The sequence below is a fragment of the Lycorma delicatula genome, chromosome 3, assembly GCF_047948215.1.
Source record: "Lycorma delicatula isolate Av1 chromosome 3, ASM4794821v1, whole genome shotgun sequence".
In the NCBI taxonomy this organism is placed as follows: Eukaryota; Metazoa; Arthropoda; class Insecta; order Hemiptera; family Fulgoridae; genus Lycorma; species Lycorma delicatula.
This window is the reverse complement of record NC_134457.1, coordinates 64,358,587-64,419,534: the sequence shown is the minus strand read 5'-3', so window position 1 is coordinate 64,419,534 and position 60,948 is coordinate 64,358,587. Positions and strand designations below refer to the sequence as shown.

General features: G+C 28.4%; 2 protein-coding genes across 4 annotated transcripts; both read right to left on the bottom strand.

Moving 5' to 3' along the window:
• Window positions 1–859: 859 nt before the first annotated feature.
• Window positions 860–23,477, bottom strand: LOC142320902 (putative zinc-type alcohol dehydrogenase-like protein YdjJ). 3 transcript variants are annotated; one of them, XR_012755507.1, is made up of 9 exons: window positions 23,224–23,477; window positions 20,501–20,625; window positions 16,095–16,261; window positions 11,093–11,290; window positions 8,641–8,827; window positions 4,554–4,661; window positions 3,128–3,270; window positions 1,589–1,697; window positions 860–1,027 (listed from the first exon to the last, which is right to left on the bottom strand). XR_012755507.1 is itself a non-coding variant. In XM_075358882.1 (8 exons), exons 1-7 carry the CDS (start codon window positions 23,407–23,409, stop codon window positions 3,144–3,146), a joined length of 1,098 nt encoding a protein of 365 aa, XP_075214997.1. In that variant the 5' UTR covers window positions 23,410–23,477; the 3' UTR covers window positions 1,095–1,312; window positions 3,128–3,143. The 3 variants fall into 3 exon arrangements, 1 of the variants encoding a protein (XP_075214997.1); XR_012755506.1 differs by lacking the exon at window positions 860–1,027 and adding an exon at window positions 1,094–1,312; XM_075358882.1 differs by lacking the exons at window positions 860–1,027; window positions 1,589–1,697 and adding an exon at window positions 1,095–1,312.
• A 7,120-nt stretch (window positions 23,478–30,597) lies between these two features.
• On the bottom strand, window positions 30,598–56,371 carry LOC142321656 (uncharacterized). The gene is made up of 9 exons (XM_075359919.1): window positions 56,232–56,371; window positions 50,837–51,000; window positions 49,373–49,497; window positions 47,120–47,286; window positions 41,038–41,235; window positions 38,327–38,513; window positions 36,877–36,984; window positions 34,405–34,549; window positions 30,598–30,778 (listed from the first exon to the last, which is right to left on the bottom strand). Exons 2-8 carry the CDS (start codon window positions 50,975–50,977, stop codon window positions 34,423–34,425), a joined length of 1,053 nt encoding a protein of 350 aa, XP_075216034.1. The 5' UTR covers window positions 50,978–51,000; window positions 56,232–56,371; the 3' UTR covers window positions 30,598–30,778; window positions 34,405–34,422.
• Window positions 56,372–60,948: the final 4,577 nt, after the last annotated feature.

Here is a 60,948-nt window from a genome sequence, read left to right as displayed (position 1 = left end):
ACATTCTATTTATAAATGAATGTGTATTTGATATTCAAAAAAAAAAAAATGAAGAGCATATTTAACAGTCTTAACAGTCTTGATTATAAAGGCATGTGACTGACGATATGTACATAATTAAGAGCAAAATTAAAAAAAATCAATTAAACAAAATTACTGGTTGATCATATGTATGCTCCTCAAGGATAACTGTCAAAGAGTACCATCATAACTGTTCTTTATTGGCAAAAAGATTGTTGGATTAAGAGACCATAGAGCTTTTCCTGCACTTTTTGCCTTTTTTCTTAGCTTAAAATTCTGCTTAAATAAAATAGATCAAAAGAAATGCAACTAAGGACTTATTGGTGCTCACTAAAAATGACAAATTGTTCCAACAATGGAAACTGCTGAAATAAGTGTTTCACCAGAAGGGACCTAATTTGAAGGGAATACAATTCATTGAACAAAATGAATTTTTGTTTTTATGGGCCAAATATATTTATTATCACATCTCATACAAAGTAATTAGCCAGCTCCTGTTAGAATTAGAGCTCATTTGTGGTTATCTGTTTCTACATATACTAGGGGATCTGTAGAGATCCCCTAGTATTGTGACTGTATCCTAACTGTATCCCAAGTATTCCCTAGTATCCCAACTGTATTGTGACTATCCTATGCTGGGCATTACTACCATAAAAGTTCTGACTTAGTTTCTCAATGTACTCTCTTTCTATGAAATTTCATTGATGTTGAACATACAATAATCAACTTTTACTATTCAACCAAAATAATTTTGAACAAGGAGTTTTTATTTTGAATAGCTGAACCATTTAACATAACAGGATACACATCAATAAAAATTCTGTTATTGACTAATGAATGAAAAAACTAAAATAACATTTTAATTAGAAAATTAAAATTTCCAATACAGAAAAAAAACAGAAATTTTATTTCTCTCTGTATTGGAAATTTGATTATTTGATTACAATTACATCTAGATTATTAAATGTCATCATCAGGTCAGTCTGTTTAATCTAACTCTTGGTAACTGAAATTTAGAAAAGAAAAACCTTATAATTATTTAATAATGAGGAGAACTATAAATTATTTATATATTTATTTTATTTTTTATTTAATTAATATTTATTTTCTCTTTTCATATCAAAATAATAACCACAATTTCTTGTTTCATAAGAATTTACAGATTTTCCAGCAGAATACAATTTTATTTCTATCACTAACAACAGCTCTTCAATTTTGTTTTATTAAATCAAATTACATTTGTAATTTTTTTATGCAATTTTTATTATTTTAATGTGAAATTACTTTACTCCTGTAACATATAATAAAAAAAAAACATTGCATTAAATATATATTTAAATACTTCTCTAAATGATCTATTTAAGTATTTCAGCTGAAATGTTTTAACATTTTAGCTTATCAGAATTTTTCAGTTGATAAAAACTAACAATCAGTATTGGTCGGTTTCATACTATACTCAGTCAGTATTGGTCGGTTTCAATCTGGAAAAAATGTACCTCATACAAATGCTGCATTACAAACTACAAAATTCTCATCAATACTATAGACAAACAAAAAATAAACTTACAATATTTTAAAACTTCAACGTACAGAAGATGATGTGTTCCCATTGGTCATTTAGAGATAGATAGCAGCAATATAAAATAATATAGATTTCATCATAAAGTAGATTTGCTCTTTAACAAAAAAATACATAGATTATTCTAAAAATTAATCATAAATTAAAAAAGTTTTCTGTTAAAAAGAAATTAAGAACCTATGTTAAAAAAATAAGCGAAGATTTTTCCTTGATGTAATAAGATAAATTCTAAAAAAAAATAAGCGATGATTTTTCCTTGATGTAATAAGGTAAATTCTAAATATAACTAAATACAATAGAGGAACAATAAACTCTCTCAAAATGAAAGTTATGATACTGAATATCATTTTAACTGTTTGAAACGTTTTATCATCACTGCTTTGCTTATTTACTGAATAAGGATGTACCAAAGAAAATAGCAGTAATACCAATGAGAATAAATTATTTTGGTTGTAAGCTGGATTAGTGGGTAAAGTAAAAACAAACTTTATATGAGTTCGTGTAACATCATCTCATGTCTTCATTGGTAAACCAACAGAGTCAAACTACTAAGGTTCTTTGTTTAATTACAGCTTTGGCTAGGAGTTTTTTAAAACTTAAATTTCATTAAATTACGTATCTATAAGTGAAATGTTACACAGGAATCATTCATTAAAAATGCATATGTATTTTACAAAAATGTTATGTGTTCAAGTGAAAAATATAACAAGTGAAAAGCCCCTTCCTTAAAACAAGTAGAAAGGCCTTCCCCTTTTCCATCAAAACTAAGATATTTGTTCTCTAGCACTGATGTTAATACTTGTGTTGGTATAAAGAAATAAAGAATCCACACGAACAAGCCTGGGAACAATATATAATAAAAACCTTGGATAAACTGATCTTTATCATTTTGATTTACAATTATCATTTTATTTTATGATTTTTAGTTATTTTCATGATTGCTCATTACTATAAGTTAAGTCAATAAAATTAAAATCATTGGAAACTGAGCACTTAATATAAATCAAACTAAAACCATGGGTATAACAATGTGGTTCTTTTATTGAAGTATTGGAAGAGGTCACACCACTTTTGGAGAAGCAATTATGAAGTGCAAGTGAAAACAGGATGGTAAAAGTAATTACTGCTTATATCAAGTATACTGATCAAAATATAAATACAAAAATATTGATCAAATTATTGCATTTTCAATAGCACTAGTCAGATTAAAACACCTTTCTCATTAAAAAAAAATTATTTCTCTGTTTCTCTAGTAAATAAACAACAGATATTGTTCTGATTCTGTACACACCTAAGGCAACAGATGGAAAAGTATAGCAGACATTAATGTAGATCTTGTCACCTGAGACACTTATTGGTACATGAAATGTTTAATATCTTTTTCCCCTTAACAAAATTAATCTCAATGAATTATAATAGTTAATAAAAAATGTTCTACTAAATCCAAATCTTATTCAATTTAAACACATTCTCCGTAGAATTTAATTTTGTTATATTTTTAGTATCAGTATTTTGTTTTTAACTTACAGAAAAAATTTATGTTTTATTCTGCTGATGGATCAATCTTAAAAACAGCTTTTGTGATACCTCCTTTTTTTAATTCGTCAAAGGCTTCCTGGTACTCTTTCAATGAATATATTCTAATGCCAAGCCGATCATAATCTATGTACCTGAAAAAAAAGGTATTTTAAAGGTAATCTACCTATACATTTGTTTAAATTAAACTCTTACATTGTGTTTGAATGTATTTTAAACAAAATACATTCAAGTTTTGTATATTGTGTTATTTTAAACAAAACATAAAAACACAAGATACACATGACATTGGCCAGCTTAGAGACCTCAAAATAGAGCCAAAATACTATTGTAGTAGTTTCACTTGATGTGTGGACAGATGGTGCATATAAGCCGGTTGAATAGTTATAACTTCTCTACTCCACTCACAGCTTCAGCACTAGTATCACGATCAATGTCAGATACTGCTGTCATCCACATCACTTTCATTATTTTCATCTGAACATAGAGTGTGAGTGTGTGTGCGAGTGTGCTTGAGAGCATACCAAAATTTTATGTAACATTAGAAGTCATCAAGTTAATAATAATGCTAAATAAATTTTAATCAATAAATTCTTCTTTTATCTATATATCTCAATGAACTGTTTCTTGAGAGTATGCATGTCTCACTTTGTATTGCCTCACTAGTGTAATAAATCTTTCAATGCCAATAACAGTAACCATACTACCTGAGAATGGATGACTGAATTTGACAATTTTTTCTGAGAAAACAAATTCAATTTTTTTGCTCTGTGTCATACTCAGCAATTATGTAGAAAAAATACATCTGAAAAGTTTTTCCATTTGGTTTTTTGGTATCAATCCAAATGCTAATCACGAAATTTGGAAATAAATGCCTCGCTAATTCAAATGCATAATTAATGTATTATATTTATGAATTCTATTATCCTTCTTTTACATAAAACATTTTTCTGCTTTAGGAGACTGATTTAGGAGTAATCGCAGAACAAGAAATTTATAGTGTCATTTTAAAAAAATAAAGCTTCTAATTTTAAAATAACTTTTTACATTTAAATTTTACATAAATATCTGATTTAGGAGTAATCGCAGAACAAAAAATTTATAGTGTCATTTTAAAAAAATAAAGCTTCTAATTTTAAAATAACTTTTTACATTTAAATTTTACATAAATATGTGCAGTGGAATTTTCTATTTAATGAAATTTGTAATACAGATCTAATTTTTCTCCTCTCTCTGAAGTTCTTTCTTTCCTTAAATAAATAGTAAATTTTCCTTTCCGTATGTTGTACAACACTTTTTTGTTGAAAAATTTATTCTACACTGTTACACAGGAATGGAAGTGAAATAGAATATGCTAAGTGATACATAAAAATAAATTTTAATTACAACCAAAAAACCAAACAATGATACCACTCACCTTGCACCCATTGCTTCCATAAGGCCAATAGCATGCCGATATGTATAAGGGTTTATTGTTACACCATAGACTGTTATTTCTTTTAAGAATATTTGAAATGGAGACAAGCTGTAATGAAATAAAATATTATAGTTAAACTATTTTAATTTAACGTAATTATTAAAATTAGTTTTTAAATTTTATTATAATTTTCATTAGAATAACATTTTTACAGTGAAATCTGTTCATTATTTGGTTAAGATTTTCCATATTCGCGTATATTACATTATGTAGCGACTTTAAAAATAAAAATATTAAAAGATTTAATGGTGCAGGTACAGTATGAATGTGAAGGGGTAGAAGATACAATCCCAACAGTTAAATGTCAAAACACACACCAAAGGCATTAAAATCATGACCTTATCCATTTTTTTAAAGATGTTGATCCATCTTTGAATAGAAGCTTAATCTTTAAGCTCAAAATTGATGATGCCATGCAAAAATACAAAGAACTTCATACGGATTTAAAAGCAAATGAGAGACAGGGAAAACTAAAATGCAATTCAAAATACTGTTAGGTTAGTTTTGTAAATTTCCTTTACAGTAATTTTAGTTTTAGTGTACGTAGTACTGTAGTGCTGTTTTTTTTACTTTTTAAGATGATTACAGAGTACGATTTTGAACATGTAATACAGTTTTCTAATACAGTAACAGATACTGTACGTACTGTATTGAGTTTTTAAATTGAACAGTTCGGCAAGTGCTACGAGAAAATTAGGAAATTACTTCTTTTATTGTATAGTGTAACTACATTGCCGTCAGAATTTCATCATTCGGCATGGGCGTACCTAACCATTCTTCCTTAAATGAGATTGGTTCCGTTCTGTATTAGTGGCATTTTTACGGTCTCTAACCCCCGTGAATAAAGAGCTTTTACTGTTCTGATTATATATTTCAGGTTTGTATAGAAAAAGTTTGCTAGAACTTTAAATGAAGTTAGATCCTTTAATGGCACTCAATATAATTCAAGAATATATTGCTTAAGTATATAGCCGCCAATATTGCTTAAGTATATAGCCAATATTGCTTAACTATATCCAATGTTTGCTTTTGGTTTGGCTTAAAGATATGTAAAGAAAATATTACGACTAACTGATAAAACAGCTTCGTTTTTCTTTTGTAAACAATCATTTTATTATGAGGTAAGACAGACATCCTTATACCAATAATATTTTTGTCAGTAGACTTTACAGTATTATAATTTCTTCTTTATCAACCTGTTTCATTATAAAAAATCATGTAATTTTTATGAATACTGTATACTCTTGCTGTTTTCCGTATCACAAATACCAAAATTTGGTTTTCTAGTGGTTCTTTTAAATATTTTTTTCTTTCAATTATTAACTCATTTACAGTCTTCACATGGGGAAAATTGCAGGTATCAGATTAACAAGGCCTCTGGTTTCTTGAGAGTCGAGAAAATGAATTTTTTTTCTCAATATACATACACAAGGATATTTCTAACTAAGCAGTTAAAATTTATGCTACTGAAGTGCAGAGACTACTTATGTTTTTAATACTGTTAATACAAAACTGTCAAACTCAATAAAATATTGAGAAATTACAATTATAGCAACCAAAATAGCGCATACTATCTCAGCTCATAGTAATGATAAAATAAGGTTGGTTTTTATTTTTCTATTAACCAATGCAGTTTCATTTCATTTCTGAAAATTTTCTTTAAAAGACTGAGGAAAACTAAGAAAAAAATAAGACTTTCTGTTTTTTAACTTAACTCAATTCCATGTACATGTGACATCTTTAAAACATTAACTACCCAATACTAATGTTTTTTTAATTGTCACCATCCAATTTTAATATTTATAAACCAACAGCTTTTCTGTAATTTTAAAAAGTAGTTTTTTGGAAGGATAATTTCGAAAATAAAAATACTGATATTGTCATTTTTTCTTATCCAGTTTACCAATTTGTGAATAGTATTTAAAAAAAAAATTATTTTGATGTGGATGAAATGATATATGTGAACAAGAGTGTTTATTAAAAACTTTGATCCAGAGCTGGCCATGTACAGTGACGTATAAGGAAATGATTAACTGATACATTTCTTAGAAGCAGTCAGTCACAGTAGCACAATGATTTTAATATGCTTGTTATTCTTTCTTGAGCAGTAAATGTAGTATTATTTTAGCCGTGTACCATGCAGTCGTTACTCTGTAACATAACAGGGCACACTGCAATGTTTGGACTGCACATCATTTCTTCCAGATTTCCAAAAGATTTTAGAATTGGAACTTGCAAACCGTTTATTTTCTATTAACTAAAAATAGAAAATAGAAAATTTTTACCTTGGGCATTTCAAGATACAAAAATAGAAATATTTAGAGAAATAGGCTTCATAACAAAGTTTTTTTGAAGTCAAAAAAAGAATATGAAAAATCTTTTCATTTCATAAAACCTGCAACACTAGACATATAGGTAATATAAAATTTTTAAATTAGGCAGCGCAAAATACTAATCTCCATTTTATCACATAATGAATGTCAGTCTTCCTCTTCTTCACAGATATGATTGCATAGCTTGTAGCTAACTTTGTGGAAACTGTCTTCTGTTCACATTTTGATGGCAAGTATCACATGTAATACAGTCTTTGTATTTTTGTGTGTTCCACAAATTGAACAAATTTTATTTTTAGATGCTCGTCTTTCTTGTTTAGTTGAGGTTTTCTAAAAATCCTTTTATGTCTACAGATAAGTACAGAATTGTTGCCCTTTGTTGTAAGTTGATTTTTATCAACTCAGTTTTTAATCCAGTAACTTAATTCAATCTAATTCAGTAACTTATTCTATCCTGTCCACTCTCTTTTCAATGATTTACAGGTAGTTCAGGAGATAAATTTTAAATGAATTGCCTCTGGCTAAACAAAGTTCATGAAAAAAAACAGCCATCTCCTTATTTTTCTTGAGGTTGAATATATGAAACAATTGATCAACAGAATCAACCCCTCCTCACTTTTGTTTTATTATAATCTGCATTCATTGCTGGCTTTCCGGTTTCTATGTCTATCATTGACATCCATTGTTGACAGTAGTAGGATTGCTTTTTTCTTCTTCAGTATGTATGACATGAGTGCCTTGTCATGCTTTGTTACCAACTGGACAAGGGGAATCCATGAGAAATCTCATGGTCAAAATAGTCAATCTTGTTGGAGCAAATATTCAAGCCAACCTCAAAACTGCTATAGTAGGTCATTTGTAATAATTCTGTTTGCATTTTCTATATGAGTAATCAACTGTTTTATGGTTATTTTTATTTATATTTTATTGCTCATATATTTAATATGATTTTCATACATTATTAATTAAGATTATTTTCTCATCACTACTATGTTAAAAATGTTTAAAAAAAATTACATCATTATCGAAGAAGAATTTTCAAATCCTAGCAGAAACATTATTCTTATCTGATTGTACTGTCCAGTATCTCAAGAGTAAGTCATTTGAAATTAATAACAATAAACAATAAGTTTATAATACTTTATTATTAAAAAAATTTTAATATACATTTTCTTGTGGTATTTTTTAGTTTTATTAAATAATGTTTTATTTCATTTTAATTTCATATTTTTATTTTATATAGTTTATTTTTCATTATGGCACTGCACATCAATAATAACAAGGTTGTTTATACAACTATAATAAAACATATTTAATGGGTTTAATCTTTTAAATACTAAGACATTATAGTCATGCATGATGAACATTAACACAGTCGGCATGATGAAATAAGTTTTCATGTATTTTTTATAATAAGTTTTCAAGATTATCTTTTATAGAAATAGAAATTTCATCATGTAAAATTGTTTCTAAATCATATTTTATGATTTAGATTTATAATAATCATATATGGAAAGTATATTTTGTTTACTTTTGTTCAATTTTTCTAGGCTTAGGTGGAAAGGGTTTGGTGGAATTTTAGGGTTGGATGTTCTTCCAGAAGTAAATCTCTTTAAGGAATACAACATAAAAAATTTGTTATATGAAAATTTTCAGATCTTACCTGAATATTATTTATTATGCAATAAACTTACCTAACATTAGCATCTGGCGCTGGAACTCCAAAAATACACAGTTTTCCTCCACGATTAAGTAGATTAAAACTCTGCTCTATAGCTGAACAATTTCCACTGTTCTCTATACAAACATCGATACCATTTACACTGTCATTACAGAATATCTTGTTTATCTCACTGGGATTAGTAATAGTGAAGCCAGTATCTAAAAGAAAATTAATTAACTTGGATTATGATTTCTTCATACTTATTTAGTTTTGGTAAAAAGTATCATGCCAACAAATTTGTAGCAGATTAGAATTCTGACATTTCCATTGCAATATGTTTACAAATTTGCTACCTTTGCTTGAAGTCTAAGTAATTTTATATTATTTAGCACAATACATAGGCTTTTAAAAGTACCTAACAATAAGTGTGCATAAAGTATTTTTTTCCATAACAATAAGGGGGGTTGATTTACATAAATCACATAAGATAAAAGAGAAACACCAAAATTACTTTCTCTGAAATAATTTTTATGGTCAACAAATAGTTGTACAGTTCTACTCTTTTGATGAACCGAGTGAAGGTGTTGACTTTTTAAAAATTACATCACTTGTTGATAAGGTTTTTAATTAATATGAATTGATAAAACTGAATTTTCTTTACACATTTGCCTTAACAGAAGCTCCAATATTGAGCAATTATCTGTTTCAAAAAAAATAAATAAGATAACTGAAAACAACATATAATTTCTATACTGGCAAATTTGTACTGTTTTATATGTTGTTTTTAAATATCAAAACTTATCACATCAAAAAAATTGTTTAAAAAGTACTTGTCTAATATGATTATAATTAGGCCAAGTAGATTGGATGTTTAGAAAAATATTTAATGGATCAAAAGTAGAATTTGCTGTATTGAGTGCTTTGTTGGCTTTACCATACATAACTCTGCTCAAGAAAGATCTGTAATAACTTTAATTATACCTTCTGGAAACAATTCTAAAAAATTTGGAAATAAGTCATGATTATTGTATGTTTTTATTAATAAAGTTTAGGTGTACAGTATTTTGTTTATAAATGAAAAAAAAAAATCATAAAAATGTTTATCATAAATTGTCATCATTAAACACCATGGAGCATAGATAAATTACACAATTTACTAATTAACAATATATATTGTTACCACATATATGCCTAATTTAATATCGGCGGGCGAACCCAATGGCAACTCAGATGCGATCTTGCGCACTGTATACGGACGCGCTGATACAAGCATCACTACCGCCGCGCAGATGACCGCATAGTTCTCCCACCACAGCGGCGCTGCAGCCCCACCACTCTCAGGCTCCAATAAAAGAGCGTGCACATAATTCTAATTCATCGTCGACCATCACCTGAAGAAGACCAAGAAGAAAAAGATAAAGATAGACGGAAGTTCCCGGCGGATGCCCAGATCCCTGTCGGAGCAACAAGCCTGGCCGGCCCGCCGAGGGAGCCGCTGGACGCGGACGCTACCTTCCCGCTCCAGATCCAGTTCGCCGGGCTTTAATCGACCTGGCCGCGGAGGACTTGGCAGCAGGAGTCGGCCCAGTGTGGAATCACTTGGGGAGAACTGCCTCGGACGCGGCGGCGAAGGACGACCGACACCGACCCGACACTGCAGGGAGCCATCACTGCCACGCTGTAATGGGGACCCAACTTTCGCTGAGGGAAAGCCCGGTCAGACTTCAATTGCCGAGCTGCAACTTCTCTGGAGACCAGCTTTTGGACCCAACAGCTCTTCTCAGAGCTAATGCAAAAAACGACCCTTTTCAGAGCCATCACAAGGTTATGAATTATGTGCCATCAAAGACATTTCAGCGACAATATATAAAATATGTACATAATTTTTTTAATGAAATTTAGGTGTTATCTATTGCTAGGGTTCTCAACACTGACACAAGTAGTTAGACAACCTATATTTGGTGATGTACCACAATTATTTTATAGCATTGGGTGTCATCATTTTAACTTGTTTCATACACTTCAATTTCTGGTATTATGCAACCCTTTAATGTTTCATTATTCCCAGAGATGTTCTAACTGTAAGTCTGTTGTTTATTACTGTGGTAAATAATGCGAATATAGAATTTTCTATTATGGCTTGTAAAAACTGTTATTTCAACATTCATGGGGCATTTGAAAACCAAGGAATGTTGATATAAAGCCAGACCATACAATTAGAATTCTAATGTTCATACATCACAGTATGTTGTATCCAATAGTTTATGTGTCTAATTAGAATTAGGTAACATAGTATTTACAAACGTTCAGCCTCCTGGTATTAAATAAGTTTCTCAGTCATGATGAAATAAGGAAATTTGTCTGAGAAAGACAGTTATTCACAAATTTATTTTTTGAAATCTCATTAACTTTCTACCTAACAGCATGATTTGTAACCTGTTATTAACTATTTAAATTTAAAAAAATATCTTTTGATAACTGACCTAATCTTTTAACAAGCTCTCTCCTGGCTTCTTCTGGTTCTGATACAGTTACATTACGATGTCCAGTATGATGAAACAAACAACACCAAAGATTTCCAATTATTCCAGCACCTGTTATTAGTATTTTACTGCTATAATGGATAGGGCATATTCGAGAATATCCATGGTAGACACATGATAAAGGTTCCAGCAAAGCCGCTACAAAAGTAAAAATAAAAATATATTAAATTTTATTTTGCTTTTTACGTGTTTACTTAAAAGAATATCAAAGCAACTTTCATTTTATGATAATTAATTTCATTCAAACCAAAAAAGTAAATGATACATACTAACTTACATATTACATATACTGTACATACATATTATAAGTAAAATTATTTATAAAAAGTGCTTGTGGTAAACACATTTCATCAAAAATAAGAAACATAGTACAAAAACTTTTCACTTTTCACAAATTTTATATATATATATATAATAAATATATAATATATAATGAAATATATATTATATATTATATAATATATAATGAAAAGTAACATATGAAAAAATCTACTTGTAAATTTTGTGAATTTCTAAATCACTTTTGAGTTGATGCCAAATTCTGTACATGTACTACACATTTTTTTAAATTACTTCAACATGTAACCATACAGATATTATTGCTTTAATGAGGTCAGTTTTTGTGTAGAATTTATTTTTAAAAGTTTTTTTTTTGATTATTGCCCAAAAATGTTTGATAGGTGTAAGTCCGGTGAGTTGCCTGCCGCAGTACATTTTTGGCAGTATGGCATGGGATCAAATCTTATTGCAACAAAATCTTGTAGGAATTTGTTTTAAAGTTGTATCACACCCCTTTCCTTCAGAATCTTGATGTAGTCATCACTTTTCAACATACCATCTAGTGAAGCAACAAACAAGAGCCTTCAAATGTGAAACAACCCCAAAACTTTTTTTTCTGGGGTAACAGATTTTTGGATATGGGCCGTAATGTATTTTCATCTGATGCTTTTCTGACATATGGAACCCTTGCCCCTGAACATAAAATTGTGACTGAAAACAAAACATTTTTCTAGTCCTCTTTAGTCCAGTTAGTATGTACTAACTGGACAAGTCCTTTTCTGCACATTGCTGATGTTAAAACAGCTTCTTAGCTGGTTATGAGCTTTCGATGCAGCTGAAAGCAGTCTTGCATCTAACAGTGACTATAATTTCTATAATTTTGCATTAAGTTCATTTTTTCTCACCAACCGATCCTGTGCTGGAGTAGTTTTTTTTATGGCCACATTTGCCTTTCCTGGTGAAAAGGAATCAGTTTCTTTAAATTGTTTTATAATAGCATTCACTCTTCCTAGTCCAGTACCACTCTCAGAAGCTGCTTGTACTGGTATGCTCAGAAAGAGATACAATTTTTGTACTCTTGTAGTTAAATCCATTATTATACATTCATTCAAGCCACACAGAACAATAAATATGAAAATATGATTTTCTAATAAAAATGAAATAAACGTTCACAAAACACTATTGATAACATGAAAATTGCTAAATAACCAAAAAACAATAGCCTCACAATACATCTATTCAATTACATCTATTCAATAGGCACACATCTATTCTTAAAGAATAGATGTGGTTAAGCAGATTCCAACATCAGATTTTTTGGTTTTAGTGAGTCATGAAGTTTGAGATCTGACATGCAAACTTTCACCCAATTTTTTTTACTTTTATATGGTGTACTTATAATACTGTATAGCTATAAACAGTATAACTATAAAACTTGAAAAGTAAAAATAATTAATGGATCAGAGATATTTTTACTTCTCTAATAATATTTAGTAATACAGATTTCTTGTGATGTTTGTGATTTTTTAACTTGTTTCTTTGCATTTATCAGTGAGTGATATGTTTAGTTTATAACTAGGAGATAAATTTCTTTAAAAAAAAAATTTCTAAAAAGTAACCTGTTTTTTTTTTTTTTTAATCTTGAGTTTCATTCATTAAGTTGTAGTTATGAGTTGAAATAACTAACCACTCTGAACATCTCTTAGATAAATTAATTTCGTAGGTTAAAAAATTTTCCACTTAATTCTGAAGAAAACTTACAATGGGACTATTACCAGAGCAATTACCTGTATAAGTATAAAAAATAATCATTGACAATGGTCCATTTAGTGGATTAAGTGTTGAACAAGTTTAAAAAGTGTGTATTGTTCAAAATGAAAGTATGTGTGTCATAATATGTTAAATGAGAAAATGAGAGTATACAAATATGTGGGAATTTTTTAAGTTACTTCAAAAATATGATATTCAACTATGTCGTATTAAACAGTAACTGCAGTTGCTGTGTAGTTTTTGTTTACAAAAGTATTTAATGGATAATATTATGTGGACAAAATTAAATAAATATTTAATTCAAATTAGTTTAAATTTTTATGATTGAAAAACTGAATATTTTTCAATTGTATATGTGCAAACATTTTTATGAACACAAAACATTATTGAGAGTACAGGGTATATATTTGAGAAATAACTGTGAAAAAGAAATTTATTTTTAATAATTTACTGTGGTTGGTGGTTTTTATAATCACAGCTATTGTGATAAAAACCACCTACCATAAAATCTACAGCTATTGAAAAATTATTATTGAAAGCTTTATGTCATTTGGGTTTTCTGGTTAACAGTAAATAGAATTTGTGAAACACTGGTTCACATATATACAATGATTTATCAGATCACAAAGATCTTCCTATTAAATTGGCATCATTAAATATGTCATTTGAACATTTAAATATTAAAATAAATAATTTTATTTATTTATTCTTTGAGTGATTCCAGGCTCATGTTCTTTGCAATAACTTTTTGTTTAATGATATGGTGAGATATGCTTAAGATTCATGCAAAAAATGCCAATTCTGACTAGAATTGAAACACAAAACTTTCTAGATAAAAACAGAGATTTATTCTAGGTAAAAGAAAATATTTTTATATTTAAATAGACAAAATATTTTTATTTGTTAGGTGGCATAATGGTAACTGTTGTAAGAAACCAGATGTGAGACAAGTCATCCCTGAAAACAGCATTGCCATTTTCAAGAATAACAAGATTTATGCCAAGCTTACTTGTTTAAGTAAACAGTGAAGGGGTTTCCCCCCTAGTTCAACGGGTTAAATGACCAGGGAAAAGTTGGCATACCAGCTCATAGAAATGGAAATGATGGTAATTAACTGTGTTCCCAAGGTTAATTTTCTATTATTTTTTTTAAAATATTGTGTTCGTAGTCATTCATTTATACTTCAGATTTTTTAAGTAATACCTAGTCCTGTGTCATTTCTTTAAAAGAACCATTCTGTTGCAGCTTTTCATTATCTTTATTGTTTTAATTTACAATCTATAGATCATCCTAACTTACTTTTGTCTTCAAATTCACAGAGTATGCAAGACAATCAAAATCCATTAGTGAGGTTTAAGAGTAAGAAAAGAAGACATACAGGGAAAAATCTTCTTTTATCTTTGCAATAATAGTAGGTATTGTATTTTTTGGTACTGGGTAGAGGATACAACATACCTATGATTAAAATTATGTAAAAAAGCTAACTTCATAATAGAGGTAAGATCAGTTGAAATTTCATTTTTCTGATTTACTAATATTCTGTGTGGGGTGACATGCCAGTGCATGATACATGTGTTTATAGTAGTAATGTCCACTAGCCTTCAGTGGTATGATCTATCAGTGCATTATGTTTAGACTTACATAGACAATGTGTATGCTTTTCTTTAGCACACTTTTGTCACCGTTAATGGTTTTGTTCCACAGTTACCATTTGCTGAACTGTATTTAACGTGTAGAAGGTGGAGAGGAGTACTACAATTGCACAGAAGGTGGAGAGTAATACACATGCCTTTAATTTGTATTAATATAATATAAAAATGCCTTAACTTGTATTTTTACTTCTTTTCTTTAGCACACGTTTGTTCCATGGTTAAGGGCTTCGTTCCACAGTTACCACTTTCTGAACTGTAATCTGCAGATGGTGGTGAGGAGTGGTACACATGTGCAGTTGGTTTTTAGGATGGTCATTGATGTTGTCCATCAACCAACGTTAATGCTTCAAACACTCATGTACAATAACTTCTATATTATATTTACTCCCATAAATATTTAAACATCTTACTAACAAAAAGTATAAAGTAAACATTTTTTTAAAATATGCTTTTAAAAATCTAAAAAACTGACTACCCAGTAAACATAAATAGAAGATAATTTTGTTTTTAACAAAATAATATGTATAAAGTTGTCTTTCAGAAGACCAGAATGAAAATTCTTTAAATATGACAAAAGGCTATTTTGATACAAAGTGGAAGTTAAGGTATAGAATAGATCTGAATTCTTGCCCCATGCTTTTCATTGTGGTCTTGTAAAAATAGATAACTTTATATGTATTATTTTGTTGAAAACAAAATTATCTTTTATTTATGTTTACTGGGCAGTCCATTTTTAAAAAATTTTTTTTATTAAAAGTATTTTTCAGAATCTCTTTTCGCTTCCATTACCTTAGTTATTTTAATTATATTTCTTTAAATTCTACATAATTTTATTTTCAGTTTGTTAATAAGTTTCAAGAAATCTTGAAACTTATTTTGGCAATTTATAAATAGTTCATAAAAAAATTGTCTACAGAAAAAGACTTAGTATTTTTTTAATAAAAATTAAAATATATATTTATTAAAAAAAAAAGATCTATAATCATTTAATAATGAATTGTTTTAAAATAATATTAGGTTCACCAGATAAACTGATACGTTACCGCAACACTTATTTTAAGTGTATTTAGGTATGAATTATCATCTAAAAATAAATATAAATATAATAAATAAACTGTAGCAGAAACATAAAATTTTATCTGAGATTTTTATTTATACTTTTAATAAAAATGTTAAATTATGAGCACTAAAAATAAAATTATTGCTGTAATTACAAACTTTAGGTCATAATTTTTACCAACCTTGTTTAAAACTAACGTTAGGAGGTAATCTGTAAACCTGTACTGATGGCACTTTACAGAACTGGGCCCAGCCACCGTCACGAAAAACTCCTACAGCAGAATTTATTGATCCAGTAGGACATAGATTATATGAACCAGTGTGACAATAGCGACACAATCCACAACCTCTGAAAAACAAATAACAGTTTATTTACAATCTTTGTTTAATACAGTCCAATTACTGACATTAATTAAATAAAATTTGTATAAGTTGTCAAAAAAATAATTTATATTAACAAATGGTAAATAGGAATTATAAGAAAGTCAAAAATTTTACTATAGTGGATGTAGTGCATGAGAACATTTTCTAACATGGTTGATCAGAACAGACAATTGCATCATGATGATATGTAATTTTAGCAAATTCTAAAATTATTTTCACTTGGAATGTTGCATATATGATGCAAATGAGATAATTTAATTTAAACTGTAAAACAAAATTTTTTAACAATAATATATTCAGGAGTTTAATGTAAGATGTAAAGCTATAAACTACAAAAATTGTATATGTGTATACAATTTTCTTTTATTCTTTTTTTATATAAAAATAAAATTTATTATAGGTATAATGTAAAGTGAGTTAATTATATATAATTCATTGATGATTAGAACAGATGTAAGTCTGCAATTGTAAATACGTTCTGTAATTAGAACAGAGTAAATTATTTTTGTAGTTGATCAATTTTATTATGAACGCTTGAGGAAAAGGAGTAGTACTACTCTTATCAACTATCTACAGAATTTGTAATTCTGATATGTTACTGGAAATATTGGTTCACTGAAAAAATGGTGGCAATAAAATTTGTTTTCAACATTTAAGAAAATTCTTTTTAGAATTATTTTCATTGGCAGAAAAGAATATTTCTTCGTACCTTATCTTTACAGATTGAGAGGTGTGTTTATTTAACTTAATTGCAAATTATTAAATCCAACTGCTTAGAATTTAGTTGTCAGCCCATTAATCTGGTTTGAAATCTTAAGTGATAATTCTACTATAATGCAATGTCTAACTTAGGCCAGTCTAGTGAGATGCATTAGGCCAAGAAAGCCACTTATACATACAATTATAGATCTTCAATGTGAGTCTATTTAAAACTTACTAGAAAACTCAAAGTTACCTCTCTAAGTACCACTCTATTTTATTTATTTATTCATTATTTATTTAATTATTTCCATACTTCTTAGAAATTATTCAATATTACCACTCATCTTCTTGGATTTTCCTTTATTCTTTGTCCTTCAGCTTATCAGTTTATATCTTTTCAGTATTTCTTCACATTTCTTTTTCTGCAGATTAGCAGCCAATTTTCTTATTCTAATTCAACGTTCTTGAGGTATCATAAAATTGTTCTGAAGTGTGATAATTTTTCCTTGATGTGTTTAGTGATAATTTTTCCTTGATGGGTTTTTACTTTCTATATATTTTCCTTAATTTCTTTTTTCTATCACTGTAGAGGACATTTATTCATTGTATTATTGTCCATTTTTTTGAAATTTTAACTTTGTTCCAAATTTTTGCCATAATTTTTGGCATTCTTTTAATAGCTTCTGATTTATGTGTGTCCCATATAGCATTTAACATCTCTACTTGCATCTGTTCAGATTTCAGTTGTTTATAATTAAAATGCCCAATTCTTGACCCTTTAAAATTCCTTTCCTCTCCTATTTAAAACATTTATTGTTATGTACTTTGATGCCGTAAAACCATATATTAATTTTTTTTTAATTATTTCCAAACTTAACATAGTTGTTGCTGAAAGTGAATATTTTCTTTAAAGTTGTAAAGAGTTATTTTTTCTAATATTATTATTGATCATTATTATCCACACAAAATTGAATAGTTTTAAGATATCAGTAGACATTTCTCATGCTACTGTTTACTCAGTAGTACCTTTGTACAGTAGTATTACAGTTTGGAATGTTGATAATCAATGGGAAATAGTTGGTCTGTGCCTCAATTTTTTTATGTAAACTGAATAAGGTGTCTGAAACAGGAGACTTATATAGAATTCTTATTTTTTATTATAGTACACAAATGTTAAGCAATGCAGCAATAACATGGTTGAAAAACTAATGTTATCCTACCTAAATATTTGGCAACACTTCTGTATAAAAATATAATTCTATGGGCAAATGAAATATAAATTTTGGAATAAATAGTTTATAATTTATTTTTTGAGAAAGAATAACTAAAAACATGTAATGTTATTGGATATTTTATAGAAAAAATGTATAAAAAACCACAATTCATAAATACCAGGAAAAGAGTTGTGAATGAACAATGATTAACCATATGTTTTAAATATAAAATAACATATGAAGTATATTCTGAAATCATGGCTTTCTCAAGCACCTTTCTCATCCCAAAATTAAATACAGCACTTTATAAAACTCATTAAACAGAATAGTTGTAGCAATGTAGTCATGATGCTTATGAGATACATACTTGATTTATCATCATTCTTGCATATAAGAAATATAATGTCAAAAGAAATTTCTTTCTCTGGTTGATTTTGCATCATAAAAATGCTCCTCCCCAGAGTTAATTCATTTAATTAAAAATATATACAGAATGTTTATAAAAACTGGTCCAAGGGTTCAGGGGGAACCCCCACATTGAAATAAAGAAAAAAAAAACTATTTTTGAACACATGCTCAGAAATACTTGGTTTACCAACTATCCACCATTTTGCATATTTAACATAATTTATTTCTCAGGAATGGTTATTTATATTGAGCTGAAATTTCATATACTGCTAAGATACCTGAAGGTTTACTTTTATAAGAATAATGAAACTGCTACCTCAAGCCATTTTAAAATGCCAGCCTTGTAGTAAATCTTTTAATTGTTAATATCTTTGCAACCGCTGGTTTATTTAAATATGTTATTACTAAAAAATTAAGCATTTTATGATAGAGTTGTGATAAAGTTAAGGTTAAGATTCTTGATGGGAGTCACTAGATTAAAAAACCAGTTTTCATTTCTTCCTGAATAAAATTAAATAATTTAATTCATGTAATAGATTAAATTTAGATTAAATTTAATAACATTGAAAATATTTTATTTTAAGTACTGAGTTTCCCAATCTCAATCTTCTTGACTTTTTTATATGGCCATTTAAAAACACTTGTATATAATATCCCCATGGATACCGTAGAGAATTACACACAAGAACTCAAACAGGATTAGTCAGACACATGGCATCTTTGAAAGAGTGCGGCAGTCAATAAAAATCATCTGGATGAATCTATTTTGAATGAGGGCCACTATTTTAAAAATTTGTAGTTTCTTTTATTAATGTTTTTAACTGGAAAAAGAAGCAGTTTGTATTTTAACCATTATATGTTCATTAAATGAAAAACTTGTATTACTTTTTTGTAATATTTTCAATATTATTAAATTATTATATATTAATATTTATTATATTATATAATATATTATATAATATAATATATTATATATTATATATTATATATTATATTATATTATATTATAATATTTATTATATATTAATTAATTACTTGACAAAATTAATAAACTGTCCCACTTGAGACTATGTTGAGTTATTTACTTTTATTCAGGAGGAAATGAAAACCGGTTTTTAATCCAGGGGGACACTTCAAGAATGTTTGCCATGACTTATTTATGGACAGATTTATTCATTATTTATTATGGACAGTGTCATTCTTTATCATAAAACAATCAGAGGTTTGCAAAGATATTAATAAAAAGTTTATATGGCCACAGCTTTGAAATAGATTGAGAGATCAGGATCACTATTTTTTTAAAATTAAATTAAATTTTTTTTAACCTCCAGGTATTTTAGCAATATATGAAATTTTAGCTCGATACATATAGTGTTTCTAGACATAAGTTGATGTAAAATTTTTTTTCTTTGTTTCAGTTTGTGGGCTCCACTGAATTCTTGAAACTGTTTTGAAAGTGTTTGAAACTGAATTCTTGAAGTGTTTAAAAACAGTTTCAAGAATTTAGTGGAGCCCCCCCCCCCCCCACTCAGTGCAATACATAAATTTTCCATAGTATGTTATTTATCAAGGTAAAGCATTACCATTAAACTTCAATATTCTGCTTTAATCCTAAAATCACTTTAATCTCATTTTTAAAATTATTTCTACTTAGAACATACTTAGTTCATATTTTACGTTATTTTACTGTCCTTTTATTTTAATTTGTTTCTTATGATCCTTATAAAATACAAAAAACTATAACTAAAATTTATTAGTATACATGTTACATTCTAATAATGGTAGGAGAGCCAGTAATAAGGCACTAATAAGGTTTGTTTTATGAAAAGTGGGCTGAAAGAAAAAGTTATTTTATATAAAATTACTATTTCAGTTCTTGCCTGTTAGGATCAATTCCTACTCTGTCACCTCGCTGAAGAACTTTTACTTCTGAACCAGTTGCATACACTGTACCTGATAACTCATGACCTAATATTATTGGTTGCTGTGAGCAAGGAAATTTTCCCTGAAACAGATAAATCAATTTGTAGGCCAGGATGATGAAATGAAGTGAATAAAATAATTAATCTATTGTTCTTCAGTTTCTAAATCTCTTGGCATTGACAAGGTAAAATTCAATTTATTAAAAAAAAACGTTTATTCAGTACCACTCAAGCCATATGGTTTCTAATTTTACTTATTCTAATTCTCAGTAGATTATAAAAGTTACAGCAATTTTTTTTTTTTTTACTTTAGTTTTATTTTATAGTAAATTATATTTTTATAAACTGAAAGTTATGTATGATTCATGTTTTGATAATCTGTTTACTTTCTAAATAAGTCACTTGCACAGCAGAAAATATTGATTTTTTAATACAAAAAATGCTGTCATGAAGCTAGCTTATGTTAGAATAAAATTCTTCAGAGGGGTACTAATATTACTTGTATAAAATCATTTTTGGGAAGAAAACAAAGTCCCTTTCACATCATATTCAGTCATCACTAATTTCTCAATCATTATACAGTCATGTATAATTTTATCTGACCACAAAATATTCAAACATCAAAATATTTAATTTTAGACATCAGAGTTGTTTCAGCAAAATCTGTTTAGTGTAATTTTAATTATTCTACCAAAAATAAATAAAAAATAAATGTAATTATTTTTATGTGCGTCTTTGAAAATCATAATTTGTTAATAAAAAGGCTATTGCATTTTCAATAAAATGCAAGATAAATTATTTTCAGCATTTTATACACTTTGACAATTATTTAAATGAAAAATTCTCGACTGGTTTTTTTGATGGAAGTTAATAAATATATAAAAATACATATAAGTTATGAGGTTTCCATTTTGGTACTGAAAATGTACATTCTGCATTGAAACTAAGCCATTGAATTAACCCTAATTTTTCAAGTAACGAACATGCCTATTATCTGTTTTCATTGTAACCATGAACTTGCAGAACTAAGCATGTCCCAGGGTATTTTAAATTTTATCTACTGAACTATTTAACCACATTGGGTGTATATGATTTCTATTATAAAACAAACTATTATAAAACTATGAAATCACTTTTATTATAATTGCCGAGCTAGAGTAGCATCAATCACTGATGACAGCTATTAATGTACTTCAAAAATTTTTAAGAATATAAATAGAATACATATAAATAACCATGACTATTAAATATATTTTATTTGGTTTTGCTGCAAAATAATTTTTTTTTATTTTAAAAAAACATTTAAAAGTTTAATTTAGGCAAAATTTTATTTTGTTCAATTTATGTATTTTTGTTAACTATACGTAGTAATCAAATTAGGCCATTCAAAGCAAAAAAATTAATAATCTCAATTTTTTCCATATGCTTGAGGTGGTTCAATTATCAGCCAACTTCCTGTTTCTAGTACAGCTGAAAAAAATTGCTTTGTTACAAGACAAATTTCTGTATGGAAAAATTATCCTTGTCACTTTTGCTTTGGGAGGAGTAACTGATAATACTAGTTATGTCCCCCTAACCATTCCTTAGCTTCAATTATTTTGTTTATTTATAAGAAATTTCTAAGAAAAAAATTTAATCAAACTGTTTACAGTTTTTATTTGAAACTTTCCATTATAATACATTTTTCCACAAGAAAATGTTCAAAAACTTATACAAAGATGTTTTTTTCTTTTTCCACTAGTGTGTAGTTTATGTTGCAGTACAACCCTGCAAATGTACCATGTGGCTGTAACAGTGTGATAAAAACTATTTGAGAAAGAGCTAAGGGCTAATTTATTAATAACAGTTTATCAGAGCTAAGTGAATAAACCATAATCATTTCAGCATTAGCTATATGTACACTAACTGAACTTATTGTGGGTCTAAGAAATGAGAACAAGAAAGCAAGAAGATGGTGGAATTATTAAAGTTTAGGAAAAAGAAGGATTGATTATTATCTGTTTTTGTGGATTCTTTTTTTTTAATTAGATGTTTTTCAGTAATTAGATTTTTTTGAATTAACTAAACATTTAACTTTAATCACCAATTTCCTATAGTTAAGGTAAAGTTTTAGATTCTACTACTATATTATAAATAAATTTGGGACTTCTTTTATCTTGTTTATAAAGTACAAGGAACTTTATCTAGTCATAAAGTAGACCAGTTTTTTTACTAATTATTTCTTTTAATTACAAAATTTACTCTTTTTGTCCAGTCTAAAAAAAACTGGGACTGATAAGAAATTTAACTAAACGCATAAATCTGAAAATGTATATATAAATAACATTTTTATATAAGTGAGGATGTATATGATTTGCTACTTTTTGTTTTGGTAATTAATTAACTAATTGAAATGGGATTTTATACAATGTGATAAAGGTTATGCCTAACCAGGAACAGGGACATTCCAGATGGTAGATTTAGACACTATAATTACACTACAGAGGTTGGTTTATTATTAAGAAGCAGCTTAAATTAAACAGTAGCATAAATTTATTGCATTTGCTATGAATCAGAAGTTAACAGATTATTCTTAACAGAATGCAATTTATATATTCAATATTTTTTTTTTTTTTTTTATTCAAACCAATATAGTTAGTGCTATTCTAATTGTTATATAATTTTATAAGACATTAACTCACGTCAATAATGTGAAGATCAGTTCCACATATGCCAGCATACATCACTTTTACAATAACATCATCTGGTTTTACAATAACTGGTATGTCTGTTGTAACTAATGACAAAGTATGTTTCTGAGGAAGCAATTGTAATGCTTCCATTGTAGGCTTAAAAAATGTAGGCTGAAATAAATTATCAGAACACATTTCTTTTAATTTCACCTTTAAATTTTATAAAACATGTAAGCAAATGTTTCTGTCTTTGCTAGTGCCAAATGTTTTGGCAATAGTAACATTTAAAATTTAAAATAGAATTATTTTAAAGCCCTGTGTGTTGTTTATTCACTAATACTGATGTTTACAATGTTGATTTTGTTACTGTGATAATAGAAACTTTAACTTTGATTTAATTAAATTATGTGTTGAGAATGTGAATAAGTTTTAAATCAAGTGATTTAGTCAAATTATTATTTTAGTAATATATATATATTTGATGGAATAGTTCTCTTTTGTTATAATTATACAATGATTAACATTATGTTATGTATTTAAAGCAGTTAAAAAAAATTCAATTATAAAAATAAAATTAAAAAATTAATAAGTATTGTGATAAATATTAATAGATATTTTGAGAAATAAATATTGAACCATCACAACCCCACCATAGCTTTATGATGCATATTTATTTTTTTTGTATGTATTTACTGAAAACAATGGAAAATAATCAGAGTTTTCCCTCTGATATTTATAATACTTTAAAATGTATTAGAACAATTTTATGGTTTTTGTATTATAAGCATAATAAATAACATTTGTTCTACAGAACATTAATTCAGAAATTAATAAATTCTCTAATTTATAAATAAAAACTTCTACCAACTATAATTACCTTTAAGTCATAGAGTTATGATTTCAGTTTGCTGTATTACTAGTTTTACTACTATGCACTGTAATACTACAAATTAATACAACCATTTACATACAAAATTTTATAACAAAATGAAATTTACGTACAAAATGAAAGTAAACATTAAATTCTGAATAACATTTAACAGAAAGAAGGAAAAAATCAATTACAGAGGCAATAAATTAAATTAAAATTGATAAGAAAAATGACATTTTACAAAGAAAATTATTGACTTAACAATATAACCATTTCCTTATCAAAAATTTACATTTTAGAGTCTGTACTCAAGGCCAGACTTGATATGCTTAATCTACAAAAACAAAAAAAACAAAAAACTTTAAAAAAGTATTTAAAAACTTTAAGTATGTTAGACTATTTCCTTAATTTCCCTGTATTTTATTGGAAAAGTACTACTCAATATAAAAACTCATAAATTGATCTTACAAACCAAAGTGATTTTAACAAACATTATATTCATGTATTTTGTATCTTTTATTGTTTTATAAATATGTCTTCTAATAATAATGTATAAATAAACCTAGTAAACAAGAGATAAATATTAAAAGATTAAAAACCAGACTACAAAAAAAACATTGCTGACAAACATTACTATGCTGGTGACAATTTTGTAAATAGTATTTGAACTAATAATACTAATACTAATAATAGTATTTTTGTATATAAGCGGAACATATACATCATTCATCTATACATATACCTTAAATAAATTACATTCATTTTTGATCATTTTTCGGATCATTTTTGTGGCTGCTCAATTTTAAAAATCTTGAGGGTCAGACCCATCAGCTGGGTGGAGCACCTGCAAGAATACGATTTCAAGGCAGAACATCGGCCAGGGAGGAAGCTTCAAATGCGGATGCTCTGTAATGTCGATTGTGGTCACTGCTGTAAAGTAGAGCAGTAAGCCGGACATACATATATTTATTCCCGGTAATGTAAGGATTCCAATGCAGGGTCATATATCTAAATTGGTTCAGCCATTGAGCTGCTATTACATTGGAACATACTTATACATACATATATTACTACACACGTACTAATACATTACACTCCTTTTTGGGTAGTTCTGTAATAAAGAAATTTAGTAGTCAAAAAGAATAAAATTTTAAGAGTATGGTTAATGACAGCTGTACTGTCATTCAAGAAAAAATTAATTAATATAGTGTGCTTAATTAGTCAGCAATGTATTTCATAGATATTCTGTTGAACAAGGACAACAGAGAAGAAGATATAACTTAAAGCATTCAATTGTAGATGTAATATCAGAAAAATTGCTATCTGGTAGAATTATTTTCTTAGGAAGCCTGTTCATCCCATCCTACTTGTCACATATACTTCTAAGTTGAATTTATTGCATTAATGATTTTTTAATCTAGTATTTCATTTACTGATTCTTATATTTATATATATTTTTCCTTAACCATTTAAAAAAAAGTATATACTTCCTTCTAGTCAGTTATTTTTAACAAAAAAAACTTTTTATATGTTACCTTTTAACATATTCAATTAAACATTAAATTATGATATTCTGCATTGGCTCACAGTAATACTATAGGGTTTAGGTTAGGAATCTGGTAAAGCTGATGGGACAAGGGGACAAGGAGACAAAGGGACGAAAGGGTGGTGGACATGCTGCATTGTCAGAGATATTAGAAGCTGGAGCTGAAGGTCTCATGGCTCGCTGGGTTACTCTTTGATGCAGTTCCTGATGAGCCATGGAGGCTGTAGAGCTTACTTGTACAGATTCTGTTTGGACCATCTGGACCTTTCTCTCACATGTGCTGGGGAAGAGACCCCTGGTATATGTTTATTTTAGTTGTATTCGATTTGAGAATGTACGCCAAGAGAACTACATTAAGAAAGTGAATGACATTACATGCCCCTGAGGAAGCTTGACAGGAAATTCTATACTGAAGGTTGCCGGGCTGGACAGGTAATGAGGTCACAGGCACTCTGCGTATCAACATCTGATGGCTGTATACTTCCCCTGTCAGAGATAATGCTTCAAGAGCAGTTCCACAAAGGGGAAGGAACAAAAGGTGTAGGTTAGGAAAGAAGGATGAGGACATAAGATCATTCATTTCTTTGGTTCTTACTTAATTGTATCAATCTGAATAATTTAATTTTTAAATGCTTTATTAAAATGGCTATTTTTGCACACATTCGGTCTTTCATAACATATTTACTACTGCTAAATTCAGCACCTGTATGTTGTGGTAAAGTGGATTATGCATGCCTAAAACAGATCATGCTTGAATGTTTAGATCATATTTTCTTTTGTCCATCTTAAAATACTACAAAAGCTCATTTTCCCACTGTATTTACCTGCGGCAAAAAGTACTGTCAAACTGTTATGCCATTTTCAATATATCCAATTTTAGCAAACATGTAAAGCATCTTGCACTGACTTGTGCTCGATAAGTACCAATGTTAGCTCTTGTTTTAATTCACTTATGGTGTAAATAACAAATTTTTTATTTTAACTGTATTTTTATTGGAATTTAAGTGAAATAACCTTTTATTTATGATTGTACTCACTTCTTGCCATTACCTGCAAACATTTATTCAGTGTCATTTATCTAATATCATTATCCTCTTCTTATGAGGATGTCTTCTTTTTCTTTCATAATTTCCAGAATAGACAATTTATTATTGACTTGCATTATACTTTTATTAAATAATTTCTTGTTTGATGTATTCTAAAAACTGTTATAGACATCAGTGATCCATTTTCAGAGCCTCACACTTTCTCAGAATGCAAAATATAATTACAGTTTTGTTAGCACAAAACTTAAATTACAGCATTTAAGTTAGCATATAAGTCCATCTATATCAATTTTTGTTTTTCCTCCATTACTTTCTTGTTTTAGATTTCAATCCAGTTTTTCAAACTAAGTAAAACTGGCAAATTATAATTAAAATTATAATATTATTATTGGATTAATTCTAATCCATAATTAAGATTGTGGATTAGAATTCACAGAGTTGCACAAAAATCATCTTTGTGTTTTTAAAATCTAATTTAACAAAAATGTCTTATTTTAGGTATTGTCTTGTTAAATTAAACATTAAATGATTTTTATATATGAATAATTCAATTTACAAGTCAGAATTTTTTTTATCCTTACTGTAACCACCATTTAAAAATTGACTTCAGTACATTTAATTTAAATGAAAATTATAATTTTATTTTAAAAATGTTAAAATAAATATTATAACATTTAAAGTAAATAATATCAGTTGGTATAGCCATTTATAATTTGTTATATTGTTAATCATTAGTTACTATTTATTTGTGTGTATTATGAATGTAAAATGCAGTAAAATGTTCATGCAGTGTGTTTTACCTAATTTTATTTTATCACTATTTTTCTGTCATTACAATTTTGAATGCTTATAACTCTATAACGAAGACATTAACAGAAAAACAGATTTCACCATTGATTTCTTGTAAAATTGTAAATCTAAATCATGTGTCTATGTCCACCTTCCTATTTAAAAAAAATTAAGTTTGATTCAATATGGCAGACCCAAGATGGCAGATAAAAACCCACCAAAATTTTAACTATGATTTTTCTATTTATGTAGAACCTCATTTTTCTTTCTCCTTCCAGATCCCTCTCAGATATGTAGTGTAAACCTCTTTCCATAATTAAATATTAGCCTGAATATTTATTTATTTATTTGTAATTTAATTAAATTCAATTCAATTATAAATTTGACTGTAAAAAAGGTTCTATTGGATTATGTTTCTTTTTATTACTGACCGTTCTCTGTTTTTGAAATGAGGTCAATGCAAGAATCAAGCATGTAAGTATTGTGATGGAACATCTCATCCTACTTTATGTCTGTGAAATCAATGATAGCGAAATCAACTTTAATTAAAGGTAATAAGTACACATTAAGTCTGATCTGTCTAATAAGTAAGAATTTATGATAGCATGCCTGTTAATATTGTGAAACCTACCATCCTAGAATTGCAAGCAGATGCATTAATAAAAACATAATTTAAAATAAAATTGAAAAAAGGAAGTTGGATATCAGTCTGTTGTTAATTTATGCAGGTAATACTACAGTGCACTAGAAGTGATAGTAGATTCAGAAGTTGATTGTGTCTACTGGAATCTGTTGCTGTGTTTCCAAATGAAATTAAAGGATTAAAAGGGAAAAACAGCAGCTAAAACTGTTCTCTGTTGATGATGATGATGATTTTAATGCTTTAAGATATAATGCAGACAATAGACTTGAAATAAAGAAAAAAGATGTTGGTGAACAGGAAAATAAAGTTCAGCCTGTATGTTCTATTTAGGCTTTAAACAAATCAAAGAAGAAACAGAAAAAACGTCTGAAAAAAGTCTCAAAAAACATAATAAGGCCAAACATTGACAAGGTTAACTTAAATAACTTCCAATCCTGTGAAATCTAATTTCAAGTCCCCAGATACAGGGAGAATTAAAGAATATGAGTAACAGTATTAGTAAAACAAAGAAGGAAGTTATTTTTACCCCTAAAGTACTTAACATTCTGTGAGTGTGTATCATTTTCTTCTCTTTATACCTTGAAATTAAATAACAGATTCTCCTACATTTCATGTTCTTGAAAGCCATGTATTAAAGAAATTTGATATCGGCCTGAAGTTGTATTAATACTTCCTTTCTAAGCAACCAAATACTCCATTAATTTTGTAATAATTTAAAATATCTTTTTTCAAAATGTACAAATTTCATTAAAAAAGGTGATGAAATTCTGGAACCTACAATGGGATATGATTACTTCATAGTGAATGTGATCAAACTCTATTTTACAGATACCTTAGATAATGTTGATTTTTTCCGTTGCTAATTATGTTTCTTATAGAGGCAACAGATTCTTGATAAAAAAGTCATGGTAGTTTTTTTGTTGTTTTATATTCTAATTTCTGTGGTTTTAGACAAATTTAGAATTAGCTGAGGAGGGTGTTTAGACTGAAATCAAAAGATTATCTAGATATTACCTCCTTGATGGATATCACCATAAATCTAAATACAATCTGGTGACAGTCATATTTTGAAAAATTAGAGGTGGTGCTCAATATTTTTAAGTGTTTTGATCCTTGGATTTTAATTGCATAAGAAAATAGTAATAATTAAAAAGATGTTACCATTTCAGTTTTCCTAATATCAATTTGGCAAACCTTTGTGTGTTCAGGCTGAAATTTACTTTTATTGTGAGAGAAAAAGCCTGGGGAAATTGAGTTTATTGAGAACTCCGATCTAAATCAATATTTTTATTTCTTCTACAGAAAAGTGCATCCTTTTAGATTTGGCTTACATCAAATTGAACTTCCAAGTATTTCTGGTCTAAGACATGCTTAGAGCCTGATGACCCTTGTTACATGGTATTTATTAGTTACAGGTTGTTGAGTGATGTGATTGATAACTTTTCCAGTTTTTAAATTTACAATTCAAGCTTGTATTGAATTAAATTTAGATATTACTTACCTTATGTATCTAATTTTAAAATCTGACGATATGATTTTAAAATTAATTTTAAAATCTACTATATGATCTATCAGACTGTAGCACAGTAGAAAGATTTATTTGTCTTTGTCAAATACACTTAGTACAATAAGCATAAATTTGACATATGAATCACTTTAGCACTATGGTAGCTAATAGATAATATAAGCATAAAGTGTGACTAATATTTTTTTTAGTTTTAGTGCAGTTACTGCCTTCATATAATTAAAAAAGTTTAACTGGATTCATTCTAACAAGTCAAAATTAAAATTGTAAATCATATTCAATTGTAAATCATACTACTACAGAATATGTTAAGTGTAAATAATAAGAAATATAAATGGAAGGAGAAAAGTAAGCAAATAAAAAATAAAAAATTTTTTAGATGTCTTGAACTTTTATGGGTTTTAGTTATCCAATTTAAAGTAAAATTATTATAAAAATGTTTAACTCAGTTTTGAATCATTTAGGAATTGTTTTTTTTCTAGAGAAAAAATATCTTTAATGATCATTATGATGGAGTTACTTTTAATTTCGAAAGTGATGTAATTAATTTATTATTTTGTTAAAAAACTATATGAAATAAGTATTATGAATAAATAAAGATAAAATAAATTAAAAAATATTTTTATATAAAAAGTTCAGGTTGCGTAAAAAGTTGAGTGGTTAAAGTGTTGGTATGATTGTTCCATACACAACACAGATGTTATATAAAAAAGGTGTGTATTTTTCAATATACATAAAACATAGTATGAACCACATTGACTCACAAAAACCTCACAATTTGGAGTAATCTGTTCAAATCCAAAACAAATTACTTAAATTACAAAACAGAGTAGTTTGAAAAAATGAATTTCTTTTGTGCCTCCCAGGATTGATGTCCAAAAATACATCCTGTGTTACTGAAAAAGGCTTGTACACTGAATGTGTGAATAAGATGTTAAAAACAACAAAAAACAACAAAAAATGTAATAGTATTAAAACACAATACAAATTTTATTAAAAATAACTGTTGTGATTTCATTATTGTTTCATTTTTAATTTTCTTGAGCAGATATATTACAGTTATACATTTCTTGTGACATTATTTTGTTTTTCATGAATTAGTTGTTTTTGTATTATTGATATGAGATAAATTAAAAACAGATACCTGTAACAGTAAAACAAAATAATTTATTACTGAAAATGCATTATTTTAATATTATTCTTAAAATTTAAATGTATTTAAATTTAAATTCAACTAAAAAATAGTTTGTTTTACTATTCTATATTTTTTAAAGTTAAAACTATCCTATTTAAACTTCACTGACCAAAGTGTTAAGTGTTAAAAAAATTTCTTAGTGTCAGTTCAGGACTAGTCACACAAGTTCGGGCAATACCTGATACTAAGACTGGAAAATACCTGATATATTCACTCCATAAAAGTTCAAGTGTATGGATTTATTAACATCTTAATAATAATAATAATAATAATAATAGAAACAAATTAATGATTGACATTTACATGCTACAGATACATATAAATGAAAAAGTAATAAGTAAAATTTTGAAGTTGGTCAAGTAATGACATTAAATTTAAAGAGTCAATTCAAAATGTTTTGATGAAAGGTAAAAATGAAGATACTTTTAGGAATAAAGAATTGCATTGCATTGTAAGTATTTTAACAAGATCGCTGCAGAGCCTAAATTTACATACCTCATTTATTTTGCTAAAAAAAAACAACCTTTTCCAGTTTACTGAAGATTTTTTTATTGGTTATCCAGTGGTACCATTGGTACCAGTGAAAAAAGCTACACAGCTTTGATTATGAGAAACCTTACAACAATATCACCTTAAATAACAAATGTATATTAAACAGCCCTAGTGTAAATCCTACATTATTTTATGAGTAAAAATTGTTTTAGTTTCCATAATCAATACAGTAGAGCACAACAATGTCACTTTTGACAGCTGAATTATATTGAGTGTGGGCAATTGATTTTTAAAATAGAAACTGTGGACTTGGGTCTGACAGCATTTTTATTGAAATTGTCAAATCGGCTTAAAACGGGTTTTGAATGTTTTCTTTTCTTTTGTGGCATGTACGCTATCCGTATTTTTTCTTTTATTTCTCAATACTTGAAATGGATACACCTGTGAATTCAGATGTAAGCGCTTCTACTTTAATTTCTAAAGTAGAGCATTTTTTGCGAAATTTATTTACAACCTTAAAAAGTATTGTCTTTTCCCCACTTCCTACTACTTTACCTTTTCTGTGTTTAACTATACTGCAAGAAGGACTCTTGACCACAGTTATTAAATTTCATGACTCTTAAAAATATTTATAATCAAAAACTTATATTCTAGAACTCTAATAAAGAAAATAAGTCAAATTTCAATATGATACTTATTTAAACCAAATTAATGATAAAAACAATTTTACTCAAAGTAACTTCTATCTTGAGCAGTTAATGTCACAGGTAAAGTAACAATGAAGTTTCACAAGACCAAGCAATCGTTATTAAAATAGTATCAGAAATATAATTTAACTGTGTCATAAAACTATAAATATCTAGGAAGTATTTCTATGGTTTATTTAACATTGCACATGGTATATCCTGAATTGCAATTTAAATACTTGCACTAACACACGGAATGTATGTTTACTCTAAGCCTTAAGTAGCAAATAATATGAACGTTATAAAATTAGGAAACTGAAATTAGTATACATTTTTCAATAACGGTGCGTTTTTTACATTGCTGTAGACTTATCATATTTCTAATTACATAATAATAAATAACTAATAATGTAATAACTAATAACAGCATGAGTAACGTTCTTATAGTATGGTAGCTATTTTTAAAAGTGATGTGTCATTTTTGTCCACCTGGTGTATTACATCAACTGCTTGAAGGTTGTCGTATGTGTATTATATATTTACAAGCACCACACACATACAGATTGTTAAGTTCAGATCTCAAAGTAAAGTAGACAGAAAATAACAGAGTGAAAAACTTGCAAGAAATATTTGTTGATTTTCATTTAATTGTAATGATAATTATGAATTGGATTCTTAATGACTTTGTTTACACTTTTATAAAGTTATATTATTAACTCAACCAGTCAATTGCTGATAAAAAAGTACAGTGTTTGAGTTTTAGGTTGAGCTAAGCCACTTAAAAAATTGCCAATAAAGGATATACTAAACTGCATTCAGAGTTCTGGTCCAAGTATTATGTATCTTCATTCAGTTAAGTATCAATATTTAAATGGTATTTTTTTACTGAAAATATTGTTAACAAATTTGTAACAAAATGTGCACAAATGTGCCTTTCCAGAATATATATTCACTTCAGGACATCTTAGAATTGTTTTTATTTAATAAAAAAACCAATATTTATTAGAAAAAAATACTGTTATAACGCTTTTATTTCTCTTGTATTATTTATTAAATGTATTCCAACCAGTGTCATCGTTCAGACCATTATAAAATTTAGAAAAAATGATGTAAGCACCACCAAATTACTGGTTAATATTAAGAAAAGTATTATTAAATATCATTATTATTTATCTCTTGACGTTTTTTATTTTATCAATTAATTATACATCCTACATAATATATTATTGTAAAGTGACTTTTAAATCTAAAAACGTAATAAAAATTATTTGTAATATTTTATAATTCCAAAATGACTACTTTTATGTAAAGTTTGAACAATTTTTTTTATTATATTTTCTACAAATTAAAAAAAAGTAGAAAAATGCTGGAGTATGATTTTGACAATTTGACTGTGCAAAAGTTTCCAATGAGTGTGATATAGTTGTGCTAAAAAAAAGAAGATTCTGGATAAAGTTTAATCCTATTGATTTGTAAATGGATCATAAATAAACTGACTTCTGAAAAATATAATTCAAGAGCTTGCTGAAATGTAAGCTAAGCTCCATTGTAAAGTAATAAATAGATTGATAATAATTTAAAAATATACCTTGAAGTAGAAAAATAATTGATAGCTATAAAATATATATTTATTTATTCTGGTGGTCACTGGTAACAAAATTATGGAAATTATATTTTATGAATTTAGAAGCACTCAATTTTGGGCAAAAATATTTTAATTTTAACAATCTTAATCTTTTTAAGGTTCATTATTGATAAAGAAAATAATAAAACACAGCTATTGAAAAATGGCAGTGAAATGGTTTGGGGCAAAAAATGGCTAAAAAAAAGGAAAAATAATTTGATGGTCTATGTAATATAACATTTCTGCCTTTGTGATGACTGAATTTTAATAAAGGTTGTCACAGATGTGATTTATACTTCTAGGAAATACTGTATTTTTAAATATTTAATTTTCTATAAATAAAAACCATGTTTTATTGATGTATTATTTTGTAACTGTAAGTAGTTAAGACAGTTAATGATATTTCATTAGTATTTTGAAATGTGCTTTGTAAGTAATAGATAAAATAGATATCAATCATAAACATTTTAGTTGTAAATATTATGCATTTTTTTCTAAATTACATTACAATTTTTGTGTCAGATAAATATTGTCTAAATGATGTATGAAAGAGAGGGGGTATCTGTATTAAGGTCAACATCTATTGACCCTAAATTTAGAAGAAAGAAGAAACCTTGTGCCTTCTTTCTTCCTTTGTTCCTCCTTTCTATCTTTCTTTTTACCTTGTGCCTTCCTTCATCTAAAATTAATTCAATAAAATATGTTTCAAAGTTTAGATATTAATGAAAAATTTTGCTCATATTATTTTAATAATACCAAAACTTTTTACTTACAATTCACATATTTCTGTTTTACTCTGCACACTTATCAATTTTAAAAACTGCTTTTGAAATGCTTCCTTTTCTTAATTCTTGTAAGGCTAATTCACATTGACTTAAACTAAACACTTTTACACCAAGCCGACAGTAATCTATATACCTAAAAGATTTTTTAAAACTTGAATAAAATTAATTGCTTATAAATATGTGTTTAATATAACAAACACTGATTTTTTAACATATTTTTCTTAAAATATTTTAGTTTCACTAGTTGCTGTCTTATCTCACTTACATTACTTTTTAAAAGTGTTATTTATATTATTTAGAAAATATGTATTTAAAATGTAGATTTTTAAAACTACTTATCTATTCTGATTGGTAGCATAGAGATGGCAGACAGTAAAAAAACCTTTTAAAACAAAGGTTCATCAGAAAAAACCTCTATTTTAGGATAATTTTATCCAAAATTTTCTGGGTTTGAATCCTGTTCAAACAGAACAGTGAACAGTGTGCTACTTGGCATATTTTTCATATGCTGCAACATTCATTTAATAAACAAATTGATTCTGAGCCAATCTGACAAGTAAAATCAGATCCCTTAATCATTTAACATCAAGAAAAATTTATTGGGAGGTCAGCCTGTTGTTTCTCTAGTAAAGCCAGTTATTTTTACATTGATTTGAATACTAAATCGTGGATACCGGTGTTCTTTGGTGGTTGGGTTTCAATTAACCACACATCTCAGGAATGGTCGAACTGAGAATGTACAAGACTACACTTCATTTACACTCATACATATCATCCTCATTCATCCTCTGAAGAATTATCTAAACGGTAGTTACCGAAGGCTAAACAGGAAAAAGAGAGCCTGTTGTTTCTGAAGTAAATAAATAAAATAATTATCACGCAGTGCTGCTCAATCTGACCAGTAGAAGGTTTGCTGGAAGACTATAAGTCATCGCAGGAAATAAATATAGTGAATGGAAATTGAAAATAAATTTTATCTACTAATCTTATAGAACTGATAAAGAACATGTTTTTCCAGGAATAATAAATTCAAACTGATGTTGGTTCATAAAATGAGGTACCAAATTGGAATAAGGAAATAAAACCTAGACAGAATTCTGTTTTTCCATGTTGAAGATGTTAACTGCTTGGCTGACAACGCTTTTTGAAAAACATGCTTGTTATACAATGGCAATGAATGAGAAACAATTGGTAAAAAAAGGAACGTAAACATTTCACAATAATATTTGATTTTTAAATTTTGAAAATGTAGAAAATGATGCTCTCATTAGAATTAAAACAAAAGAAATTGAAATCAAAGTAGTATCAATATTTAAAACTACAATAAAATAATTTTATGTGTTGGTTTTATCATTATTGAACACCAGTATGTTACAATGCATGTAACATCTCTTTTGTGGGAAAATTTCACACCATCTTCTATTTTGGAACTAACAATAGCAGTTACTATAGACGAATTGGTTTTTAAGCAGTGAATGGAATGGTATCACTTATCATTTCAATGAAAATTGTTTTGTAAATGAAACACGCCTTATTAACTTTGAATTTTAAATGTGTATTTTTCATTATTGTTATTACTTTTAGCATTTTGAAAGTTATTCATTCAATCTACTCAGTGTTAAAGTTATCATCAGAGAAAGACTTACAAGTTTTCAAACATATAGAAATATTGATTTTATATTAAAGAGGCTGCAAGAATTTTATCCAAAGGCACAAGCACATGTTATGAAGAATGCTCAATCATTTTGATCTTTTTATTGATAAGAAGCAAAATTTACCGTTTTTATGTCAAATGTTTTTGCGATAATAAACTTCTTTTCATGAATTAGATTTTTAGCAACTTATTTTGTCACTGTTTGCCCCTTTTTTTCTGTTTTGGCCTTTGGAACCCCTTTTAATCTTTTAGCCTCTGAAGTAAAGGTATTTACTTCAGAGGATGAATGAGGATGATATGTATGCATGTAAATGAAGTGCTGTCTTGTGGTTAATTAAAAAAATCCAAACCACCAAAGAACACCGGTATCCATGATCTAGAATTCAAATCTGTATAAAAGTAACTGGCCTTTACTAGGATTTGGACCTTAGAACTCTACTTTTATATCAGCTGATTTGGGAAGACGAGTTCATCACTAGACCAACCTGGTGGGTTTCATTGTTTGCCTACAAATATACAAAATACACAAAATCAAGAACCATTTTTGTTCGATCTGATTAATATAATTTAAGTTATACTTTTTATGTTAACATAAAATGTTGGCCAAACTTAAGTTAAATAGATTTTTTTATTTATTTCTCCAAAAAAGTAGTACTAAAATGGCATTCTGACACCAGTGCATCCCTAGTTGTCATAGGTATTATCATTTGTCTGAAAGCAGTTTATAAATTAAACAAAATATAATTAAAAACTAAAAAAAATTCAATAACTGTTAATTCTTAGCATGAAAAGTATATATAGCTTACCTTGAGCCCATTGTTTCCATAAGACCAATAGCATGCTGGAATGAGTAACGGTTAATCGTTACACCAAAGATAGTTATTTCCCTTAAGAATATATCAAATGGAGACATGCTGTAAAATCAAAATAATACATTTGTTTGTAAAAAATGAAAAATCTTGGTTCAGATTATTACCAATAATATGCAAAAATTTCTGTTGTAAATTATAAATTTGTGTAGGAATATATATGTTTGATATTTTTATGTTTTGTTTTATAAATCATATTAACATTAAAACTCAAAAGATAAGTGTGCTTGAGCCTTATCCAATGGCTAATTCTCTGTTAGTTCTTGTGAGTACTAATAAAAACAGACATATTGTGGTGATGAAAATAAGGTTGACTCGTTTTCTCCACACAAATTAAAAAAAAAAAAATAGTGATGTTTTATTTAAAATATAATTTTAAAGATAATTGTGTCCATAATTTTACATGAGTAGGTGTGTTCAATTTGTGTTATTTGTTCATTATGAATGTGTTATATTTTGTATGTAGCAAAAACAAGAAAATTAGAAATCGGTTTGGTTTAGGCTGTTGGAAGGAACAAATGGGAAAAGTATTGAGAAGGAAGCAAATTTCAAGAAACTAAAAACAAATGTCTTACTAGTTCTAAAAAATAAATGTAGTTTAATAATTAGTAAATAATTTTATTAATAAACTAGAAAATTGTTAAAAACTACAAATAAATGTCATTGAAATTGTTGAACACTCAATGATTTACTTTGAACGTAATAAATTTCATAGTTGTTTGTTTAAGTGTTGGTGAGATCGTAATTTTTGTGCGCAATATGTAAAATTTGCATGTTAAAGTTAATGTTTATTTACACAGGAATGATTAGTTTGTATTCTGCAGCTGATTTTTATTATTTAATTCATGTTAGTGATATGTGTTGGAGTGTCTTGGAGGGGAATTTTTTATATTCCCCGCGGCTAGTAACTAGTATGAGTAAGATGCATTAAACATTCAGTGATATACTGTTATAAACACTATCTTACACGTATTAATACCTTAAACGTATTTCTAATTTTTTTCTAATTATCGCATCACGATTCATGATTAATATTGTTAAACTCATTAAACATTCTATGTATCATATTAAATTTAAACGTGTTAAGTTTTAAAGAACCTTTTTATTAAATTTTTAATTTATTAAACAATATTTAAATGTAAGTGCAAGCTTATTTTCACCTTGCTAATTAAACAAACAGTTCATTTAATTCAGGTTAATATAAAACCTTCAGGCATAAATTACTTATATTTTTGAATAATTTTACTTGAAAAGTTGATATAGAAATTTGTATAAGTTAGTTATTTTATTGTACAGGTAAATATTATTATTATTTAAGTAAAATTATTTTTTTTTTACTTTGTTAAAAACTATTTTCCTATAATTATTTGATTTTTAATGAACTTACCTTACTCTAGTTCCTGGTGAAGCAACTCCAAAAATACACAGTTTGCCTCCACGATTAAGAAGATTTAGACTTTGTTCTATTGCTGTACCATTTCCACTGTTCTCAATAACAATGTCAACACCATTTACACTGTCATTACAGAACATTTTGTTTAATTCTTTGGGAGTGGTGATAGCATATCCGGAATCTGGAAGGAAATTAAATATTTTATTCCTTTTATGTAAACGTAATTGTAGATTGTTTGGGTTAATGTTACCATAATTTAAGTTTTTTAAACATGGCACAATTGGTATAATATTATTCATATATAAATAAATGAAATACAACCTTACCAACAATTCGCCCACAGTCTCTTTTCTAGTACTTTTGATCATTCGAACATCCTCAGGAAAAGTTATTCTTCAATTTATATCATTAAAATTAAATTACATAAAAAGTAAATTTAAAATCACAACTCATCATCATAGTAAAAAGTTAGTCATATCTGTAATGTAAGAAGGTTGCAGTTGTTATGAATATTAGTGGTTGGAAGGAAACAGTTTAGGCATCCTGATTATTATTAATTACTTGTTTAAATAAAAATCAAAACCTGTTCATCTCTACCAGATAGATTCATTTGAAAATAAATGATCGTTACTTTAAATACAGAATACTATGGGATCATCCGTCATACAACTCAGGAAATAGAATTCTTGTACATGTAAGATATAATGGCTGAACATTCTGTTTTTGTTCACAATAACAATTCTCATTGTCATTTAAAAAACTAGATTTAACATAAATGGATTTTTTTTAGATCTCAGTCTTTATGCTGTTTTCACATTGTTTTCAGTTATTGTGGCCATGTCACAAGAGTGACTTGCTTGATGATACTCTGTTTATTACTTACCCTCTATTGTGTTGGCGATTTAAATAGTTTTAAATAAAGATGAATGTTAAAAAATATAAACTGTATAATTATTAACCGGTTCATATGTTATCTGAAATAATTAGGATGGAGTTTTCCTTTAAGTGCACATTTGGATAATGTGGGTTCTATTGATAAACCATTTATGATAGTGTTAAAGTAAATTAGTGAATTAAACAACTAAAATGTTATATCTGGCTAAGCATATAAGGAAGCTTGTCTTCATGGAGAACATTTAAATGTGGTTTCCAGGGGAACCAGATCCCCCCCCCCCCCGTATAGTCAGAGCAAAATTTAATTATCATATATCATGAATGACTTCCTGGTCAAGATTGTAAATTATCCCAGTCAAGGAGACTCACATTGTGGACTAACTGATCACCCCCTTTTCTACTCTTTCTTTTCCTTATCCGTCATTCCTTAAGGGTGCTTGTATCGAGCAGGATTATATTTGTGATATCATGAATTTTGTAATAGCCAGTGAGGTAATGCATTTTATTTGAGTTTATTGTGGCTGGGAAGCCTACCTGTTGGAGTGCTCATAGGTACTTTTACTATCCATGGGTTATATATATATAGCCAAATTAGTGGTTGTGCATTTGCTGATTATTGCTAAATCTCTTACTTTTAAAATTTGAGATCTTAAAACTTGGAGGAGGTTCTCTAATATTAATCTTCATGATGTTATTTATCAAACACTGTTTGTACTCCAGTCATAAAAAGTGATTTTTATGAGTTTGTAATTTTTTTCTAACTTAGCAGGTTATCAAATAAGTTTTGGATGTGTGATCAGGTATTTTTATTTGCTTAAAACGGCTTTTGTCATAGACTGTTTCAAGGTACAATATTATTAGTACATGTGTATTATATTTCTGCATTTACAAGGAAGTGGAATAAATAAAATAAACGGAAGGTGTAAATTCAGTTCTGTGTTTTTACTATTCTGAAAGATGTGTAATCTCTAAATATGATTTTACTTCTTCGGAATCACATATCAGAGCACTGGGGTGGAATAAACGTTTCTAACAAAACATAAAATTGTCACCATCTCAATGACAGTAACAGCTGGAAAGAAATTTATGTTTTTTTTTAATTCAATCTTCCTCATGTACCAATGCCAATGCAGAACTTTTTATTAATTTAAAGCCATCTTACTACTATATTAAATAACTTACTACTATTCATAATATATAAAGTTATTATAGCTGGATTTTTGTGGGCATTTTTTAATACTTTTCAGAAGTTGTCAAGTGAGAATGTATTTCCTATCAGGTTTTCTGATAGTATTACTTTGCCAAAAATTGGTTAAACACAGAGATTAATAAAAATAAATAATTTTTAATTTTTAATGAAGTTTTTAGTCTTTTGTTGAAAAATAATAAAATTGAATTTTTATGTTACTAGACAACATTTATGAAAGAACATCTGATAGGCATTTTATGCAATATGAATTAAATTACTGTAAAAATCAATATTTTGCAATATCTTGATATCTTAATGATTGATATATGAGCACCATTGCTTCATGAATTTTTAACTGCTTATTAAAAAGTCTGTTTCTTTGCTTGGATTAAAATTTAGAAATTATTTAAAAATTAAGTTTTTTAGCATTATTATATTTTAGCTAGATTTTTACATTTAATTCAATTTATAAGCCACATTACACTTGTTAAAAAATAGGTATTTACAACATTTTCTTTTGAAGTCTCTTAATATACTGTGAAGTTTTACCTGAAAACATTTGAAATTAAATCAAACTTTAAATTTAAAAATGTTTAAATTTAAACATGTTTCTATAATGTACCTAATCTTTTAAAAAGCTTCCTTCTGACCTCTTCTGTTTCTGATACCGTTACATTTCGATGACCCATATGATGAAGTACACTACACCAAAGATTTCCAATTATTCCAGCACCCGTGATTAGTATGTTTTGGCTGTAATGAAGAGGAGCTATTCGAGAGAACCCATGATAGATACACGATAAAGGTTCTAATAACACAGCTAAAATGCACAAAATAAAATTATGAAAAAATTGTATATTATTATGATAAAAAAAAGGAAATTACATTTCACTAAAAAAGTAAGAATAAATCTAAATCAATGTTACTTACAAGCATATAAAGCAAGCAATACTTTTATACTAATTGCTCTGTATTAACATATTGCGGATTACTCGATATTACATTTTACCTTGCATTACATAAAAAAAAAATCGGCAGTAATGATAATAAATATTAATATCACTTTTAAGACAAATACAATTTGAATGTAACATAATACTGTTTAATATAATTTTAGCTATGAAATGGAACCCTATTACTTTTGATTCTCTATATCATTGATTCCCAAAGTGGTCCAGGTGGACCCCCAGGGGTCCACGGGAGACTTGAGGGGGGTCTATGTTGGCGTGACAAAAAAATGGGGGTTCGCAATTCGTAAGCGGGGGTCCACGAAAATTCATCTGGTTTCGATAGCGAAGAACTAAAATGTTGGCTTGACTTTGCGTATCAATCTAGGCAGATAATGTTTTGAGAAGCTCAGGGACTGTTACTTGTAAAAACTTGCATATTCCATATTCAGTACAAAGAACGTGTCGAGACTTGCAAAGCGCCGCCGCCGTCCGCAACGCTTGTTCAGGCGTGCAAAAGGACGAAATACGACTTGTGGTGTGTGTGCTAGCAATCTTGCATGAACTTGTTTGATTCTTCACTAATATAAATACGATTGCCAAGGATAAACGTTACTCATTTGTTTCCGGAATTTCGAAAAGAAAAGTAAAGTGAATAGATGTTAGCGTTTGCCAGTGTCGGAAAAAGTAGTAAGTACTTACCTGCTTTTTTGATATACTTACTTTTATTTTATTTATTGTTTATTTATTTGACAGTAAACAAAAAATGCATAAATTACAAAAAATACGTAGGTACAAAAGGCGAGGCTTATTCCTAAAAGAAATCTCTTCCGTTTAAGGATTTATTAATTTTTGGTCTAAATTTTTTTTCAAATATATAAAAATCCTATTGGAATCGACTTAAAAACTGATCCTGAACATACCATTTCCCGGTTGTAACACTTATTCTGTAACACGTTGTATATTTTCATAAATTGTACCTGTCTTTACATACTCGTAACGTGCATCAAAGTAATAAGTAAATTATTAAAATCGCAGAGTTGTGATATCAAAATATTGGTTATTTAAAAGTATTTTCTATAGAATTCACAGAAATACATCAAAATATAATTAATGAAAAAATGTTTTGCATCACATTAAAATCGGTTCAGCCATTTTCATAAAACTTTATTATGGATCTTACCGATTTATTGCTTTTAATAATTAGAACCAGTTTGCCGCTGGTACTTTATTTCATTGCAATAATTAATTAATCCTATTCTGTTAAAATAGTCATATCCTGTTAAGTAAGACCGCCTTGAGATTACTAAAACAAAGTTTTTTTTTTATTTATCGGTAGGTAACTGATACGAAACATGGCTGAATCTAAGAAGAAATGTCGACTGTACAGTGTTGCTTATTTAAAATTTGGATTTCTTCTATCAAAGGCAGACAAGCGATTGCCTATATGCCTTTTGTGCAGCAAAATTATGAGCAATGACTCTATGAAACCATCGAAGTTCGAAGATCATCTAAGAAGGTGTCATCCTGATAAAATAGGTAAAGATTTTAAATAATTTCAAACATTGAAGGAAAAATATGAAAAGAGATCTACCGTGCACAGTATGTTCGCTTCAACGTCTGAAAGTAACGATGATGGCTTGCGGGCATCGTACAATATTTCATTACTTATAGCGAAATCTGGAAAACCGCACACCACTGGAGAACAGTTAATTTTACCCGCTGTTGAAGAGGTTTTAAAAACTGTTCTGCACAAATCTCCATTTGACATACTCAAAAGAATTCCTTTGAGTAACTACACTGTACAAAGACGTATTGATGAAATGAGCTCTGATATTGAAAGTTTCTTGTGTAATTATCTGCAAACAACTCATTTTTCTATTCAACTGGATGAGTCAACTTTACCTGGTAATGAAGCATTATTATTGGCATATGTTCGATTTGTTATGGACGAAGAAATTCATGAAGAGCTACTATTCGCGAAAACTTTAGAGACGGACACTAAAGGTGAATCAATATTTAATGTCTTGAGTGATTTTTCTAACGAAAAATCAATTCCATTCACAAACGTCATTTCGGTGGCAACAGATGGAGCTCCTGGCATGGTCGGGCGATATCGTGGGTTTATAAACCATCTTAAAAGAATTATACCAGTGGTAACTGCAATCCACCGACAACAACTAGTAGCGAAAAATCTGAATGATAGATTGCACAAATCGCTTCAACTTGTAATTAATGCTGTTAACAAGATAAGAAGCAATGCATTGAATACGCATTTATTTGCCCAATTGTGCGATGAAAATGATTAAGACTTCCAACGATTGCTCTTACATAGTGAAGTACGCTGGTTGTCGAAAGGTGCATGTTTAACAAGATTTTACTCACTTTTTGAATCAGGTTTATAGTTTCTGGAAGGTAAAGATTCAGATTTAAAAGAAAACCTGATCACTTTGAAAGCTGACATTGCGTATTTGACAGATTTGTTCAAAAAATTTAATGACATTAAGTTACAATTACAAGGGGACAGTCTCAATTTAATAAAAACAAAGTGTGTAGTTTCAGCTTTTCTTGGAAAATTGAAATTTATGAAGCAAAATATTAGTCGGCACGTATTTTCCCAGTTTTCAAACTTGTCACAGGTAGAATGCCTTGATGAGGATATTCAGACATACGTTCAACATTTAATTGCCCTGCATGATGACTTCAAAATCAGATTTGAAGATATTCTGACGATGGAAATACCACCATGGATCATAAATCCATTTGATGAAACGGAAGTGGAGAATGTGATATTACAAGAGGAGCTACTCGAGCTTAGCACTAATTAGGAGCTGAAGGTGAAATTTAAAAGAGGGTATCAAACATTTTGGCTGCAGGCAGAAATACCAGAAAAATATCCTGGACTGTGGGGAATTGCGAGAAAGCTTTTGATAGCGTTTCCCTCGTCATATCTTGTCGAAAAAAGTTTTAGTGTCATTACAAACCTTTTATCAAATAAAGGAGCAGATTCAATATCACAGAACAGGGAGATTTGCGCTTATTTCTAACAAAACTGAAGCCAAATATTGATAATTTGCTGTCAATCCATCAAGTACATCCCTCCCATTAAAATTGTAACTATTTTGTGACTGTCATTGTAGAAGTTACATTACGTTATTAATGTTTAATTTTAATTATATTACAACAATTTTATTATATTACATTGGAATATGATAACAATAATAATTAATAGTGTAATGATTACATATTTGAATAAATGCAACACAAAAAAATATACTATTTTTCTTTTGCTTTTTACCACTCTGAATGGGAAGTTTTCTAAATAAAATAAGTGAGAATTGATTGCTTTCTTGTGCTGTGAGTAGATGTCAAAAATGTAAAGTGGATGGAAGCATTTTTTTTGATTGGCCAACTTTACTTTTTTGACACCACTCACAGCACAGTCAATAAAAAATTAACCAATCAATTCTCACTTTTTTTTCAGAAGCTGTTAGTGCGTGGAACTCAGCCGTAACGCAAATTTTCATAGTTAGATCTAATCTTCACATTTTCCGTCGACTGGAAATATGGTAGAAATGTAGCTGCAGGGGGTCCACCGGAACCAGCAAAATTTTGAAAGTGGTCTATGAGAAAAATAAGTTTGGGAACTTCTGCTCTATATTGTTACTATCCCCCACATCATAATATCTTCTAAACTGTACAATAAAAAAAAAAAAACTACATTATGTGATGATCCTTAGACATGAGAAGGGAAACTTGCTTTCAAACTGATTAATTATCAGTGTGGTGTTAAAGAAATTTTATTTAAAGATGGAAATATAATGAATAAAATAGAAAAATATATGAGATGGAAAGACTGATGATTTTTTTTTTTTACCAATGTCAGATGACAAGAAAAAGAAAAATCTAATTTGTTTCTGATTCATAGTTGAGACAATTACAAACATACTATGAAACATTGATTTAGGCTCGAAGCAAAAATACAAATCAAGATTTTATTTTACAGAAATTTTTTGCTATTCTGAATTGTATGTACTTTTCTGCTGGCTTAAATAAGAAACCAAAGTCTGTAAAAACTGATTATAAATCAGTTTCATATCATTTTAAAAGAGCATTATACCAAACATTTTACAAGGGTATTGAAAAAAATTTGTGTCATTTTGATTTGGTATCTGGCTACAACAACCCTACTCAAAATTAGAGTTTCAGTAGTCCAATCTTTTTGTGTATATTTTTGTTTTTCAGTGCCTTTTAAAATGATGATACAATTCTATCCTTTCCAATTAAACTTTTTGAGTTGTACTCTATATGGGTTTGCGGTGTGCTAGTATTATATAAAAAAAAAAAAAAAACGGTTAACACAATTGTAGAGCTTTCCCGTCATGCGGCTTTTGTCTGATGCATAATTTACACACACAACTTAATTTATAATATTTATAATTTTATTTAAATATAATATTTTTTTACAGCTGTACAAAAAGTATTAGTGCTACTATTACTCCTTGTAGATATAGTATATCCTATTGATATAGTATACTCTTAAAGTATTTTTTGGGGTGGGGGATGTGATTTTGAAAAAAACGTTTTTGCAAATATTTTTTAATTAACAGATGTGCTTAAGAAAAATGAGACTTTAATTAGGTGAAAGCTCTGGATACTGAGGGTGACCTTGCTCTACAGCCTCACCCCCTTGACCTTTTAAACTGAAAATTTAATGACATCAATGCCCCATATATTGAAGTAATCTGATAAAATTTGGTCAAAATCTGTCCTGTAATTTTGGAGATATAAGGTGTGAGACACTGAATACATGTATATAGAAACATCCGGAAATTTTCCATCCGGTTTTTTGGGTTCCTTAGTGTCAAAACGTCAAGATCCAGTGAAAACCGTGTATGCCTAAATTGGGCCAATTACAATACTTTCCCTTCTAAAGCTATAACTCTGCTATAGCACTAGACAGGAAAGTAATAAAATATTTTGAGATAGGGACATTTACTAAATTCCATTTTTTATATTTATTGGTTGAAAAATTTTATCTATACTCTATGGACACAATTTTATTCAGATTGATAACATAATTATTAATAACATAGATTATGTCTACTACATAATCATGTCATAAAATAAATTTTCTAGTTATATTAATTAGAACATTTGAGTTTAATTTACTTGTTCCATAAGTTCTCATTATGTGTTAATAATAATTGTTATTGTGTTAAATATTATATGTTAATAACTGATGTGTTTCTTATGAGGTGTAATCAGAAAAATAAAAATGTTCTACAATATTTCTGAATGGCTTCTGGAAACCGAATACTTTCTGAATATTCTTTGATTAAAAAAAAAGTCATGCCAAAACTGTGTGCCATGGTCTTGCTGAACATGTTTGTTATTGTTTTCATTTTGGTCAATTTTATCAGAAGTTTCATGAAAAAAATTTTGCTGTTCCACAAAAGTGTCAGAATTCAGACTGACTATTTTTCCATCTTAGTTGCAAATTCATTTTCAATTTTTAAATCTTATGAAATTCACAAATATTATAATAATTTGTTCTTAAAGTTTATGAGTTAGACAAGGAATTTAAGGTTACTGTTAGATCTTCATTCTTGTCTATAGAACTGTTCACGCTGGTTGGTGAGTCACTTAAAAATGAAACAATATTACAGATTAATCATCTTTTTATTTTCTTCTATTAAATTTTCAAGCTAAAATAATAATCTAAATAGCAATTTAAAAGCTAAAAATTTCACTAACCTTGTTTAAAACTAATGGTGGATGGCAATTTGTAAACTTGCTTTGATGATACTTTGCAAAATTGGGCCCAGCCTCCATTAGAGAAAATTCCTAAGGTAGAATTTAATGCTCCATGAGGGCATACATGGTATGAAGCTGTGTGACAATAACGACATATTCCACAACCACTGAAAACCATAAAAATGAGTATGAGTAATTTATATAAATTCTTCAATTATTAATAGTTGCAAAGCATGCAACATCTGTCTAAATAAAATACAAGAGCATGATTGAAATCATAATAACATTTAGATAAAATGATTTCTGGATGTTTCTTTACCTTCATTCTGAAATGAAAAACTGCATTCTCATTACAAAGAGCATGTTCTTCATATTTTTATCATAGAGCCAAATAATTATTTTTTAATGATATTTAATGAAAAGAAAAACAATAAAAAAATTATTTATAACCAACAATATAGATATTCTGCAATGTACTTTTCTTTGTGAAATAAAAATTATATTTTAGTTTAAAATTTAGAGCAGGTAATTATTACCACTTTTTATGAAATAATGCTGTAATGTATCTTTTGTATTGAAATTATACCATAATACTATTTATTGTCAGCCACCACAACTAATTTTTGAAAAGAAGTGTGTAATGTGAAATTAGTATCATTAAAAACTGAGCTTTCATAAAGACTGTTTCAGATTGAGATCTCTATTATGAGAGTTAGAATGTAAAAGTAGATTAATTTTCTTCATTAATGCGTAGTTATAACTGAAGTAAATTTTCTTCATCTTATTCATTTCCCTGAATGCATCAATATGATCTGAAAAGCACTAACAATATTGCACCTTCAGTAGTAACACACAAGATGTGATGAGATATGCCAACCTATCTGGTTGGTAAAAGAATAAAGATTTACTTTCAACAGCAGCATGTTCACCTTTTTTTACATTATACATTCTAACTTATTTTTTGTTAACGTGAGATTGTTAAAAAAAGTTTCAATATATTTTTCAAAAATTAGAGCTTAGAAATAAGACAACACTTATAGCTGTCATTGCACATTTTTTTGCATCTTCTTTGGAGGGCTGAGTCAATTGTTTTGATGAAAGCCATTGCTTTTGATTATGTTGATTCATTTTAACTTTGCTTAATGGAATTGTTATTAGGTTTCTTTAATAAACAAGGCCTAATATTTTACTTTGGTGTTATTAACTGTGTATGCAGATAGTAATCAAGCTTCCTTGATGAAATTCAATGAGTAATGAATTTTAAAATTCAACAGGTTTTATGAAACAATTCTCTGGGAATTACAGAAATTAAAACAGTTGTTTAACTGGTTTAATTGGTTGAATGTTGGTTGTCAGTTGCCAGTCACTTTGATACTGGCAACTGACAACCAACATTCAGCCAATTCAAAGTAGTTAAACATTTCTTTAATCTCAACGGGTATAATTCCCAGAGAATTGTTTGATGAAGATTAAAGCTAAATCCAAGTGCCATTGAAAACATACATATTGGAAGACTGTCTACTGACTATAAAAAAAATTGGAATTAGTTATAATTAGAATTTGAATTTGTTGTAGTGCATCAATTTGTACGTACGCATATATTGATTGTTCATGAATCCGTCCCTAAACAATTCAGGAATGACAGTTAATGTGTTCATGCGGTAAGAGCTCTGTCATGAGTATACAAAGATATTTCAAGTATTCCAAAGGTGGTTTTAACTTACTGACTTACTAAAGAATGTTATGGACTGTTGAGGAGTTTCGTTCATACAGCTATTTTTCCTAAAAATAAATACTTGGCCATTAGAAATACATTATAATTTTGTACAAAGTGAAAAGTCATCACGTGTGCAGTAACCTTATATGTAGTAAGCATAGAGGTGAGTATTGCTTCAAGAAAAGAATGTTGGACCCCTTTAAACAGTAGAAGTATATAAATTGGCATTATTTATTTATAACATTTCCTTTTTGGTTTATTTATTTTGCTTTATATCACAATCATTAGGTCTTTTTGTATATGTTTAACAATCTAAAGGCTGGTTAGATCACTTCATTGCTACAATCTATAATGTAAAGTCTATGCTCCATTAGTTAGGTTTATTAGTCGAAGAATTATAAAGAAAGAAGGCCAGTTCCTACGGGTAGTGTTTTAGCCATACAACAATTTATACTTCACAATTAATGGACTTTCATTTCATTTGCACTATTTTATAAAAAAAATAATAAAAGAAGCATAATTATTTTCATATTTACCTGTTGGGATCAACTCCTACTCTGTCACCTTTTTTCACATGTTTTACATCGCAACCAGTTGCACATACTGTACCAGTAAGCTCATGGCCTAATATAAGTGGTTTTTTTGAGCAAGGAAATGTGCCCTGAAATAGATAAAAATTTTTTTAGCATTACAGTATAAGCACTCTGCTTAAGTGTTTAGGTATCTCCTGTTAAAGTGATATATGAAAGAATGTGCATGCGCATGTGTGCGTGTATTTTACATATATACATATGTATATATATATATATATATACATTTGTTTATAATAAAGAATATAGTATGTATCTAATATATATTATACTATGTGTTTATACATGTGTACATATATATATATGTACCTATCATATATATATATATATATATATATATATATACACACAAATCTAATTGAAATAAAAGTTTAAAGTAAATACCATTGGCAAAAATAAATAAATATATCCTGATATTATTTTTCAAGAAGATGAAAAATCTTCAGTTATCTTGTTGAAAACCAAAAGTTTTCCAAATCTGGCTGAACTAAAATCAGTGAACAATAAATAATATTGATGAATTTGAAAGTATGAATTTTTATCAAAGAACAACTTTAAAATAGTTATTTAACATCTACATTTCTAAATTACTGCACACTCTTGTTACTTTTCATCTTTGTTAGAAAGTACTTCTGATAGAGTATATGCATATAAAAATTCTGTTTTTTTTCTATCTAATAAAGCTATGTTAAAATAACCATATTATAAATATTTATAATATGTATATGTAATGTAATATGAATATATAACAATCATAATGTGAATATTATATGTAAAATGTATATTTATAATTTGAATATTTGTAATATGTATAAATGCTGAAGAACATACATTTTATATTAAAGAGCCATTAAAATTTTATTGCATGTTGTAATGGATAATATACTTAAAAGAGTTCACTTCTGTGACAGTATGGCAGTCAGTGTCTTCATCTTTAATCTGGTTGATCCAAGTTTACATTTTGGTCAGGCATAGCATTTTTCACCTGCTTCAAATTCCATAGTACACACTACATCTCAGAAAAAACTTGGAAAAATTAGTGTTGAAAGAGAAACATTTGTTTTCATAATGTTATCTATTTCATAGATATATTATTTTGTTGCTGTTGTTAGTACAAATAATTCCATTCTATTTTATTAATATTAAATTTAATGAAAATATACTATGTAAATAAAACATACAGATTAATTTAAAATATCACAAAATATAATTATTTGAAAAATTTAATCCTCCCAAAAAGTTAAACTATTGCTGAATACCAATTATCCAGAATAAAGCATCATGATGTATATATCTATTCAATGTTGAGCAAACCACATCATTCTCAGATACAATAAATACTATATTTTAGATCAATATTTCAAATCAATAATTTGTTTCAATAGTTAGAAATTAATAAAATATACTCACATCAATAATATGCTGATCAGTTCCACATACCCCAGCATATGCCACTTTAATGATAACATCATCAGGTTTTGTAACAGTAGGTATGTCTGTTTTAACTAGTGAAAGGTGGTGAGTCTTTGGTTCCATAACTAACGCATCCATTTTAAGTTTAAAAAAAATTTAAGCTGAAATAAATTTTTGAAACCAGCTTTTAAAATATTTCCTGTTTCACTAGTAGGATTTATATTTATGCAAACTGTTTAAGAATTGAATAATAAAACAGGTTTATAGTTAATTAAGTGGTTTTTGTTTAACTAGATTTATTTTACATAATAATATTTTAAACTAGAATTATTTCAATCAAAACAGCTTCATTTCAAAACAGAAATGAACATTGTGGTACTACTACATTATATTTTTCATATCTTTATCTACTAATCACTATAAATTATGTGTGTAATAAACTTTTATTTTAGTCTTATTACTTTAGTTTTGTGTGTGTATGTGTGTGTGTGTGTGTGTGTGTGTGTGTGTGTGTGTGTGTGTGTGTGTGTGTGTGTGTGTGTGTGTGTGTGTGTGTGTGTGTGTGTGTGTGTGTGTGTGTGTGTGTGTGTGTGTGTATATATATATAATATATGTAAATATCTCAGGTTTAATTATTTTGTGCTTATTTTGTTTAATCATAGACTGTAGCAATTAATTTTATTTCAGTCAATCAGTATTTCACTTTCATTTACTTAATTTTAACAAAAATGTTGATGACTTATTACTCTTTTCATTATAATTTTTTCACAATTACTGCCATTTGTACAGCACTTGTTTTCATTGAATTTTATTTAAAAATAAGAAAACTTTTTATTGAATTTTTCCATTCTGGTACACTTTTAATTTTCCTTTCATTCAGTCGAACAGAAACTCATGATTTAAGTAAATATTTTGTTTTAGTAATGTCCTTTAAGGATGATTTAGGACCATAATTTTTTATAAATAAATAGTCGCATCAATTCATTTTGAAAAATGTTGTAAGCTTCTACTTAATTTTACTATGTAATTATACTTAAAAATGGGTCAATGTTGGTAAAAGACAACAGTGGGGGGATAAATGTTGAATATGCCTCACCATTAAATGATGTTTAATGCCTACTGTTTTTGTGAAATGGAACAAAGCCTACTTATGCAGTTCATCACCCTTCTGCCAGTGAATCCTATTTCCATGAGTACTTGACTTTACCTCTGAGTGCATGGCAGCATGTGAATTGTCGTTAAGTTGCAGGATAGATAAGGGTGGAAAGGTGAGAACTTGGCACCTTAAAACTGAATCACTTTGACTAAGGTAAGGTAACCCTAACAGTTCCTGATCCTCCAGCATGGGGGTTGGAGCAATGGGCCTGCACTCCATCATCTGTAAAAAATCTCTGGCAGAAAATCCTACAGGAAAACCTTGAAACAGGACTGGAAATTTGGTAATTAATAAATGGAATTGTAAATATATTAAGAGTTTGGATGCTGGAATGTACAGGGTTTGAGTATTAAATGTAAATGAAATCTTTGAATGTCTAAGAGAGTTTAATATTGATGTAGGTATTTTGAGCGAGACAAAGAAGAAGGATTCAGGATATGAGATGCAGGGTGATTAAGTATTTTCCTATAGTGGTGTTGAAAAGGATAAAGTCTGTGTGGGATGCTGTTCACAAAAAATTTTCAAGTTCTATTAAAAACTGGATAACTATAAATGAATGCCTCATAATGGTTGACTTGGAAATTTCAGGTCATAGAATTTAAAAAATTGGTGTACATGTACCAAATAACAATGCAAATACAGATATAAAAAATTGTTATGATAATCTGTCATTGGTATTATCCAAGTTGGGACGACAAAGAGAATTGTTGCTTGTGGGGAATTTTAATGAAAGAGTGAGCAAAAAGATTGGTGATAAGATATTTGGACAGTATGGTGAAAATATAATAAATAATAATGGATGGAAATTGATTGAAGTTTGTGAACAATTCGAGAATACAGAATGGTTTCTTTGAAGACAAAGATATCCATACATATGGCATCAGTGTACGAATTGTTTAAAATAGAGGTTCTATATGTAGCTCAGATCATTTTCTAATAAAATCTATGATGAAATTTAGGTGCAAATATGTAAATGGAAAAGATGCCATCATAGTTGGCAGGGGAAATTTGTGAGATGATTAAGTATAATCTGGATTTTCTGAGGGATGATTCTACAGTCTTCTTATACAAGATACGCTTAGTAGAGAAAATGAGATCTTTCCAGCAGGGTGTTACACACCAACAGAAAATTAAGACATTATTCATAGCCCCGCCAAAGAAGCATTGGGAGAAAAAGTTAAATGTGAGAGGAAGAAAAATGATTATTGGTGGTCTGAAGAATTGGCAGGCTTGGTGGAACAAAAAAAGCGCTTATCAAAAGTGGTTGCTCTCTGCAGAACCTTTAAGATAGAAAACTTATCTAAGATGTAACTATGAAGTTAAAAAGATGAAAAATGATTTTTGGGAAGGATCATGTAATAAAACAAGTACTTTGTTAGGAAGCTCTTAGTCAAGAGAGGTGTGAAGGATGTTGAATTTGATGAAAATAGATGTCAGACAGAATTTAAGGATAGAATCTATTAGCATTGAAGAGTGGAAAACATATTACAAATAGTTATTGTCAGAGGAAAGTGATGAATTTAAAGAGATTGTGCACCAGAAATTTGGATTCTAGTTACATACTGTCTAGGTGGTGGTGGTGAAGAATGCTTTGAGGGGTATGAAAAACAATAGGTCACCAGATCCTGAAGCGATACCTATTGAGCTGGTTAAGAATGCTCCATTAGTGGTGCTGGAAGTAATTGCTGATTTGTTCACTGCTTTTCTTATGGGCGACAACATTTCAGATGAGTGGAAGTTAGGAGGTATAGCATCTATGTTTAAAAAAGGTGATAAATTAGACTGTAGAAATTACAGAGGTACAATTGTGACAAGTTTGGTGGGTAGAGGTTATGGGCAGGGTATTAAAACAGTGTATTGAAGGCCAGTTGGAGGAATTGGAGGAGCATAGTAGTTTTAGACTTGGCCGTTCTTGTATAGATAATGTTTTCTGCATAAAACAGCTTATTGAAAAGTCATTAGCCTGTAACAGAGAGGTGCATATAGTATTTATTGGCTTGAAAAAAGCTTATGATAATGCTTCTATTAAGTATCTTTGGACAGCTGTGAAAAACTATGGAGTTGAAGAAATTTATATAAATGCAGTTAAAAAGTTTTAACAAAACAGGGTAAATAAAAAGCATGGTAAATATTGGAACTCATTCGTCTGATGACTTCTTTGTCACTAAGGGTTTATGGCAGGGGTATTGTATATTTCCAACATTATTTAAAATTTATTTGGAGAAGGCTCTGAAATATTGGACTTGTAAATATGGTCAAATGGGAGTTCTGATGTAGGAAAACTATATTTACAATTTATTGTTTGCAGGTTATTTTGGCAGAAGATAAGGATGGTATTTTGTATATGATAGAGAGATTAATTATTGAATACAAGAAATGAGGATAGGAAATTAATATAGAAAAGACACTGTACATGGTGATCAGAGGAAAAGGAAAGGATTTAGAAATATTGTTAGGAACTGTGAAGCATTCTGATGAATTTAAATATCTTGGGATAACATTAACTTCTGATTACTACATATATTATGAATAAGATTATAAAGGGTAAGAGAATTGTAAGAAGGTTACATTCAGTTTTTGGAATAACCATATCTCAATGAAAAATAAACATAATATTTTAAAAATTTAGTTGAAAGCAGTGTATGGATCTGAGTCATGGACACTACATGAAATGATGAAACAGAGACTGATAGCTATAGAGTTGATGTACTGGTAGCAGTTAGAGAGCTACTGTGGTGTGGTCATTTGTGCAGGATGGGTATAAAATTTGGGAATGGCAGGCATCAAACAGAAGAAAGAAAGGAAGGCCATAGCGGATGTGGGATCATGATGTAGTGAAGAGTTTGGAAGACCATGTTTTGTTGGATGAAGTGACCCAGGATAGGAAGGCTTGGAGAGTAGGTTGTGGGAAATGTACATAATGGTTGTAAAAAAAAACACTAAGCAATAAATTTATAACAAAACTAACTTGTTATCTTATTAATTTGTTTTATACTTACCACTCGCATAAAAAGAAAAACTGAAAATTTGTTCTTGTGAAAATAATGACAAATGAAAATAATCAGTCAACTCAATAAACAGTAACTAACTAAAGCAGTCATTTAACATACAAAATCATATTAATGGTATAATAATTATTTTAAATAATTTTTTGACATATTAAGTTAAAACTTTCTTGCTAACGTGAAAATTATTTCCTGCAACCATAATTTTATTTATCCTCAATAACCATATTCCTTCCTTACTGCTCTACTTTAACTTTGTGACTCAGGAACTAAAAATAAATGTTGATTCTTATACTTTTCCATGAAAAGTACCCCCCTCCCATTAATAGTACTCTTTTAAATTTGGTAATTTGTTCTGTTCCAGACAGTAACCAATTGGAGATTATAATATGATATATGAGAATAGAAGGATAAATTCCTTCAGAAACTCACATTTTCCATGCAGTGTTCAAAATTTAGAAATGCTAAGATTTAAAGTATTTTTTCCTAGGTCCTCCTGTTAGCCAATAACCTGCAAATTCTGCAAATGATAATTTGCAGAATTTTTATAAAACTTTTTTCTAATCACTGAAAAAATTTAAATGATATTTTATCAAAATAACTTGTTAGATTATAATAATTGTAATGTATACTTTAATGATTGTTGGACTATAATGAACAACACAAAATATAGGGCATCATCAGTATGGTTAAGAAATTGTTATATGCTATGATTTTAGAAATGTAGAAAAATAAAATTTTTGCACTTTTTTTAACAGCATCTCATATTATGTTTATAGCATCTCTTAGGTAATACTTATAGTATGTAATGCTATAATACTTATTTGATTTTTGAATAAGCATATGGCTGTTGCAGACAGTCTTTGATCTAAATTAAAATTTATTTAAATGGCCATCCTTGATTGGTTCTTTGTATAGCAGTAACACTGGATTGGAATGAATAGTGTTATGCAGTAATAATTATTATCTAGTTTATTTGAGCTTGCATTCTCTTACACTAGGTCTTTACTAAATTATTATATTTCTACAAACAAATTAACAGACTACTTTTATTATGAATAAAGAGGAAGAAGAAAACCTCACAGTTCTGCTAATATTGCTGCTAATATTTGCTTCTTAAAAATGTTCTACATATTACCCTCCTACTGGAGTAGTTGGGTAAAAAAAATATCACTGATAAGAAATGATTTCTTGTTTTAAATTATAACACATGATTTTCCAAATTACTTACAAATTTTGCTGTAAATTGAAGTACTGGTGATCTGCTTTTTGTTCAGATTTTATTCATAAGTGATGTATTGATTCAAAGACTCTTTAATTTTATCTGTTTATTTATATGTAGTTAATTATGTTTTGAAATAATCTAAAAGGGAAGACAAAGTTTATGTTTTTAACCTTTTATCTCAAAAATTATTAAAATAGAAAAGAATCTTATTTATAAAATTGTTATTTCTATTGTTATATATATATATATATATATTAATTTTATAAGTTGACTTATTGATATATTTTTCTGCTCTTTAACATCACACGCTATCTTTATTTGTATTAGTGAAGATAGTATGATATAATTATTAGTCACAATATTGTAATAAAATTGTTCTATAAAAATTCGTCAGAAATTTTGTATATACATTTTAATTCAGAATTTATGCAAAGATTAATAGTTAATTATAATCTTGGGTTCAAAGGGTATATAAGAGAGGACAGTATATAGGGTATAAGTGAGAGTTGTATTGTAGTATAATGTAAATATTATGTGGTGTAGTATAATGATTTTGTAAACTGGCTAAACAGATTGTGAATTGAAACAAAGAATGACAGTTATATTTTCTCTGTTTAAAGGAAAGAAGTTTTGTAAAAATAGTTTTGCTAATATTTGATTACTGAATAAGTTAAAATCTATGATGACAAATGTATTGAGTTGTGGTTTTAATAAAATTTTTGTACGCTTATATTATTATACATATTTATATATGTATATAAAAATTATATTATTAACTTGAAAGATATGATTCTATCTCTCATGGTTAAAGTATCTAAAAAGTTAATTTGAGTGTTTTCTTCCTGATTCCAACTAAGAAAGACTGAGAGCTAAAAGTAGTTTTGAGAATGGAGGAACTCCTAAATATATCAACTACGAATGTTAGAATGACAATACTAGGAAGGGCAGAAAATAACATTCAAATCAATTATGATAATTCTAGAGGAAATATAAAATATTGAGAAAAGTATTATTAAAAATTAGCTCAATCCATTTTTATCATTATAATAAAGACAATATAGGCAGCAAAAAGGTTAGTTTTAGAAGCTTGAACATTTCAAATTACTGCACAAAATTTAATTCCATACTGCAACACATTCTTTATGTAAAGTTGTAATATTTTTAACTAAAATGTAAAGTTGTAACTATTTTTAAACTTATTTTTTACTTATGACAAACATTTTAGTTTTATTTGTATCAATCTTAATGATATAAATACACCTATAATTGCAATATGGAACAATTATTCTTTTCTTTTTTTTTTGGTCAGGAAAATATATAATTAGGATGCGATCAGAATGTTTGTTGTAATTAAATTGTTCACAATGCCTTGTAGTATACTGAAGTTGTAATTTTCAATTTTTGGGTAGTAAGATTATAATTCATGGTCATTATGTATTTGCAGATATAGTTTAATGTAATACATGGTTAGACCACAGAATTAAAAATTACCAGTTAGAAAAAACAAACCACCAGTAATAAATTTACCTGGAATTAATGCCCAACAATTTTATGAATATCATTGATGATGGATTAAAATTCGGTTGAAACTGTGTTTAAAATAGAAAAAGATTCCATTTAACTAATCCAGGTAGAATCTTATTTTAGCATTTTTGCTTTTAATTGAGAAGTTTTTGCATATAAATCCTAGTCAGAAATAAAATTTTTCTTGTGCTGTAAAAATTAATCTCATACTTCCCCACATATAAGCATTAAGTTTATATGGTGAAACATTATTTAACAAGGAAAGAATGTTTTTTCTTTCACATCAAAATTATTTTTTCTTTCAATTTTCTCAGCTGATTATTATGTACCACAAAATCATAATAAATTGGACTTAATTTTAAACTGTAGTATTTATTTAAATACATTATTTTCAAAATATGTAAAAAACAAATTTTCTACTGAGGAAAAATTAATTTTACATATGTATATATTCATTTATTACATATCAAAAATTAAATTTTTTTATTAAGAGATGTGTGACATACAAAGTCCAAATGATAATAAAGTTATAAGGAGCCTTTTATTAAACATTTTTTAATTTAATTCATTTAGTCTGTAGACCCATGCAAATCAGTTTAAAACAATCATCAGAAACACACACACACAAACATACACACACACACACACACACACACACACACACACACACACACACACACACACACACACACACACACACACACACACACACACACACACACACGTGTGTGTGCATGTATATATATATATATTTATATACATACATATATACACATATACAAGGTGTGTGAGAAAAGTAATGAGATTGGTAACACTGCGAGGGATCTGACAATGCTTTGTCAACTGGTCTGTGCTAGACCAGTTTGTTCATCCCTTCCACATGCTCAATACAAGTTTCAACTCTATTCAGCCAACACATTATTTTTGACAGCGCCATCAGAGAAGTTGTGTCTTTGTTGTGTGTTACGAAAATGGAGCATTGGAATTTAGAGCAACATTGTGCAATCAAGTTTTGTGTTAAACTTGGGGAAAATGCACGAGTTTGACCTTTAAAAAGATGCAACAGGCCTATGGAGAACATTGCTTATCAAGAGCACAAGTTTTCCACGGGCACAAATCATTTTTGGAAAGCCGAGAACACATTGAAGATCAACCTCGCTCAGAGAGACCTTCAACTTCAAAATTTGACGAAAAAATTGAGCGTGTGAAGGTTCTTATGAGATCAGACCGTCGTTTAACAATAAGGATGATGAGTGAACACTTTCACCGTACATCAAATTTTGACAGACGATTTGCACATGTGAAAGGTTTGTGCAAAATTGGTGCCGAAAACCCTCAACAGAACAGAAGGACAATCAAAGAAACATGTGCGTTGATCTTCTTGAGAGGATTGACAATGACCAAGAATTCTTCAATTGTGTGATCACAGGTGATGAATCCTGGATATTTGAGTACAATCGTGAAACAAAGCGGCAAAGCAAAGAGTGGCATACTCCGTCATCTCCTCGAATGAGCAAATCAAAGATCAAAACCATGCTGATTTGCTTTTTTGACAGTAGGGCTATCGTGCATAAAGAATTTATTCCTCCAGGACAAACTGTCAACCAAGTGTTTTACAAAGGTGTCCTTGAAAGGCTCAGGAAAAGAGTGATTCGTGTGAGATCAGACATGGCCGACATGGCCCGTGTCACACGGCCATTTCCATCTGGGAATTTTTGACCTTAAAACGCATTCCTACGGTTCTTCAACCCCTCCTAATCACCTGATTTGAGTCCTAGTGACTTTTTCCTTTTCCTGAAATTGAAACATGTCTTAAAAGGATGTTATTGGAGAACATTCAAAAGACTGTGACCGACCAGTTAAAAGCCCTACCAGTTAAACCTTCCAGCGCTGCTATCAGGAGAGGGAACAACGACTCTGCTGGTGTATAGCTGCCCAAGGGAACTACTTTAAAGGGGATAATATTGTTTGAAAAAAATAAAAACTTTAGTAAGTAAAAAGACAATCTCATTACTTTTCTCACACACCTTGTATATATACTGTATATAAAATGAATTGATAAGATTAAAATTGAAGTAAATTATTTCTTTTAGAAGTCTTTAACAGTAATTTAAGAATTCCATTTTTAAATTCTAAATTTCTTCCATTCATTTAATACAATATCACAAAACCAAGCAAGTTTCATTGGCCCTGATATCCTTTTTAGTTTCAGTTTAATTTGCTAAACACAACGGATTACTATAAGTACTTCATACAACTGCTGTAAAAAGAGATTTATCTGAACAAGTTGTTAAATAACACAGCGCTGAGAGTGTGACATGAGCAGAAAACTTTCAATTTTCTTCAGTGTGAATTCTTTTATTTATATATTTTGTCTTTAATACATATCATTTTCATTTAGTATGAATTTATCATTTCAATAACTCCACCTATAATAATACATGTATTTAGGTTCAAGAGCTTTTTGGTGATATCCCAATGGGTCTGTTAAAGGTAATTTAATTTTCATTCCCAGTTTGTCATTCATAGTTTCTAATTCTGTTTCTTAAGTGAGACCAACAAAGTAGTCTCAGCATTCCAAGGTTTTTTTATAGATCAGTTGAGTATCATGCAGTGGTTGAATAGTTTTCATTTGGTGATGAATGTCTTCATTTATTACAAAGACTAAAATTCCCATGAGAATTCTACCTATTTTTTTTTTTTATCTCATCCTTCACTATAAATGCTTATATGAAAATGGAACAGTCAGTCATTGCAAAGTTCAGTTTTCTTGGGCCATGAAATTGATTAATGCTGTGAAAGCATTAGTCAGTGAGTGGTATTTTACCTTTTTCTGCAGATAATACCATGAATATGCTTGAGTGAGAGCTCTTTTTTATGAGGCTTATAAGCAAGTGTACAAACTAAACTTACACTGTAACTAGAGCTATCAAGTGGTACCTTGAATGTTGGTTTGACTCTGAAAAGGTTTGTTTGCAAGGTGGCTACAATCACAACTAGGACAAACTAGTTCACTTAATAAAATTCATATGTATATAAAACCTACTTTTTATTAAGAGATTATAAGTTTATTAATATCTAATAAGATATAATTTATCTTTATTATCTATTCTTATGATTTTTTAATCTTTTATTAATATTTTACAAGATTAATAATTGATTTATCGCCTCTAAACTTAACAGATTAGCTCTGAAAGAA

What these genes read in the sequence shown, in the direction of transcription:
- LOC142320902 (XM_075358882.1), bottom strand. Translation starts at nt 23,409, where the DNA reads ATGTGTTCTGATAATTTATTTCAGCCTACATTTTTTAAGCCTACAATG. An exon ending in TAACGTTAGTTTTAAACAAG is followed by an intron (nt 11,291 to 16,094) that starts GTTGGTAAAAAT and finishes TTACTTTTGTAG; the next exon opens with CGGCTTTGCTGGAACCTTTA. An exon ending in GCGCCAGATGCTAATGTTAG is followed by an intron (nt 4,662 to 8,640) that starts GTAAGTTTATTG and finishes ATTTCATTACAG; the next exon opens with CTTGTCTCCATTTCAAATAT.
- LOC142321656 (XM_075359919.1), bottom strand. Translation starts at nt 50,977, where the DNA reads ATGGATGCGTTAGTTATGGAACCAAAGACTCACCACCTTTCACTAGTT. An exon ending in GTAGGAGTTGATCCCAACAG is followed by an intron (nt 47,287 to 49,372) that starts GTAAATATGAAA and finishes TATGGTTTTCAG; the next exon opens with TGGTTGTGGAATATGTCGTT. An exon ending in GAAGCTTTTTAAAAGATTAG is followed by an intron (nt 38,514 to 41,037) that starts GTACATTATAGA and finishes ATTTCCTTCCAG; the next exon opens with ATTCCGGATATGCTATCACC.